The sequence below is a fragment of the Quercus robur genome, chromosome 5, assembly GCF_932294415.1.
Source record: "Quercus robur chromosome 5, dhQueRobu3.1, whole genome shotgun sequence".
Lineage (NCBI taxonomy): Eukaryota > Viridiplantae > Streptophyta > Magnoliopsida > Fagales > Fagaceae > Quercus > Quercus robur.
In genome coordinates, this window is record NC_065538.1 from 61,705,528 (window position 1) to 61,777,616 (window position 72,089).

The 72,089-nt window shown below is 33.7% G+C and overlaps 2 protein-coding genes and 1 pseudogene across 2 annotated transcripts; all 3 read right to left on the minus strand.

The window, feature by feature from the left end:
* Positions 1-11,414: 11,414 nt before the first annotated feature.
* On the minus strand, positions 11,415-51,483 carry LOC126726576 (uncharacterized; the record flags this gene model as incomplete). The annotated part of the gene is made up of 2 exons (XM_050431852.1): positions 11,415-12,287; positions 51,130-51,483. Coding segments are annotated over 2 exons (1,080 nt in total), but the record flags the coding sequence as incomplete, so codon positions are not given.
* Positions 44,338-49,769, minus strand: LOC126726575 (non-functional pseudokinase ZED1-like; annotated as a pseudogene).
* A 5,411-nt stretch (positions 51,484-56,894) lies between the features above and the next one.
* Positions 56,895-58,193, minus strand: LOC126728499 (stemmadenine O-acetyltransferase-like). Its single transcript, XM_050434308.1, has one exon. It carries the CDS (start codon positions 58,191-58,193, stop codon positions 56,895-56,897), a length of 1,299 nt encoding a protein of 432 aa, XP_050290265.1.
* Between the last annotated feature and the right edge of the window lie 13,896 nt (positions 58,194-72,089).

Consider the following 72,089-nt stretch of genomic DNA (forward strand, 5'->3'; position numbering starts at 1 on the left):
AAAACTTGACAAAGGGAATCAAAACATCCATGTTGTTGCTGACCTGATTAATAGCTCATCCCATAGTTGGAAGTTTGACACTGTCAGGTCTCTATACTAGCAACCCACTTGCAATCAAATTTTGCACATTCCTCTAACAAACACAGAAGGGGGAAGGGACAAAGTCTTGTGGAAACACTCCATCTCTGGAGAATTCCCAGTTAATAAAGCTTATGAGTTGCCACATAAGAACTTTATGGCTGACAATCCGACAAGTACAAGACAACTAGACATTCATAGCAGTGTTCTGAGTGTGTTGTGGAAAGTGAAGCTACCATTAAAAATCCTCACTTTTATATGGAAACTTCTCCATGATTGTATATTTCCATTAAAACTACCAATCTCAACCAAATCTTGGAGGGTCGATGGCTTGCAAGATGTATTTTGGAAAACAAAAAGTTGGATCAGGAGAACTTGAACACCTCACAAGCTCTATTTACAACCTTATGGACAATCTGCAATCATAGAAACCAGGTCGTACATGAAGGTAAATGCCTTAATCCCATTGAGATAATACTAACCTCTCAAAATCTTCTTTGCAGCCCAAAGATTTCGTTGTGGATACTAGAAAATTGGCAATTACTTGTCAAAATTGGAAGCCATAGGGACTGACAGACCAGAAGGAGCAGTTATGCTTTTAAAACACTAGATAAGGAAGGAAGAAAAGATCTTTAGAGGATGCAATAGGAATGGTTTTGGCACCCCACTAACAGCAGCCAAGGAAGCACTGGTGGGAGCTCTTTTGCAAGCTAAAGAATTGGGCTTTCGTCATATCATAGTGCTCACAAGATGCAAATATGTGGAGGAAGTTTGCAACAATAAAAGAAAACCTTTTTGGCAGGATCTAGCGATGCTTACAGACCTGAAAGCTTTGCAGCAGCAAGGGATGAAATTTAGCGTAATGTTAGTTCCTAGAGTTATTTTGTCTGATGTTGATGATATGGCCTCTTTAGCTACCAAAAATACCCATTCACTGTAACTGGCTACACCCAGAATTTTGTAATGCTCCATACTAATGTACTTATGACCCTAATGTATCTGTGATCTTTATGTTATTAATATTATCAAAAAAACTAGGAAACAAGAATCCAAAGGTAGGACTTGTTCTAAAGACACAGATAACCAGTGTTTTTCGAAAAAGAAATGGTACACAAACACTCATTCAGCTCACAATTACGGATTACCCATAGATAAGATGCAAACATCAGTCTGCATGGGCAGTCAGCCTGGTGGAGCTCCCATCCCATTAGAGGCTCAAATGACAAGTCAATGGATGTTTTCAACTAATGGATTATCCTTCAGTTATAAGCCACTTAGCCATGGAAACCAAAATAGGCATAACTGACAGTGAAAATATTTCTAATAAATCAAAGCACTTTCAAAGCTCAGACCTCTTAAATTTTCCCACGACTTCCAAAATAGTGAAACTGAAAATTTCATTACAAAACGGGGAAAATTAAATTGAGATTTTTAGTTCCCATCATCTGGACACCCTTCATTCATTCTTGCAACGTGTTTTTATGCTTATCAGCAGCAGTCAGTATACAGCTAGAGTTTTTTTCTTTTTTCCTATTTTCTCTCCAATCTGGAAGAATCAAGTAGTTTAACATGAATGCCATTAACAAGTTAAACCAGAAATTACCTTATTACAGATTGATGTTGAAGACTTGAATACTCCTTGATCTTGATTTGTAGATCACCAAAAAAATTTAGTAAGGTGCATAGACGATGAGTTGATTCCATAGAAGATGTGAAAACGATGCACTTCTCTCCTCCTAAATTTTGCAGAAGGGCAACCAAATACAATGGTTTGAGTTTTGATTCACAAATCTGTAAACAAGAGATGGAAATTTGAAATTACAGAGAGCAATGGGATTCCCATTAAACATCAATTAACGACAGTTATCAGAATCTAATACCTAGATTTTGAGTACACAGAGCATATAAATGTAACCATGTCTTAGGGGTGGTATTGATCAAAATTTTCTAATAAGCACCAAAAGATATCATGGTGACCAGCTCAAAACACAGCCCAAAATTGACACACACAGAAACTTTCAAAGTTCTTTCCAAAATTTTAAAATTTGACCAGATGCTTCTTCAGTAAAAAAAAAAAAATTATTGGTAACTATACAGTCTATACACACACTCGGTGATTCTTGAACCCATGAGTCAAAACCTCACCCTTTTCCTTGCTATTACAAGGGGAGGAAGTGTCATTTGATACTTTATGATCACAATACAAAGTTGTATTAAATTTGCTACTTTATGTTTGGTTTTTGAATTTATATTGTTAAAAATTGAATCCTGGCAAGTGATTTTGTCAAGTCAAATTTAAAAACAATAAAAAAAGTATCCAAGATTCCTCCTTTCAAAGATAAAAAAGACAGAAAAGTAATACCAAAACTGAGATTTGATCATTTGACTGTTTCCAGTGTCAAAGTACCTTTGATGATTAAAAAACAATGCCCAATTAAGGTTAATGTGCCTAAAAGTTATTCAAAATTCTCAAACAGAACAAATTGCCAGCAACAAAACTGAAGCTAAAACTTGCCTTTAGTGGAAAATACCATGAAAGTAAGCTTTTAATTATGAAGATCTTTTAGACAAGTGAAAAACATAATTGTCATGTTTGTTTTTAGCACAGGATGAATAACTTTTTCAACTTGAAAAGTAGTCTTAAATGCAATAAGTGAGATTGCTTTTAGAACTTGACATAGAATAAGAATTGTGCTTCAAAAATCAAACATTGCCAGTACAGTTACAATGGCATACCAATTTGTACGATTCTAATTGTTCTGGAGGCTTATAACAACTTTGCCCAGTTGTCAAAAATAAAGGATGATGCAGATCGAGCTGAGCAAGCTTGCTTGGATCTCGGGTCAGTGTTGCAAACACGACCATCTTCACAAGCCTGGGTGAAGGTTTACCCTTAAACCCCCTCTCAAAACCACTGCAATAAATAATATATCAATACATCATTTCATATAGTTTTCATCTTTAATATAATATTAAACAAGGTAATCTTGAGACAAATAAATCTCTAAAATGAATCATCCATTGGAGGTGAGAATACCTCATCTGTTTGCTCATTTATAGAATAAATTTTCATTTTCATCCTGTAACAGGTCCTCTTTTGAGCATGGTTTTGAATATTGCTAATGGTCCCTATTTATGAGTAATGGATACACTACCTAATCGTCACATAGGTCACAATGATTAGGTATACCCTTGACTTCTTTGGCACAAAGGTCACAAGTGAACGTAATCCACTTCAATAAAAGTCCCCCTGTAATCTACACTAATGGATTGTCACAATAAAACATTCAATTTGATAATAAAGAACTAAGGCTCAACCCAAAAGAAAAATATATAATAAAAACTAAAACCAGATTTGTCCTTTTTATAAACATCCACAATGTATGTTGAAATTACACTGGGAACATTGGTAGATCAACCCTATGCAAGTACCAACACAATAATCACATTTAAGGTGGACTTTAGTTCCTCAATGAAAGTAAGGGGGTGTGTACGACAGTCATATGTGTAAGCACCTCCAAACTTGTAATTTGTGATAGATTGTAGCCCAATAATTTGATTCTGTGAAGAAACCAGGACAAATCTATCACACAGTGGGAAGTTACTTTGTAGGAAATGCCAATAAAAAAACCTAAATTTCCCACAGGCAGGTAAGCAAAATAATGAATCATACCTGATAAGTAGCTGTGTGTGTCACAGCTCTCAGCTTTTTGTTTTTCGATCAATACTTGTGCAGTTTCACTTTCACCCATCAACTTTGCAATCTGCAAGAGATACCAGAGAGAGCAGAAAATCAATGGACCAGTTTGTTCAAGAGAAAGACCATTCTCTACGTAATAAGGACCAGATTTCAGAGCACAGTATTAGTTTATGCAGATTTATCCTATCCAGTTACTTAGGCACAGAGCTGAAAAGCTCAAAACAAGGAAGCAGTACACAGTGTATAAAATTTGGCAGGGAAGAGTGGATATAAATATAAACATCTTCTGAGAAACAAATAAACCAAAAACCATAAAACCAAAAAACGTTTCCAGGAGGAAATATTTCACGCAATGTGCTTGCTTTTGTAATCTTCTTGTAGGAATCCAATGACTAAATCAAGTTTTAACTGCAAAGACAATTTGTGAAATCACAGCAAAACTGATCCTGGTTAGAGTACCTTTCACCTTACATGTTTTAAAATTGATAACAAATTAATCATCTAAGCATAGAGTTGCTTTAACTTATTTACTCTGCTGAGTTCTTCACCTGTATGTACAATGAATGTAAGGCACTGTCAGAAAGCCAATGAACCACGATTTTTATGACCCAATTTTAATTATATATAATATGATGTGTTAATTTTGTTAGGAATGAAATATGAATGGAATGTGTGCAAGTTTAATTTTTTTTAGTTTTTATGGGTTTTCACAAATCTTGCATATTTGAGTTTATTGCTTTTTATCCATGCTCACACACACACACACCTTATTTGTTTTTGCTAGCAATGGGGTTCCTAACTCAGATGCTAAAAAAAAGGATTCTTGGTTGCAAGGAATTCAAATTCCATCCCAGATGAGAATATGCAGCTTATTAATCTTTATTTTGCAGACAACTAAATGATTTTCCCAAGAGCTGATTTACTCCCATTCCAATTAGTGTAAAGTGTTTGGAAGACTTTAAAGTGATTTCTGGCTTGTAGATTAATATTTGTGCAGGTGTATCTGCTGGTCTAAAGAACCAGATTTTGGTTGCTCTTCACATTAAGGAAGGTAGTCTCCTAGTTGGATATCAGGGTATGCCTCTAGTCCCTGGTAACCTGAGCTTTTATGATTGCAAGCCCTTAATTGAGAAAATAACTAGAAGAACAAATGCTTGGACATTTTAATACATATCCTTTGTACGCAGATTGAAGTTATTACAATTAGTCTTGTATAGTGTCTTTGGGAGGTGAGTGAGTCGATGCAGCTTTTTTCAAGTGTAGATTAACACAAGATTTATGGGGAAAGAAGCTACACTTCGTACAACTATAAAACGGAGGCGGAATGACTCCAATGCACTAGTCACATTTTTTGTTATTCTAAACAAAATAACATTTAATGGAATACAATCTTAAGTGCGGCCAAAGCTGTGCCACAGAAGACAGCCATTTCATAAAACAAAAAAGTGAGCAAGGCACATTCCCTCCACCACATTGGAGTAATTGGTTGATCCAAACCATTAAACAAACCATTATAGCAATTGGGTTTTTGATCTTCTAAGAAAAACATTTCCATATTGATTATAAGAATATGTTCCGTTTAACTTTTGTAACAAGTAACAACTGCTCTGTGCCTAAGTTATAACAATGGCAATAAAATTTAAAGTTGTACTGATTGTGTAGAAGCAAGAAAATGAACAAACATAAACACAGTATAGATATTGAAGATGAAAAAGTGAAGAACTCCCAACACTTAAAAATAAATAAATAAAAGAAAACAAGATTTCCTAAAAAATGCAAGAGTGTGAGAACCTGAGAATAAGATGAGCACGTTAGGCAATTTCTCCATACTTGGAATGCAACAAAGTTGATATTTTTGGCATATTGGACATTATTTAAGCAAAATAGTAGACATCTTTTAGAAGCAAAGACCAGCTTCACATTTGACTAACAATTACTTCTAGATTATTCCATATAACTTAAAAGAATTTGTATTTAGGAATAACTATTAATTATGGTTCCAACAAAATAACAAAAAAAAAAATGCTGCATTTCTAAACTTATGAGCATAAGCAGCTTGTATATTATGCAATTAATGCAACAAAGACTTGAGGTTTCTAAGAAGTTTTGTCAAAAAGGTAGGATAGACCCCAAACACCAACCATAGCCCCAAAATGGTCACATCATCAGCAATTGACTAGTGTCCCAACACCTAAACATAGATACACACCAACAACAAGATCAAATATTGTTCAAGACACCCAAACATATATTAAAAAAAAAAAAAAAAAAAAAAAAAAAAAACCTCAAGCTTATTGCCAACATCAAGATTGGTAGGTTCAATGAAGAATAGAGTAAGTTGCTTGTAGAATTGAAATCTAATTTTAACAAATGTTACAACACGTTAATTGTTTTGGCCATTTGAGAGGTACAAAACAACAATACTAATGAGCTTAAACTCAAAATAAATAAAAGTTCTCCCGTAAACTACACTAATGAATTATTGTAATAAAAAATTCAATTTGATAATAAGAACAAAGGCCCAACCCAAAAGGAAAATATATAAATAAAAATAAAAACCTTTATTTGTCTTTTTCATAAACAATAATAGTGCATGTTGAAATTACATGGAGCACATTGATATATCAACTCTACACAAGAATCATTACATTCGTTACATTGAGGGTGGTCTTTAGTTTCTTCAATGAAAGTAAGGGGGTGTGGGTGAGAATCAAATGGGTGAGAAACTCCAAATTTGTACTTTGGGTATTTCCCAAGTATACATTTGGGATAGGCAGGATAACTACAATTCACACAATAGTAAAACCAATGCTTTGGGTCTCTTTTTTCTTCACAGATATCACAATAATATTCACCGGAGTCATTTTCAGCAATATACTAGAGAGTAAAGGGTTGCTCATGTTGTTTGTACCCTGTGACTTGTGGTAGTGTATAACTTCTACTATATATAGAAAATTATTATGCCATTGTGTCAAAAAAAAAAAAAGTAGGCAAAGCAAGGCATTTCTGTTTACTTGCCAACTTAAAATAGTATAATTCATGTGGAACAAGAGAAAAAAGTAGACAAGGCATTTATGCTTGCTTGCTAACTTAGACCTATATTTTCTCTTTAATTTAATTTTTTTTATTCAAAGTCCAAAATTCATACTGACATTTACGGTTTCTTTCTTTTTGCTTGCTTGTCTATACTAACACTTTTCACTAAGTGGCCACTATTACTTAATTGCAGCCCTAAGAGCATTCAGTCACCACCACTATAGCTAAATTTAACTTGATCTTCCACCAAAAGAGAAAAACTATTTGCAAGTGGAAAAAATGTCAAAATTGTAGGTGGTTTACTAGTAATTTAATAAATCAACACACAAAAATACAACCAAAACTGCTTAATCGTAGAAGAAAGGCAAAGACATACACATACATATGGACTTTTTATTTCAAAATGGCATATTGTTAATCCTATCACTTCCAGCATAGATTACGCATCATTAATTTGCTTACAAAAATCAGTGTATTTGTGTTGCTTGTTCCACTTACACCTCTTAATTACTAAAAGATGAGCTTTCACCATTGCATGGGCCATTATTTTGACAGTGACACAACTTCCCTCTTCAAGTCTCATGTCAGCATATTTTGATAGAAAATCCTACAGAAATAGCCATAAATCAGAAGAACATGTGTGAGAGAGAGAGAGAGTACAAAACTTCCTGTCCATAAGTAAATACAACACTAAGACATGCATTAAATGATCTGACGATCAAAATTTGGAATGAAATGAGTGTCTGGCTCTTATGTGTTTGAAAGAAAGTGAATTGACATTCTACTGGATCAATACAGATATCATTTTTAATTAGAAAAGAAAAAATAAGGACAATGAAGAAGGATAAAACAGCAAACACTGAAGCCATTATACGTGTTCTACCAAAAACATGCTGGTGACAGATTGCAACCCAATAATATGAAGAAACTATGACAAAACTGTCACACAGTGGAAATTACTTTGTAGGAGAACCAATCTCAAACCTAAATTTCCCACAGGCAGGTAAACAAAATAATGAAGAATACCTGATAAGTTGCTGTGTCAGGGTTCTCAGTCTTTTGTTTTCCAATCAATACTTGTGCAGTTTCACCCATCAACTTCCATTTTACAATCTGCAAGAGATACCAGAGAGAGCAGAACATCAATGGACTAGTTTGTTCAGGAGAAAGACCATTCTCTATGTGATAAGCACCAGATTTCAGATCCTAGTATTAGTTTGAACAGATTTATCCTTTCTAGTTAGCTACGAACAATGCTGAAAAGCTCAAAACAAAGAAGCAGTGCATACCCATTGTATAGAATTTGGCAGGGAAGAGTGGATATAAATGTGAACTTCTTTTGAGAAAAAAATAATTCCAAAACTATAAAACCAAAAAGTGCTTCTAGGAGGAAATAATTCTTACAATGTGCCAGCTTTTGTTATCTTTTTTAGGAATGCAATGGCTAATTCAACTTATAACTGCAAAGACCAATTGAGAAAGCATGGAAAACTCAACCTGGTTAGAATACTTTTCACCTTACATGTTTGAAAATGGACCAGCTTCCATAGCAAATAAATCATCAGACATAGTGTTGCTTCAACTTATTTACTTTGCAGAGTTCTTCACCTTCATGTAAGATCAATTTAAGGCACTATCAGGAAGCCCAATGATCAACGACTATGCATTGGTGGTAAAAAATTAATAAAACGATAGAAATACCTCAGGTAAATTATCTAGAGGCCTGCTGTAAGTACTGAAAAGCACTTTCTTTCTCTTGAATCAATAACCACACAACCTCTATCATTCAGAAAAAGTAAGCCCACATTTTTCACTTTGTATTAAATATATGAACATTTCAAACTGCTACCGTGCATAAGGGACAACCTTTCGAATGTACTCTGCATATGATATGCAGCAAAGCAACTCTGACACTAATTTAGAGTAGTAACCAATTCATAAAATTAATATAGCATGTCAACATACAAGGGAAATTGCAGCATCTTTAAAGCTACCATACAACTTACTGCAGACCTGATGCTCAAAATGAAAGTAAAACTTAGCTTAGCCTATGAGTTGTCTACAAGCCTTAACCAGAAAAGGAAGGTGATAACAAACAAAAAAGATGCAAGAGAACCATGCAAAATCAAGGAAGCTATTTTACACATAAAAGAGCATGCTTACAAGATCGTGGAAGCAAAGAATTGCAAGATCATTAAATGATGGAATGCTTCTTCTATCAACAAAGTGATGATCAAGGTACATAAAAAATCCTGAAAAACACTTTGTCATCACCTTGTAATTTCCCCACATTTGCAGAAGTTCTATAAGTGAATAGGTGTCGCATTTGTCATTTAGAGATGGCAGCACCTAATACTACACTTGAAAGCAGGGAAATCAACAGAGGATAACAGAGCAATACAAGTTGTTGGGGGTTATATGCCGTAAAACATTAGGGTAACCAAGGTGTCCAGATATTGCCTAGTTGAAAAAACCTTAGTCGAGTGAATTGGGAGGTTGATCTATATGTAGCTATCTAGCCCTAGACATGAGGTAGAAATGCTCCATCTGTTTGGCCAGTCCTTAATTTTCACCAAGATACTGTTTCATTAGAAAAGGGAGCTCATGACACAGACTAATGGGGCTAATGTGCTATCAAGTTTAGCTTACATTATGGATCCATCCAAGACAACATAAAAGACACAGTGAATATAAATATTCTTTAGAACATCAACAACCTTATTATTTGTAATGCTAACATACAAACGAAAATATTGGTTTTTTCTTTTGTTGTTGTTTTGGTTTGCATTTTTTTTTTTTTTTTTTAAATTTATTTATGGTGTGGAGGGGGAAGTGTTCAGTAGCCAAAGTTCTACCATCCAATTATGCATTCTGCATAATTGATCTCATATACAAATTACACTAAACTACTGAAGAAGTTGTCTAAACGTTTAGAATCGCACCACTGAAGCAATGCTCTCTTCCAAAGCCATTTTGTATCTTTCATAAAGCTGCCTTGAATACTCATAAGGTTGTCTCTGAGAACACATGGTGTAAACACAGCCATCAACCAAGTGAAGGATATTCAATACATGTAAGGATATTTCAAAGAACTCTTCATGGAGAAGAATGATAATGTGACAAAAACCAATCAGAGCTCAACGAATATATAATTTCTTAACATATTCCTGGAAAGAGCTAAACAGCAACCTTTCTGTTTTCATTCAGAAAAAAAATCTAAATGTTCATTATAGCAACTAACAGTAATTCTTTACTTCAATCATCCCACAGTTAGTAATAACCTAACATGCACATATGTACATAACAAACAAACAAGAAACCAAGAAACTGCATCATAATTTAAGTAAAGATTACTTAAAGAACTTCATTAATGTAAGAAATTAACATGTACGAACGGCAATAATAAATTACAAAGAAAACCAAAAGAATTAATTAAAATTTTCACAAAAAAGAAAATAAGATTTCCTAAAAAATGCAAGAGTGTGAGAACCTGAGAATAAGATGAGCACGTTAGGCAATTTCTCCATACTTGGAATGCAGCAAAGTTGATATTTTTGGCATATTGGACATTATTTAAGCAAAATAGTAGACATCTTTTAGAAGCAAAGACCAGCTTCACATTTGGCTAACAATTACTTCTAGATTATTCCATATAACTTAAAAGAATTTGTATTTAGGAATAACTATTAATTATGGTTCCAACAAAATAACAAAAAAAAAATGCTGCATTTCTAAACTTATTTGCATAAGCAGCTTGTATATTATGCAATTAATGCAACAAAGACTTGAGGTTTCTAAGAAGTTTTGTCATAAAGGTAGGATAGACCCCAAACACCAACCATAGCCCCAAAATGGTCACATCATCGGCATTGACCAATGTCCCAACACCTAAACATAGATACACACCAACAACAAGATCAAATATTGTTCAAGACACCCAAACATATATCTAAAAAAAAAACCTCAGGCGTATTGCCAGCATCAAAATTGGTAGGTTCAATGAAGAATAGAGTAAGTTGCTTGTAGAATTGAAATCTAATTTTAACAAATGTTACAACACGTTAATTGTTTTGGCCATTTGAGAGGTACAAAACAACAATACTAATGAGCTTAAACTCAAAATAAATAAAAGTTCTCCCGTAAACTACATCGTAATAAAAAATTCAATTTGATAATAAGAACAAAGGCCCAACCCAAAAGGAAAATATATAAATAAAAATAAAAACCTTTATTTGTCTTTTTCATACACAATTAAAGTGTATGTTGAAATTACATGGAGCACATTGATATATCAACTCTACACAAGAACGATTACATATGTTACAATGAGGGTGGTCTTTAGTTTCTTCAATGAAAGTAAGGGGGTGTGGGTGAAAATCAAATGTGTGAGAAACTCCAAATTTGTACTTTGGGTATTTCCCAAGTATACATTTGGGATGGGCAGGATAACTACAATTCACACAATAGTAAAACCAATGTTTTGGGTCTCTTTCTTCTTCACAGATATCACAATAATATTCACCGGAGTCATCTTCAGCAATATAACAGAGAGTAAAGGGGTACTCATGTTGTTTGTACCATGTGACTTGTGGTAGTGTAGCGCATTTTATGTCCAAAGCAAATTCACAAGTGGTACAACGGAATATTGGGTAAGTTTTAGAATCACAACAACTGCAATTATGTTCAGATTCTATGCTTGAGAGAAGAAGTCGATGCTCATGACCAGGGTGGGTAAGGATGTCTGAGATTAAACTACATGAAATATCAAGAAGCATGTCTCACACCGAGAGATGAAGCCATTGCAATAACGTTTACAGGCATGACACCAAAATATCTTATCGCTCCGATAAGGTGACTTTGGGAAGAGGGTGAGTGGATGTTGATGAAGCAAGTGTCGTTTTTTTCTAGGTAATTTAGCACAAGATTCATGTAGAAAGAAACTACAATTTACACAACTATAAAAAGGAGGGAAAATAGCTTGCACGCACCCGTTGCATTTTTCATTAATCAGAACCTCATCATCCGAAAGCTTTAAGTCATGCTCATGACTAAAATGTTTGATTTCTATGGCTATTTCAGTTCTGTCCTCCCTCACTTTGATATTTTTGACTTCGTAAGCTGCTGAATCAACAGATTGATCGAGCTCTTTATCTTCATCCTCCAACTCTTTAAGTTCCTGCAAGTTCATGTACTCCATATATCTGTAGTTCGTAGCACAATCGATGTGAGCAACGAAATCGCATCTGGAGCAAAAGTAAAACCCATAGTTTGTTTTCACTTTTTGAGCACAGATCAGACAAAATCGAGAGTCGGATTGATGGAGTTCAACTTCAAGATAAGAATGGGTGAGGTGGAGGAGGTGCTCGTGACGTTTAACTTTGAGTCTGCGCGGCAAAGAAGCACAAGTATTATGAACCCAGAAACCACATAGGTCACAATGATTAGGTATACCCTTGACTTCTTTGGCACAAAGGTCACAAGTGAACGTAATCCACTTCCAAAAGGGGGTTAATGGGTGGTGGTGGACTTCAGATTCGATGGTGGGCGATAAGGGAGTACATGTGGCGTGAACGTTGAAGTCGCAGCGGTAACAGCGATAAGTGTATTGTCAGCGAGATTCATTGCAGAGCTGGCATTTGGTCTTTTGTTTGTGTTCTTCTTCTTCTTCAGGATAATGTGTCTTTTCATCAAAGAGAATGAGAGGGTGGATTGGGTGCAAGGGATGGTGCAACCCAAGCGGCAATTCCGCACATGATTTATGAAGAATGATGTCCCAGAAGTAGCAAGGACCATAAACTGATTCTAGGCACCCACGACAAGGAGCTCCACCTCTGAAGTCTGGATAGAAGACCAAGGGATGCTTTGAATGGGAAAAATGTAGAAGCTCCTGCTGCTGTTGCGGCTGCTCCATCTTCTTGTTCTATGACATAATCATCAAAATAGTGATGCGTCAGAATTGGTTTCGAATCTATCTAACAACACACCATTTTCTTTAAATTTCGATGTAAAATGACCCATTTCGGAGTTTGGATTTTAATAACAAAAAGATTCGAAGCTTTTGGTTTGGGTTCATACCGTTACTAACAGTCACAGAGCGTATACAGAGGATTTGGGCGTGAAGTGTTCTATTTATGTTAAAAGGCATGGATTGGCCTGGGTGGGTATTTTTGTTGGGTGGGTCTTTTCAATTTTGCAATGTTAAAAGTGGAAGACAATTTTAATAACCTACAAATTATTGACATAGACATAGGATTAGAAATTCTATAAATTTAAATCATTATAATAAAAAACGTGATTTTTTTACTTGACTAGAAAAATATTATTTCTTTGGATAAATAATAAGAATAATGTCTTCTTCTTTTTTGTGTGTCTCTTTCTTTCATTCAATCACTCTCTTTTATTTTTATTTTTTTAATGCTCATTCTACCACTCCCTTAATCTTTATAATATTTTGACAAGATTTTGTAGCTTAGTTCAAAAAAAAAAAAAAAATGTAAACTATCTTTATGTTACAAAATTTAATAGGGATTAGGTTCTTCTAAAAAAGAATAATTTGCTAAATCCATTATTGGAATAATTTTATTTCCTACAATTACCTTCCTTACCAAATATTAGTGTGATCTATTCTTTCTTTCAAATATTATGGTAATTGGGCATCAACTACTCACTAATCTATGAAAAAAATTTAGGTTTTTTTTTTTGGTATTCTTCAACATAATAAACAACTAATTTTATAGATTTAATAGTAAATGACAACTAATTATTTTGAAATTTTAGATGTGATTAACGTATAATAAATATCAAATAAAAACTTAGAATCAAAAAAATAATGATTAATAAAAAATAAATAAAATTAAGAGATATACCTTTCATCATCCAACCAAAAAAAAAAAAACATGATATACCTTTTATTTATCTCATAATTCAACAATAATATATCTCACAAAACTATAGAGTCAATTCAAGTCCAATAAAATATTAACAAGTGAAAATGTTTTTTGAAAAAAAAAAAAATTATTTTCCAAGTGTTTGGTTGCATTCCTAAAAATACTCCAAAAAATATTTGTAAGTGTTTATTTGTATAAATGTTATGAAATACATATTTTCTACTACTTTAACACATTCTCATCTCTTAAGCACATATATAATTAAAAAAAAAAGTAAAATTTTAGATTTAAGAAAAAAAAAAAAAAAAAACCGTAATCGAGGACCAACGGTTAGCAGTAGTGGTTGGCCACCAAACATCGGGAATTTTAGTGGGGGGAGGGGGGGTGGAAGTTCAATTGATGAGTTTGGATGATGTGAAAAATGGTTTACGAAAAATAAAAGCATAAACTAATTTTCGCCATAAAAGCTCTTACCTTATAGACCAACATTTCCAATCACCCCAAACACCTGTAAATGAGGAAAATGTTTTCTAAAATCAAATTCAATCAAACCAAACACAGTCCAAATTTTACAATATTTAATGTTTACATGAAAAATTTTAAGCAAGCAAAGTAAGTTGTAGCTTATAAACAATAAAACACACACACACACACACACATATATATGAACAAATTTTGTAAAAGTATCAATACTTACAGTAAAAATAATACAATTTGGCTTCAAAACACACCTAAAAAAGTTTCCAATTGGCCTCAATTTTGAGTTTGTTGAAGTTAAGTTCATGTGACATTTATCTATAACTACGAAAAGAAAAGGGCATCAAACACAAAGGTGTAGGTGAATCCAAATTTAGATGGATCACATACGAAAAGAAATGGGGAGAAAGAGGGGCGCAATGCATGAGAATTGGTTTCGAATCTAACAACAGCATTTTTTTAAATTGCACTCAATTTCGACGTAAAATGATTGATGTAAAGTTTGGTTGCAACAAATATTAAGGTGATTATAGGATTTTAGTAAGAAAGATTGAAAGCTTTTGGGGTTCATTCCATTACAATGAGAGTATACAGAGGAGGATTTGGGTCTGTGTTTGATGTTACTTGGGTCTAATAAAAGTTAAGTACAAAAATTGGATTTTTAGAATGAAATTAAGAAATTTGGGTTGAATGCGGTGGGGTATTTTCAATTTTAAACTGTAAAAAGTGGTGGGAGGGAATATTAAAAGTGAAAAACTTAACACTATTGACATATATAGGTATATTTTTAATTGATTTCTTAAAATTTAAAATAAAACAAAATGATTTTTTTTATTAATAGCAATGCTCCTAAAAAGTTAAAAAATAAATATTATACAATTATGCACAACAAAAGTTCAAACCATATCTATAACTAATCGTGATTGTTCTTGTGATTAGAAAAAAATATACTTTTTTTTTTTTAACTTTATTCTTCCAATTTTATGTCAATTGTCATCATTCATTAAAAATATTTAACCCAATTTTAAGTTTGCCTTTATATTTGATATAGTTTATTTTTTAGGCAAGATATTACTTAATCCCCTGATCAACCAATACAACTCAAAACAACAAAGCTAATACAACAAAACTTCCAAGAAAATTTTTTGACAGAACTTTAGTTTGAGGATACAAAACTGAAAGTGTAAAATTGTTTAGAGTTTCACATAAACCTTACACAAACATACTTCAATGTTACACGGATTTTACCATCAGAAATACAAGCAGCTAATTTCTTATTTGTAATTATATAGTTCTACTTGAATAAAAGCTACGCCTTTTTTTCCATTAGATATTTCTCTCTTTCGTTTCTTTTTTTGGCTACTTAATCTATCACTCTCTTAATCTTTATGTCCGTTAATATTTTGACAAGAGTTTTGAAATCCAATGATATTATCAAATGTTCTTCATGAAGTAAATCTAGGTTCAAATACTCTCTTACCCACATGATATAAATAGAGAAAAAAAAATTATTAATGTTTGTGATGGAATGTAAATTATCTTATTATAATACTATCAATATGAGACAAAATGAATAATTGATAGGGATTGGATTCAAGTTAGACTTTGGATAACTTTACAAAAATTATATTCCACATTTTTTTTTTTTACAATAATAGTTTGCTTAGCCCACTGGAATAAAATTCATCTTGCTAAGGTGATCTTTTTTTTTTTTTCAAATATAAAGGTAATTAGGCATTTAAAACTTACTAATCTATGAAGAGTTCTTATTGGTTTTTTTTTTTTTTTTTTTTTCAAGCGTGTATTCTAATATAATAAACGAATAATCTTATAGATTTAACAGTAAATGACAACCGATTATTTTGAAATATTATATGTGATTAACTTATAATAGACATTACATAAAACTTGGATTCAAGAAAATAGTTATTTAAGTGATATACATTTTATCAAAGATACATTTAATGTAACATAAACTAAACCATTTAGTGTCAATTTCAAGTGCAATGAAATTTTACCATATTTAACATCTATATGACCAATTTTATGCAAGCAAAGCACTCTATTGTTTATGAATAACAATAGAAAAACACATGTATATGAACAACTTTGCAGAAAAATAATCAATACTTACAAAGATAAGAATAATATTTTGGCTTCAAGACACCCTAAGAAAGACTCCAAGTTAGCCTCAATTTTAGTTTTGTGAAAGCCAAGTTCATGTAGAAATCATCTATAACTTCTACTATATATAGAAAATTATTATGCCATTGTGTCAAAAAAGAGAAGTAGGCAAAGCAAGGCATTTATGCTTACTTGCCAACTTAGACTTGTATAATTCATGTGGAACAAGAGAAAAAAATAGACAAGGTATTTATGCTTGCTTGCCAACTTAGACTTATCTATTCTCTTTAATTTAATTTTTTTTATTCCAAGTCCAAAATTCATACTGACATTTACGTTTTCTTTCTTTTTGCTTGCTTGTCTATACTAACACTTTTCACTAAGTGGCCACTATTACTTTATTGCAGCCACTAAGAGCTATTCAGTCACCACCACTATAGCTAAATTTAACTTGATCTTCCACCTAAAGAGAAAAACTATTTGCAAGTGGAAAAAATGTCAAAATTGTAGGTGGTTTACTAGTAATTTAATGAATCAACACACAAAAATACAACCAAAACTGCTTAATCGTAGAAGAAAGGCACATACATACACATACATATGGACTTTTTATTTCAAAGGCACATACATACACATCCACATGGACTTTTTATTTCAAAATGGCATATTGTTAATCCTATCACTTCCAGCATAGATTACGCATCATTAATTTGCGTACAAAAATCAGTGTATTTGTGTTTCTTGTTCCACTTACACCTCCTAATTACTAAAAGATGAGCTTTCACTATTGCATGGACCATTATTTTGACAGTGACACAACTTCCCTCTTCAAGTCTCATGTCAGCATATTTTGATAGAAAATCCTACAGAAATAGCCATAAATCAGAAGAACATGTGTGTGAGAGAGAGAATACAAAACTTCCTGTCCATAAGTAAATACAACACTAAGACATGCATTAAATGATCTGACGATCAAAATTTGGAATGAAATGAGTGTCTGGCTCTTATGTGTTTGAAAGAAAGTGAATTGACATTCTACTGGATCAATACAGATACCATTTTTAATTAGAAAAGAAAAACTAAGGACAATGAAGAAGGATAAAACAGCAAACACTGAAGCCATTATACGTGTTCTACCAAAAACATGCTGGTGACAGATTGCAACCCAATAATATGAAGAAACTATGACAAAACTGTCACACAGTGGAAATTACTTTGTAGGAGAAACCAATCTCAAACCTAAATTTCCCACAGGCAGGTAAACAAATAATGAAGAATACCTGATAAGTTGCTGTGTCAGGGTTCTCAGTCTTTTGTTTTTCAATCAATACTTGTGCAGTTTCACCCGTCAACTTCCATTTTACAATCTGCAAGAGATACCAGAGAGAGCAGAACACCAAAGGACTAGTTTGTTCAGAAGAAAGACCATTCTCTATGTGATAAGCACCAGATTTCAGATCCTAGTATTAGTTTGAACAGATTTATCCTTTCTAGTTAGCTATGCACAATGCTGAAAAGCTCAAAACAAAGAAGCAGTGCATACCCATTGTATAGAATTTGGCAAGGAAGAGCGGATATAAATGTGAACTTCTTTTGAGAAAAAAATAATTCCAAAACTATAAAACCAAAAAGTGCTTCTAGGAGGAAATAATTCTTACAATGTGCTAGCTTTTGTTATTTTTTCTAGGAATGCAATGGCTAATTCAACTTATAACTGCAAAGACCAATTGAGAAAGCATGGAAAACTCAACCTGGTTAGAATACCTTTCACCTTACATGTTTGAAAAAGGACCAGCTTCCATAGCAAATAAATCATCAGACATAGTGTTGCTTCAACTTATTTACTTTGCAGAGTTCTTCAACTTCATGTAAGATCAATTTAAGGCACTATCAGGAAGCCCAATGATCAACGACCATGCATTGGTCTAGAAATACCTCAGGTAAATTATCTAGAGGCCTGCTGTAAGTACTGAAAAGCACTTTCTTTCTCTTGAATCAATAACCACACAACCTGGATCATTCAAACAAAGTAAGCCCACATTTTTCACTTTGTATTAAATATATGAACATTTCAAGCTGCTACCATGCATAAGGAACAACCTTTCGAATGTACTCTGCTTATGATATGCAGCAAAGCAACTCTGACACTAATTTAGAGTAGTAACCAATTCATAAAATTAATATAGCATGTCAACATAAAAGGGAAATTGCAGCATCTTTAAAGCTACCATACAACTTACTGCAGACCTGATGCTCAAAATGAAAGTAAAACTTAGCTTAGCCTATGGGTCGTCTACAAGCCTTCACCAGAAAAGGAAGGTGATAACAAACAAAAAAGATGCAAGACAACCATGCAAAATCAAGGAAGCTATTTTACACATAAAAGAGCATGCTTATAAGATTGTGGAAGCAAAGAATTGCAAGATCATTAAATGATGGAATGCTTCTTCTATCAACAAAGAGATGATCAAGGTACATAAAAAATCCTGAAAAACACTTTGTCATCGCCTTGTAATTTCCCCACATTTGCAGAAGTTCTATAAGTGAATAGGTGTCGCATTTGTCATTTAGAGATGGCAGCACCTAATACACTTGAAAGCAGGGAAATCAACAGAGGATAACAGAGCAATACAAGTTGTCGGGGGTTATATGCCATAAAACATTAGGGTAACCAAGGTGTCCAGATATTGCCTAGTTGAAAAAACCTTAGTCAAGTGAATTGGGAGGCTGATCTATATGTAGCAAGCTAGCCCTAGACATGAGGTAGAAATGCTCCATCTGTTTGGCCAGTCCTTAATTTTCACCAAGATACTGTTTCATTAGAAAAGGGAGCTCATGACACAGACTAATAGGGCTAATGTGCTATCAAGTTTAGCTTACATTATGGATCCATCCAAGATAACATAAAAGACAGTGAATATAAATATTCTTTAGAACATCAACAACCTTATTATTTGTAATGCTAACATACAAACGAAAATATTGGTTTTTTCTTTTGTTGTTGTTTTGGTTTGCTTTTTTTTTTTTTTTTTTTTTTTTTTTTTATGGTGTGGAGGGGGAAGTGTTCAGTAGCCAAAGTTCTACCATCCAATTATGCATTCTGCATAATTGATCTCATATGAAAATTACACTAAACTACTGAAGAAGTTGTCTAAACGTTTAGAATCGCACCACTGAAGCAATGCTCTATTCCAAAGCCGTTTTGTATCTTTCATAAAGCTGCCTTGAATACTCATAAGGTTGTCTCTGAGAACATATGGTGTAAACACAGCTATCAACCAAGTGAAGGATATTCAATACATGTAAGGATATTTCAAAGAACTCTTCATGGAGAAGAATGATAATGTGACAAAAACCAATCAGAGCTCAACGAATATATAATTTCTTAACATATTCCTGGAAAGAGCTAAACAGAAACCTTTCTGTTTTCTTTCAGGAAAAAAATCTAAATGTTCATTATAGCAACTAACAGTAATTCTTTACTTCAATCATCCCACAGAAGTAATAACCTAACATGCACATATGTACATAACAAACAGACAAGAAACCAAGAGACTGCATCATAATTTAAGTAAAGATTACTTAAAGAACTTCATTAATGTAAGAAATTAACATGTACGAACGGCAATAATAAATTACAAAGAAAACCAAAAGAATTAATTAAAATTTTCACAAAAAAGATAAGATTATAACATTTACATAAAAAATTACCAACAAACCATGACAACTCATTTTAGCTTTCATAAAGGATACTCCAACAACCACATTATATGACAAATTAACATGCATCTTACAACAAACTACTTCACACAACAAACCAAGAGAACCGATTATAATTTCAAAAAGGATACTAGAAAAACTACATGAATATAAAAAATATGCACGTACTCTACTAAAAATTACTTAGCAAAACAAACCAAGACTACCCAATATAATTTTCTAAAAGTCTACTCAAAAAACTACATGAACATAACAAATTAACTTGTACTTTACAACAAATCACTTTTAAAAGTAGACCAAGAGAACCCATTGTAATTTCAAAATGTATACTAAGAAAACTACATGACCATAACAAATTAAGAGTATACATTACATAAAATCACTCAACAAAATAAATCAAGAGAAACCCATTATAATTTTCAAAAAGAGTACTTGAAAAACTACATGAACATAATAAATTAACTTGTACTTTACAACAATTTACTTAACAAATCAACACAAGAGAACCCATTATAATTTTGAAAAGTATACTAAGAAAACTACACGACCATAACAAATTAAGCACATACATTACCAGAAAATCACTCAACAGAACAAATAAAGAGAAACCATTATAATTTTCAAAAAGGATACTTGAAAAACTACATGAACATAGAAAATTAACTTGTACTTTAGAACAATTTAATTAACAAAGCAACACAAGAGAACCCATTATAATTTTACTCGAAAAACAAAGTGAAAATAACAAAATAAAGCGTAAATTACAACAAATTACTCAACCAAAGAAGCCAAGAGAACCCAATAAAATCTAAGAATAGACTGAGCTTTTTCTTATGGTTGGTGTTTCTTTCACACAAAACAAAGCAAAAAGGGGTATAAAAGTATTCATTCGCCCTTGGAACAAATATTTTTGGCTTGAGTAAATCTATTTCACAAAAGACAATACGGAAATGTTAAGAGATATTACAAATGGATGTGAAAATGAATATCATTGGTAGATTTCAACAACATAACAAATAAATGTTTGAATTACAATTTTATAATTGGTGACCCTTTTTTTTTTTAATCAGTGACCCTCAAGCGGTAAAGGTTATGTAAAAAATTTTGTATTAACCTTAACATCACTCAAAGACTATAATATACCATGGCCATATTTTTCTTGCCTTAGGTATGTTTGATTGAGATGATTTTGGGGAGGATGAAAAAAAAAAAAAAAAAAGGAAGTGGAAAATAGGAGAGAAAATGGGTGGGAGGGGTGTTTGTTTGGGAGGGGGAGGGGGAGGGGGAGAGACATGTTCCTCAAATAAATAAATAAAATTAGTGACTTGAATGGGTAAGAATTAGACTACCAGAAATGGATAAAGCATATGGTTGATTTGGTATATTTGTTATGAGAGATACTTTCTCATTGACCATAACATATTAATGCAATGATAGAAAATTCAACCAAAACTATCCAAAAATAAAAATAATAGGTCTTGTGACAGTCCTGTATTTATTGCCAAATCATTAGGTGAATGCAACAATTATTACTCATCCCTAAAATTGAGCAGCAATCTTTCAACAATTATTACATGTCCCTAAAGTGAGCAATCTTTCAAGCAAGGGGGATTCCAAACCAATTTATCGTTGCAATTTCATTTATAAGTGCATCACCAAGAACTTGACTAACAGACTTAATGCTTGCTTGAATGATATTATCAGTCCCAACCAAACTGCCTTTGTACTTGGCAGGAATATAGCAGAAACTGTCTCATAAAATTTTAAAAACTACCATAGAGAAAAAGGCCAAAGCAGGTGTACCATCAAGGTGGACACTAGGAAAGCATATGATTCAGTGGAAATGGTGGTCTATCAGTGACTTATTGTTGTGGGTGTTCCCTCAAGATATGTTAATTGGGTGAGGGATTGTATTACCACCCCTATGTATTCTGTGGCTGTAAATGGGGGACCAGCTGGTTATTTAACTTATTTCCGAGGAGACAAAGGGATCCATTGTCCTCTTTTTTTTTTTTTTTTGCTAGCAATGGAGTTCCTAACTCAGATGCTAAAAAAAAGGATTCTTGGTTGCAAGCACTTCAAATTCCATCCTAGATGTGAGAATATGCAACATATTAATCTTTATCCTACTAGAATGATTTTAACAAGAGCTGATCTACTCCCTGTCCAGTTAGTGAAAAGTGTTTGGAAAATTTTATAGTGATTTCTGGCTTGTAGATTAATAATCTAAAAGTCAAGTATTTTGTGCAGGTGTATATGGGTCTAAAGAACTAGATTTTGGATGAGCTTTTACTTTAAGGAAGGCAGTTTCCCAGTTATATATCCGGGTATGCATCTAGTCCCTGGTAAGCTGAGCTATCATGATGCAAGCCCCTAATTGAGAAAAAAAAAAAAAAAAAAATACAAGGAGAATAAATTCTTGGACATTTTAATACTTATCCTATGCAGGCAGATTGAAGTTATTCCAATCAGTCTCGAATTGTGTCTTTGGGAGGTGAGTTAGCAGATGTTGCTTTATTATAGGTAATTTAACACAAGATTTATGAAGAAAGAAGCAAAGTTTCACACAACTAAAAAATGGAGGCGGAATGACTTGCATGCAACTGTCACATTTTTTGTTATTCTAAACAAAATAATGTTTACTGGAGTACAATCTTAAGTGCAGCCAAAGCTGTGAGAAAGAAGACAGCCATTTCATGAAACACCAGTAAAGCAAGATGCATTCCCTCCACCACATTGGAATAATCAGTTGATCCAAACCACAATACAAACCTTTATAGTAATTGGGTTTTTGATCTTCTAAGAAAAAGATCTCAATATTTATGACAACAATATGTTCAGATTAAATTTTGTAACGACTGCTCTGTGCCTAAGTTATAACAATGGTGTTAAAAGTTGAACTTGTACTGACTGTTTATAAGCAAGAAAATGAACCAAAAAAAAAAAAAAAAAAGTGTAGAGATAAAACTCCAAAAAGTGAAAAACTTCCAAAACTTCAAAATAAATAAATAAAATAAAATATGATTAGCTAAAGAATGAAAGAGTGTAAGAATGAAGGCACCTAAGAATAAGATGTTGAAAGCATTGCTTCTCTAAATTTCCACCCAATATTTTAAAATATTGCTAATGAAACCCACTGGAGAATAAAAATCCATCTGCATATTCACATTCAAGAAAGAAGGAAGAGAGGCTAACACAAAAAGAGGGAAATTTGATTCAAATATGACCATCAGGAAATTACAATAATGCAGCAGAATGAAATTCAAAAATTGTACTAATGCATTACTCAAAGACCATACCCTAAAGCTTGTTATCTTTGATACAAGTAAATGTATGTTTATAGTATAATCAAATACTATAGTTTGTGCATGAAATGAATGCCAACTGGTTCCTTAACCTCATTCCATCTCTCAAAGACTATAAATAATGGTGCAAAAATAAATTAAGGGATCAAATTCAGATCAACCAACACTCAGACCAAAACTTAGAATTGTCATGTCTAATGATAAGTCTGCATCTACTAATGTCCAGAGTAGTGACCTACAAGATGACATGGCACTAGAATCCATTACGTGAAGAAGTTCAAATTAAATACAAGTAATTGGAAAGAAAACAAAAGGGAGGAACAAAGGATCCCAACATAAATAAGTGTAGCAACTTATAGCATGTGTGCTTGACCATGACATAGACTAAATACCAAGTTATTACAAAATGAGCTCACACGAGTGATACAGGAAAAATGAGAGCATATTTGAATTTAACAGAAATGTGATCTCTATTTTAATACAAAGTGTGCAAATAGCATTCTTGTCCTAACGTTAGCTAAATGCATAAAGTTTCAAGTATTATATTATATGTGTCAAAAAACTATAGAATCGCTTTCGAAAATGCTTAATAATAAGAAATATATATATATATACCTACTTCATTTAATTCGAAAATTGTAAGTAAAACTAAGCTAATCAATACTACCAAGCTCAAGAACTTCATCCTTGATATTTAACAAACCATTTATCATAAAAGGAATGTACCTTTAAATCTAATCAAGCTCACTACTTTCAGTTTCAAAATGATTCTCCACGCCTTCTCTGTTACTCTTGACAAACTTGAGTTGAGCCTCTTATCTTGAGCTCTTTATTATTTACAACTTCAAGACGAGTCTCTGGTTTTAGGCTGTCATCATTATCTACAAAGCCCTTGGTTTCTACTGGAACACAAGAAACATTCCATTCAGTTTATTCTTGCAGGTCCTGCCCATGAAAAGATTGACTTCAACATTGTGGGTATACCACAAGACAATGACCAGTCTAGCTGTAAAATCCTACAAACAATACAATCTTTGGAAGCGTGTAGACAAATGATGAACAATGAAGATGATTGGAACTCGTCTATTTATACGAGGGATGTTTCTAATTGTTTATTATTTCTAAGCAGAAAATCACTCAACAAAACAAATCAAGAGAAACCCATTACAATTTTCAAAAAGGGTACTTGAAAAACTACATGAACATAACAAATCAACTTGAAATTTACAACAATTTACTTAACAAAGCAACACAAGAGAACCCATTATAATTTTACTCGAAAAACCACTTGAACATAACAAAATAAACGCATAAATTACAACAAATTACTCAACAAACAAAAGAAGCCAAGAGAACCCAATAAAATCTAAGAAGGGATACTTATAATACTTCATGTAATCTTCACCAGAGAACAAATCGGAAACTGGAAGCTTTTTCTGATGGGTGATGCTCATCAAATTATGAAATCAGTTGAGGATGAGGACGAGGAAGCTTGTCCCATAGCTAGTATAGACCCAGATGCTCTCTGGTATTAGAAGGCTGCCGCAGCAATTTGAGAGTGTTGAAACCTATTTCACACGGCGCGTGAACAACCGAGTTGCTCACTCTGTCTGTGACTCAGTATGATCGGAATATCGACAGTACGCAATGAACCTGGATAATAGACTCAGCTTATTCTGATGGGTGGCGTTTCTTTCACACAAAACAAAGCAAAAGCAAAATGGGGTATAAAAGTAAAAGTCTTCCTTCGCCTTTAACTTTAACTTTACTTTACTTTTACTTTATTTTAGTTTGAGCAACGTTATTTGATTGTTTTTTATGTACATTTTGGTGAAAAAATGTGTTATATTATTTAAAATGTGTAATTTTGTGTTTGACTAGACCGTCAAATAGGTCCCAAATTTTTCATAATTTCTTGTCATAACTTTCGCGTAGTTGAGTTTAATTGGTGATGAAAAAATAGTAGATCTATATGTAAGTGTTGGTTAACCACTTACAATCTGTCACGTTATAGTTGTGAAAAAAATTGGAAAATAATTTAGAGAAGTGGTTAGTTGTTATTCATAGTTGTCTACAATATTTTCACAAAAATCATAGATTGTTAGTTGTTATTTATTCAAATTTGAATCTAACACTAAGATTACTTTTTTGCCCCAATAATAACAACTAGTAACAACCTGCCATTTAGAATTTGTTGTAAAAATATTGTGAAAATATTATGGACATTATTTTTTAATAATTTATAGATCTAGAACTACTAAAAAGAATGTTATGAGAGTGTTACATATGTTATGTATTTCATCAAGTTACCAACCTACCTAACAATGAATATTAATAGTTTTTAACAACATCGGGCCTCCTAGCCTAAGTGGTATCCGGTTATCCTAGTGACTGTCAACTCAGGGGTTCTAGTTCCTGCATAAACAATTACCCAGCAAATATATATTTATATATATATATATATATATATATATATTAATAGATTTTAACAACATAATAAATAAATGTTTAAGTTACATTTTTGTGTTTGATGACTTTTTTTTATTTTTACAAAGTGGTGACCCATTGGCTGTAGTTATGTAAAAAAAAAAAAAAAAAAATTTGTAGTAACCATGACATTTCTCAAAAACTGTAATATACCGTGGCTATCTTTCTTGACTTAATAAAATTTGAGTAAATTGTATTAACAACTAAATTTTGGTGACATGTTCCACACACCAAAAAATATATATATTGATGTGAATGGGTAAGAACTAGGATTGGATAAAGTACATGGCTGATTTGGTATATTTGTAATAAGAGATACATTGTCATTGACCATAAAATATTACATGCAACAATAGAAGATCAAAATTTTTTTTTTTTTTTTTTTGAGAATCAATAATAGAAGATCAACTGAAACTATTTGAAAATAAAAATGATAGGATTTACAACAGTCGTGTATTAGTTGCCAATGAAAATCAAACCTAATTTTATACCAATGCATTAAGTAGTAATTTGTAACATGGCTGAAATTTTATCCAATGACTCTACCCTTGATGACAAATGTTTCCTTTTAAACACAATAGAGAGTATAGAATGTCTGAATGTTAATTCATCTATATAGAGGTAAGCTAAGGAGGTGAGAGGTACTCATAAATTACTCTTGAGTTGTTTTCCAGCATCAATCATTGTTGGCCTATCTTCTGCTATATCAGAAATGCAACTTGAGGCAGCCTCCGCAAAAGGCAAAAATTGTTTATGATCATTTCCTTCTTCTAATATTGCCTTATCTATAACTTTAATTACCTGATTTTTTCCAACACATGAAGGCACCCAATCTACTAGATAATAGGCCTCATTATCATATTCACCATCTAAAAATAAACGTCATCCTGCCAAAAGTGTAAGTCGAAGCACACCAAAACCACACATCAGTTTTCTCATTTACATAGCATTTACAAAAATATTCAGGTGCCACATAACCCCTTGTTCCACATATATCAGTTTCTACATGCAATTGACCTTTAGGAACACATATTCGAGAGAGAAAAATCAATTGGTTTAGCAACATTGTTTTCGCCCAATACATGGTGCGAGGCCTAATATTTCTATGGATAATAGGACTTGAAAATGAAGTATGGAGGTATGCAACTGCATAGCTATGCCCATTGCAATTCTTAATCTGCATTTCCATGGTAATGGCTTAGAGTGGACTCTCTCAATTGGTGGGATACAAATAAAATTGTAGAGATTTCTGGCCCCTACAAATTCATACACTATAATTGAATTTTCAGTCTCCAAGCAACATCTTAAGAGTTTCAGAACATTTTGGTGGACACTCATTTGTGATCCCAAAACAATATCTTTAATAATTTCTTTTAAACCCCAAATTTCATGTCTATGCTTTTTAACTGAGACTAAGCAGTCTTCTAAAGAACCCTTGTAAAAGTCAAAATCATTAGCCAACTGAAAGCGTTGATGTTGGTCATAATTGCTTGTTCTTTTGAGCTCTTCGGCAGAGAAGATATGGATAGGATTGCCTTTTCCATTGCAAAAGGCAATTGACCCCTCTAATAACATTCTTCCATTCCTCATAAATGGTGTCTCCTCTTTGGCTTTCCTCTTCATTTTCAAAATGACTTCATCTTCTCCACCAATCCCTTAGATCACAAATAGGAATATTAATATACACGTATAATATGTTAGTGCATGAAATACTATAGCTTTAGATTAAGATATTTAGAGGTCACTAATCAATTTTGCCTAGAGATCATAGGTGCTCAATTTAGCTGTTTAGTCTATTGATTGTTGGGATCTAATTCCCTAATTTCTTGTATTACAATTTGTACATGTAAATGAATGAGGAATTCCATTTGGTTCAGCCATTACAAAATACCTACTAGACTAGGACCATTCTTACTCTTTATCCATAATTCATAACTCATGATTTGCATATTATTTGAGCAATTCTAGACATCACGAGATAGTTTGGCAACTAATGGCTTTAAGTGATAGTCTAGAAGTAATTGTATCACTTGTGATATTTATGTATGTGGTTTGAATCTCATCTCTCCCTTCCCCCATTATCTACCTATTAAAATAAAAAAAGTTTGGACTAATTTATAAATGTTTTCTAACAACAAAATCTTAATCCCAAAACAACAAATATTTAATAATACCTTAAAATATTTTCCATGGACACCTTATCCTTGTCCATTGAATTTCTTAATCATTAATTAAGCATTATAAAAGAGCTTAGTTTCATGATCTAAAGATTCTAAACTAAAAAAGCTAAAATATTTCAAGATCCAATAAATATTTGCATAAGGAGTTAAGTGAATCAGCCTAGAGTTATATTTTTTTATTTTTTTCGAAATACTAAGTAATTGGAAAGAAAACAAAAGGAAGGAAGAAGGGGTCCCAACATAAATAAGTGTAGCATCTTATAGCATGTGTACTCGGTTATGACATAGACTAAATACCAAGTTATTACAAAATGAGCTTACATGAGAAACAAAGGAAAAATGAGAGCATGTTTGAATTTCATGGAATGTGATCTTTGTTTTAATGTGAGATGAAGGCTGAAAGGTCAGATGTGAAAACAGGAGTACAACAAAGTGTGCAAATAGCATTTTTTTCCTAACATTAGCCAATATCACAAAGTTTCAACTATAGTATTGCTTTTGAAAGTGCTTAATAATAACAAATATATATATACCCACTTCATTTATTTTGAAAATTTTAATTAAAACTGGGTTAATCAATACTACTAAGCTCAAGAACTCAATCTTTGATATTTAACAGGCCTCACCACTTTCATTTTCATTTTCAAAATAATTCTCCATTTGCAGGCCTTCCCTGTAACTCTTGACAAACTTCAGTTGAGCCTTCTCTGTAACCAAGGGCTGTCATTATTATTTACAAAGCCCTTGGTTTCTACCGGCATCCAAGAACCATTAAATTCACTTTATTCTCTGCCATTGTGGGTTCTTGCAGGTTCTACCCATGCAAAGCAATGTCCTAGCTATGAAATCTTACAAACAATACAATCTTTGGAAGTGTGTATGCAAATGATGACCAATGAAGCTGCCTTAAACTCATTTGTGCAGAGTGTAGAGATATAGTTTGAATAAGGAATATTACTATTCTTCCAAGGAAATTATGTGGTTTGCCTTTGGTGATTAGGATTGCGGGTAAGTACATGATTAAAAAGCCAATTGCAAGAATGCACTCAGCCAACTACAACTTCCTGTGTCTCACTCGCAGAGCATTGAAAAGGACATATGTGTGCAATTCCTCCATCTTTGAGTTTTCAATCAAAATCCAACCTATCTTCATCACTCTCTTCCACAAAGCTGACCTTAAATTATCCAAGCTATTATAGCATTGAAACTTGAAGGACTCTACCAAGTAGACATACTTGAGACAAAGATAAACCCACCCTCCTTGTAAGTGCCAACATCTTCACCAGAAATATGCAGAACCCATCACTGTTATCCATAAACAGGGTTATAAAATGAATCATTGAGTTAATGCTCTACTATTTCAATTTTAATTAGCTTTGACATCTTCAGAGCTCACTAATCAATCAAAAAGTAGAAAACTAAAAGATTACACTAATATACGCAATTCATCATTTGCAACAACAAAAGAAATGCTGAGTTACATACGTAACAAAATATCAAAGATTATACAGAAATTTCGCCATTATAGAATTGTTCACAACCTTTTCCCCCATTTAGATAAAAGAAATCTGTTGCCTTCACATGCTTGTCGTAAAAACAATATGCAATTCAAATGAATAAATAGTACATACTATTAATTCCCTTGTGAATGTCTAACAGTAAGTAGAATATTTTCACAAAAGACATGACTGTTATAAATCCCACTCTTGCAGACATATAGCCCATATTCTGAAAGTATAGTTGTTCAAAGGATATAAAAGATCGAAACTCTTACAATATTACATAGGTCAAAAGATGAGTGAAGGAGCAATTTCTACCTAGATGGTGACAATATATCTCCAATGCTCCAGTGGGTCCACTGCCAAAAGAACATTATTAGCACATAAGAGAAGTAAAACAAAAAATAATTACTTTATTGATTAAAATATCATAGGTAAACCAACATTTCTTGGTTTGCCTACCTGCTTTTGTGGATTCTTGTCTTCTTTAAGATTGCATAGTTGCCCTCATAGACTATTTTGACGGCCACAACTTTCCCCTCTATGTAAGACGATTTCCTCACACTTGGAATGTGATATTTTTGGCATATCAGGTATTATTTAAGCATAACAGTAGACATCTTTTAGAAGAAAAGTCTAGCTTCACATTTTACTAACAAGTACTTCTAGGAAATTTCATATACCTTCAGTGAATTTGTATTTAGGAATAACTATTAATTATGGTTGCAACAAAATACCAAGCAAATTTACCAAAAAAATGCTGCACTTTTAAACTTATGAGCATAAGCTACTTGTATATCATGCAGATGATACAATTTAACACTTGAGGTTTCTAAGACATTTTGTCAAAAAATGTGAGATAAACCTTAAACACCAACCATTGCTCCAAAATGGTCACATCATTGGCGATTCACCAATATCCCAACACCAAGACATTCATACACACCAACAAACAGTTCAATTGTTGTTCAAGATACCCAAACATACTAAAAGAAATAGAGAAAAAACTCACCTCAAGGTTTTTGGCAGCATCAAGATTGTAGGTAGGTTCAATGAAGAATTTAGTAAGTTGTTTCACTTGTTTGTAGAATTGAAAATATAAATTTAATAAATATAACAACATGTTAATTGTTTTGGTCATTTATGTCCTATCTAAACCATGATGCCCAAAAACAGCATTAAAAAGAACTACTGCACACCACTAACTCCGCTCAAAAGCTATGGTAGCTTTTATGGGATGGTAGGACAAGTTATATTACATATTATAAACTCTCTTTTAAGCAATGTGAGAAAATTTCATGGACTAAGTATAGTATAGAATAAAAAATTAAAACAACATTTGTTTTTTCTATAAACAACAATAGAACAATAATAGTGCACGTGGAAATTACATTGGGCACACTGATAGATCAACTCTTTACAAGAACTATTACATCGAGGGTAGTCTATAATTTCCTCAATCAAAGTAAGGGTGTGTGGGTGACAGTCAAATGTGTTAACACCTCCAAATAGGTGACCATCATATGCATTATTTGAGATTTGGGTTTTTCCCAAAAATACATTTGGGATGTATAGGATAATCACAATTTGCACAATAGTAGAACCAATGCTCTGAGTCGCGTTCTTTTTCACAGATATCACAATAATATTCGTCGGAGTCATCTTCAACAGTATAACAGAGAGTAAAGGGATGCTCATGTTGTTTGTACTTTGTGGTTTGTGATAGCGTAGCACATTTGAAGTCCAAAGCAAATTCACAAGTGGTACAATGAAATATTTGGTAAATTTTAGAATCACAGCAACTGTAATTCTGTTCAGATTTTATTCTAGAGAGAAGTGGATGCTCATGACCATGGTGGGTAAAGATGTCAGAGATCAAATTACACGAAACATCGAGTATAAACTAGCATGCCAAACAAATATAGACGAAGCCATTGCAAACACGCTTCATTGTTTTGGGGAATTTAGCACAAGATTCATATAGAAAGAAGCTACAATTTATACAATTGTATAAGGGAGGGAAAATAGCTTGTACGCATCCATTGCATTTTTCATTATTTAGAACCTCATCACCTGAAAGCTTTAAGTCATGCTCATGACTGAAGTGTTGAACCTCACTTTGATATTTTTGACTTTGTAAGTTGCTGAGTCAATAGATTGATCGAGCTCCGGATTTTCATTCTCCTCCTCTTTAAGTTCCAACAAATTTATGTTTTTCCGGTATCTGTAGTCCGCAGCACAATCAAAGTGGGCAATGAAATCGAACCTGGAGGAATAGTAAAACCCATAGTTTGTGTTCACTTTTTGAACACAAAGTTGACAAATTCCGGAGTGTGATTGATGGAGTTCAACTTCAAGAGAAGAATGGGAAAGGTGGAGGGGGTGCTTGTAACGTAGAACTTTAAGTTTGCGCTGCAAAGAAGCACATCTTCCATGAATCCAAAAAATGCATGGGCCACACAGATTGGGGGCACCCTTGCTTTCTTTGCCACAGAGGTCGCAAGTGAACGTAATCCACTTCAGAAAAGGGGTTAGTAGGTGGTGGCGTACTTCAGATTCCATGGTGGGCAATAAGGAAGCACATCTGGCGTGAAGGTTGAAGTCGTAGCGGGAACACCGATAAGTGTAGAAGCTGCTGCGGCTGCTCCATCTTCTTGTTTTATGATGTGCACAGTCATAGTGACAATCACAGACATCGTCATCAAATTAGTTTGGAGAAGAAGAAAGAAAAGGGCATTTGATCAAACACAAAGGGGGTGCGGGTGGGTGAATCCAAATGTAGATAGATGGATTACTTACGAAGAAGAAATAGAGAGAGGGAAAGAGGCACGCTATGATAGTGATGCCTCTTTCCTTTTACTTACAGATAGAGAGTATACATAGGATTTTGATTTTGATTTTGGGCGTGACTAGTAGTGTAAAAAGCAGCACATCAAGTGATGGTGTTCATTCTTCATGTATTGGACCTGATTGTTTAAAACTTTAAATTTAGAAGGCATGGGTTGGGCTGGGTGGGTATTTTTACTTTTACAATGTAAGAGCATTAGCATTAGGAAATGCTACTCTATTCTATTTTACCATCCCAAAAAGTTATTTAATCAATTATACTATCCTATTTTACAATACTTCTAGCATTTCAAACTTTTATTTTCCTATTCTACTCATTAAAATAATATATCCACACAATAAAATAATATTTCCTCCAATCACCATCATTTATTCTTTCTTTCTCCCAATCACCATCATAATAAAATATTAGTTTTTTTTTTTAATATATAGAATTGTGCTACAGTGCAATTCTATATTTAGAATTACACTGTAGCACTATTGCAAAAAAATTTGCAATACTTAACAATAGCATTTCCTGATGCAATACATTTTGGGGCTAAAAATGCCAAATATCCCTTACATTTGGCATTAGCATTCCCCGATGCTAAAACTCTAAAATGTGGTGGGAGGCGATATTAAAGTGAAAACCTTAATACTATTGACATATTAAAGGAATTTTTTTAATTCATTTCTTAAAATTTTAAATTAAATTAAACGAGATTTTTTATTTAATTAAATGCAATGCACCTCAAAAGTTTAAAGCAAATATTATGCACTACAAAAGTTCAAACCATATCTATGACCAATCACCCGTTCTTGTGATTAGAAAAATATATATTTCTTTATTTTATTTTTCACGTTTTATGTCAATTTTTATCGTTCATTGAAAGTATCTAACTCAATTTTAAGTTTGCCTTTTATTCAATATATTATATGTCACTAGGTTGAAGAACATAGCAACAAGAGTTTGATGCATTAACAAGACAACAAAAAGTACCCACCAACTTTAACCCCCTAAAAAACTTAATATAAAGCTTGATTTATCAAATTATAATGTAAAGAATTAATGGTTAATTCTTTTTTTTTTTTTTTTGGAGAGGCTCAATTCAAAAGTTGAAAAATCAAAAACTAAATTAACATTCACGTTGAAGTCTAGGGGTGACAAATAACCCACATATATTTAACCATTTTGTCAAGATAATTAATTAATTCTTTTTTGTTGGTTTATTTCAATAATTAGATCTTCTCAAAAAATATTTTCAATAATTGAGGAAAAATTATTTGAATTATATGTGTCTTTATTAAAAATATCATAAGTTATCAATTGACCTACAATATTTTTGCCTTTTACATTTAAGGTCCATTTGATTAGACGTTTTAGGAGATTAAAAGAGTGTTCTTAAAACCCAAAATTCTGTTTTGCATCCATAACTCCACATAACTTTTTTACAAAATCTTATTTTAAATTCAAAACACGATTTTCCAGCTTTATACAAATGCATCCTTAATTAAGTTTAGAAGTGTTGCTATTTTCGGTAATTGAATTAATTTAAATGTTACCCTTCTATCAATTTTTTTTTTATACATTTACCCAAGGCCGGCCCTAGGCCTAGGCCACTTAGGCCACCGCCTAGGGCCCCCCACTAGAGGAAGGCCCCAAATTTTGGGGTAAAAATTGATATATTTAAAAAAAAAAAAAAATTGGAGATATAGGAAAGAATTAGTTTTATAATTTTCCTTTACTTTTAAGAAGTCCCAAAGTATTGAGTAATGCTAAAGATAATAGAAATTTAAATACATGGGTCTTACAAATAGAGTAATGTTATAGTTTTACAAACTATTTTACAATATTTTTATAAACTGTTGTTGTGGCCAAATTCTTACTATTTCTCATCTAGGCCCACCGATAACATCACCTTTTTATTTATCTATAATCATTCACCACATCATCAGTTTGTAAAAGTTTTTGTAAAAGAATTTGTATCTCTAGCATTTTCTCTTACAAATATATGTGTCACTAATTGCAAGAAATGATTCAGATAGGAAAATGATAGAAATATTATTAATTTTACTTGAAAATTTTACAAATTGATGTGATAATTAATATGATATGTGGACGTTAATAACCTATTAAATGCATTTTTAAATTATTTTTTGTGATTAATGATACCTCTTTGTAAGCCTCATGTTGTAAAATTTATAATATCCTTTTTTTTTTTAGAGAGTTTCAACCTATGACGTCTGTTCTTGATGATAGTTCTTTATCATCAGACCAAGACACCAATCAGCTTTTGGTGTAGGCGAGAATTGAACCCCAAATCTCTTATACAATCATCAAAGACTTTACCAGTTGAGCTAACTGGAACCCACAAAATTTATAATATCCTTAACATCATTCGTTCAAATACTTGTTTATTATCTTCTTGAAGTGTCACTAATCGCATTCATATTTACATCATTTGAAAGTTTTTTATAGTAAATTTGTTATAACTTTAGCATTTTTCCAAAAGAAAAAAAACATATTACAAAATAAAATGAATAAATTTTTGTTATAAAAAAATTTATGATATTAAATATTAGTTAAATATTATTTACGTGATAACAAAAATGCCTCATTTAAATATATCGTTTTAACCCTCCAAATTTATTAGGCTGCCCCTGCATTTACCTTATAAATGATGAGTAAGATTGGCGTGAAAGCAACCATAATTTTGATTTTGTGTATGTAGACAAATTCTTAACTTTAATTATAACTTCAAAAGTATCCATTGAAGTGCAAAAGTTCTATCATCATTTTTTTTTTTCTTTTTGGATATGAAGACTGAAATGGAAATTACATCTTGAGCTAGAGCTGGAGAATGTTCTAGAAAGAAAAATGATGCCATATATCATCATTATTTTTTATATATAAAAAAAAAATTAAACATTAAGACTGAGCATCCTCCTGTTAAATTAATCTATGTATTCTTGAAAATCATGGTCAGTTGACGTATGAACTACTTTTTCGTACCGCCACCTAAAATAATAAGGGAAATAATAATAAAATCATCGGCACCATGATCATTTTTTTTTTTTTTTTTTGAGGTAATCAGCACCATGATCATTGATCACACATATAAATAATGAAACCATTAAATAAAAAAAGTCAAAAAAGAGAAATCAAAATCCCAAAGACAAAGACAGAGACAAAACCCCTCCCATCTTAATTTATCCCAAAGCAACATCCCAAGAATCCAAAGAATGGAACCTCCATTAATTTGATAAGCTTTATCCCCTTAATTTATAACATTTTTAATTATACTAGTTTGGATGGCACGTGCAAGGCAAGTACTACCCCTAAAGTGAGAAATTTAAGATAGTGAAACAGTGATTTTTGATTCACAAAAATTGACTAAACCAACAAAAGTTTATAGATGTAACAAAATATCATAATATTTTTACAATAATTATATTTTTAGTTATGATGGTTTTTGGTCTTATAGTTTATTATTTTATGTTGACCTATAAGAAACTTATACCTTAGTAGTAGTTGTGAAAAATATTGTGACAACAATAAAATGTCATAACATTTTCACAATATCTTTATTTTCAGTTGTGATCGGTCCCAATATAATTTTTTTTTAATTTTATTTTGACCTATAAAGAGTTTACGCCTCAACAATTATGAAAATATTATTATAGCAACAAAATGTCACATTTTCACAATACCTTTCTTTTAAGTTGTGATGGGTCCTAATATAATATTTTATTATTTTATTTTGATTTATAAGAAATTGATAATTTAACAATTATGAAAATATTGTGACAATAACAAAACCATCATCAACTCTCTATCTTCATCCTTGAGAAAGAAATAATAAAAACTGAAATTCACAACAACAATGCTGATGTTTATTTGCACAAGTATTATAGCTAAAATGTATTTTGCACAATAAATGCATAATTTGATGTGACTAGTAGTAACAAACAGCACATCAGGTGTTGGTGTTCATTCTTTGTATCTTGGACCTGATTGTTTAAAACTTAAAATTTAGAAAGCATGGGTTGGGCCAGGTGGGTATTTTCACTTTTACAATGTAAAATGTGGAGGGAGGCGATATTAAAGTGAAAAACCTTAACACTATTGACATATTAAAGGAATTCTTTTAATTAATTTCTTAAAATTTTAAATTAAATTAAACAAGATTTTTTATTTAATTAAATGCAATGCACCTCAAAAGTTTAAAACAAATATTATGCACTACAAAATTCAAACCATATCTATGGGGCCAGAGAACTTATGACCCGGCTCACGCTCTACTAAGGCCTAGGGCCCGTGCCGGGGAGGGAATTTGCCGAGGACGAATAGGGAAAAGCCGAATAGCCTAGGGGCACAGTCGAGGATGACCCTGTCCTTGGCATTCCAAGTCTTCAGAGGAGAGAACTACATCACGTCGAAGGCGGCCCCCAAAACGCAACGCACCCAGAAGAAGAGGCGAGTAGAATAGGACCCACGTAGGGATACGAAGTGGGGGTGGTTCAAGGTAAATACGTCACCATTGCATTAAATGCACCCACAAACGTCCCAGCCATATTAATGAGAGAAGACGCCTGAACAGGGTGGTTTCGGTTACAGCAACTAACAAAAAGTAGGGGGAGACGGCTGATGGGACAAACATACGAATAGGATCCTGCCTGATAAACAGGTGGAGGGTCAGGATCAACCGAAAAGAGATATAAAAAGGAAGACTTGTACACCAAAAGGGGGGGGGGGGGGGACAACCAGTCCTCCCAGCCATGGTGTCCTAGAAAGAAGGAGAATAACAAGAGCGTAAAACTCCCTAGACTCCTTAGACGAGATTCACTGACCGGAGCCAACCCAAACCACCGTCCGGTGACCAAGGCCTAACCTTTCAAACCCACGCTCTACAAATGATGTTGTATGGGCCCTCTTTACGTACGAACCCAATGTCATCTTGGAGTCGTCATGAATCGAGTCCCTACAATTTGCGCCGTCTGTGGGAAAGGCTTGTGCATTGGCCCAGGCGGTGGAACGAGAAGTCCTCTCATCATTTCCAGCAGACCGTTGTGTCTTAACACAAAGTTCCATTAGGGGCTGCGCGTCGAAACATTAGCAACGCGGACGGTTCTAGTGGCTTTCCATGGCGGATCAACGTCTCACATCTTGGTTGAGGGGCTAATCCCACAAGGGGCTAATCCCTCCCATACTTAATAAATCTAAGTTTTGGACAGAACCAAGGTATTGTATGGTTCTCGGACTCAAACCTATGGGGAAACCAACTACTTAATAAATCTAAGTTTTTGACAGAACCAAGGTAAACCAACTACTTAATAAATCTAAGTTTTGGACAGAACTAAGGTATTGCATGGTCCTCGGACTCAAACCTATAGGGAAACTAATTACTTAATAAATCTAAGTTTTGGACAGAACCAAGGTATTGTATAGTCCTCAGACTCAAACCTATGGGGAAACCAACTACTTAATAAATCTAAGTTTTGGACAGAACCAAGGTATTGCATGATCCTCGAACTCAAACCTATGAGGAAACCAACTACTTAATAAATCTAAGTTTTGGACAGAACCAAGGTATTGCATGGTCCTCGGACTCAAACCTATGGGGAAACCAACTACTTAATAAATCTAAGTTTTGGACAGAACCAAGGTATTGTATGGTCCTCGGACTCAAACCTATGGGGAAACCAACTACTTAATAAATCTAAGTTTTGGACAGAATCAAGGTATTGCATGGTTCTCGGACTCAAACCTATGGGTAAACCAAGTACTTAATAAATCTAAGTTTTGGACAGAACCAAGGTATTGTATAGTCCTCGGACTCAAACCTATGGGGAAACCAACTACTTAATAAATCTAAGTTTTGGACAGAACCAATATATTGCATGGTCCTCGGACTCAAACCTATGAGGAAACCAACTACTTAATAAATCTAAGTTTTGGACAGAATCAAGGTATTGCATGGTCCTCGGACTCAAACCTATGGGGAAACCAACTACTTAATAAATCTAAGTTTTGGACAGAACCAAGGTATTGTATGGTCTTCGGACTCAAACCTATGGGGAAACCAACTACTTAATAAATCTAAGTTTTGAACAGAACTAAGGTATTGCATGGTTCTCGGACTCAAACCTATGGGGAAACCAACTACTTAATAAATCTAAGTTTTGGACAGAACCAAGGTATTGCATGGTCCTCGGACTCAAACCTGTAGGGAAACCAACTACTTAAAGGAAGCCTGGATACCAAGTCGGTCCCAGCAACGCACGGGACATCTCGGACGATGCCTATATCTCCACTGAAGGAGGTTCAGACATGAGTTCAATGCCCTATAGGTGCTGGTGAGCTAGCATTCCAAAACATGGTTCCAAATATATCGTATGCATAACTATTTATACTTATTGAAGTAACTAGTTCAAAAGTCATAAGGTTCATATCAATAGTAAGTATCGACGAGGCAAATGGCATATAATCAAAAGGAAAGAGTAAGAAAAGAATTTCATATACGTGTTCAACAGGTTCAACTACAAACAAATTATAAAGTTTTCTAAACAAAAGAGAAACTAAGCAATCATTAAACTAAAAATAGATGTGGAGGCTGGCCGAGGTTTCTACTCCTACAATTTTGTGTCAGCTACATTCGGGGAGGGCAGAACGGAGCTATCTTCACCGCCCTGGAGGGCAGTCCCTTCAGGGGGAGGCTGAGCAGGATTGTTGTCGGTGCTCTCGAGGACCTCAGCAAGGGGAATCGCCTGCAGGGGCTGTGCAAGGATGGCTGGCTCTTCGACACCAGGAATTTGAGCACTGACAGTCGGCTCAGCACCTTCCTTGGGCATCTCGGAACTCAAACCTCCAGGTGCTTTCATCGCATCAAGAGGCTCTCCTCCATCGGTCGACTCGTCGGAGGGGATGATGATATGAGCAGCACTAGCCTCCTCTAGGTCGCGCACGGCCTCGGAACTGGACGGGGCAGTCTTGCGGATGGCTGGAGGGTAAAATATGCTCTCCGCCTTCCACAAGTCAGACGAAGCATCCACCCCAACCCGTTTTAAGGCCTCTCCCCAAACCTGGGAGCAATATAGTCTGCATACTCCGGGAATTTGAGCTTTAAGGGAGGCCTGGGTGTCAGCCATACCTGCCTCGTAACCCGCATCCTCGGCCATAACCTTGGCAGCTTCGGCCTCGTCTCTGGCAAACTCCGCCTCTTGCTTGGCCCTCACGGCTTCGTCCCGGGCATGCTCAGCCACGCCTTTAGCGTTCTCTGCCATGGCCAGTTTTTTCTTCAAATCATTGATTTGACCCTTGGCTATCTGCAACTGATCCTCGACTTCAAGTAAACGTTTTGTCTGTTCTTCGGCCTGTCTTTGGGCACCATCTAAACCCGCCGAGGCACTGTCCCTCTCTCGGATAGCCACCTTTAAGGCCTCCTTAGCCTTTGCGAGGTCGTCCTCGAAAGCCTTGAGGGTCTTCGCGGCGTCTATGCGTTTGGAGCGTTCATTCTTGGCGGCCTTACTCTGCTTGTTAACTTCCTTCTCCATTCTATATGTGGCCTGAAGAGCCTGTCAAGTGAGGTAAATACATCGTGAATGACAAACCGGGAGCAAGAGTTAATAAAGTTTTAGGTTTCAAGAGCCTTACCATTCGCAAGTATCTCTTCATACTGAGGAAAACCTCCTGCATCCTCATTTTCTTCAACTCATCCACGTCGGTGGGAAGCAACATAGTTCTCCCTAATGCGTCGGCCACATAACCGCCTTCGCCATCTCCGAGGTCCCTCATGGACGCGGTTTCCTGCAGTGGCCCCCCGTGGAGTATTGGGGCGGGAAGCTAGGCGCTTGGCAAGGATTGGGCTTCGATCCCCTTCCTTTTGCTTTGGGCGGATTGGGCCTCGCTTTCTTTATCCTTGCTCTGGTGCCCAATCTTTAATTGTTTCACACGCGGGGCCTCATCCCTCTCCTGAGAAGATTAGGATTTTCCCCCATCCATGGGTTCTTTACCCTTGGGACCCCTCTTTCTCTTTGAGTCCGTGGGTTCCGACCGAGGAGGCAGAGCTGATCGAGGAGAAGCAGGAAGTTTGGTGCGGGGAGAGTGTGGTTGCGACTTGGTGGAGGATGACCTAGTCTGGATGGTCTGGGGCTGAGGTGGCGGAGACGGAGCGCTAGATTGCAGTGTTCCCTGCGCACCCTTCCCCGATTGACCCTCGAGGAGATCGAGTAAGTTGGTCGGGGGCTTCCTCTTAAGTCCCATCTCGGTTCGGGAAGATGTGCCTACTTATGACAATTCCGCCTCGGACAAGGCCGAGTCACCTAGATCACCCGAAGGATCCTCGGATTGGTCGGCTAGGTCAAATACTCCAAACCCCTCCTCGGACTGATCTAGCTCGCCTTCGTCCTCCACTGCTTGGTGAGATGAGGAGAGGTCCACCAACGGGATGCCCTCTGGGACAGAAGACCCTTCGGAGATTTGAAATCCTGATTCGACCACGGTAATTTTTGGAAGCCGAGGACGGCTGGCGCTGATCACGTGCCTGGGGTCAGCAAATGACTTCTGAAGGGGATCGTATCCTAAGATTTTGTGAGCGGCTCTGACTTGACCATCCTCGTCATTTATGAAAACTGCCGCTTGAAGAACAGTCTCCAAGTTCACCTGGTTAACTAGGTGGAAGTGCCGATGAAAGGCGTTGGGGTCTGCAAGAAAAAGACACACATATGGTTAGTAACCGAACCACATCAAATTAAAATGGCACAAAGGGTCGGCACCCTTCCGCTCTCTATATACCCCACCTGGTTCTCCCTCCACCATTGGGCATGGAACGCCGTCGTGACATTCCCCAGATACAATAAGAAAGTCTTTGTTTAACCCCTTGTTGGAGTCGGGGAGGCACTGAATTAGCCGAACCCTTTCGTCTCTGGTCTTCATGTAATAAATTTTGCCCTTCAATTTTTGAAGATTGTAGCACCAATTCACGTCATGATGGATTAATCTTAACCCCATTTTCTCATTTAGGGCATCCACACAACCCAGAATCCTAAATATATTGGCGGCGCATTGGGTGGGAGCTAACTGGAAATGCCTAAGGTAATTCTTCATTACCGGTCCCATGGGGATTCTCATACCCCCTTCTACGAAGGCGAGAATAGGAATTACCACCTCGCCTGTATTTCTCAGAACATGCCACTCCCCCATCTTACAGTGCCTCAAACCCACGTTGGAGGGAATCCTATAGTCGGCGATGAACTTTTTCATCGCCTCTTCAGTATCAACCAATTTCCTCAGTCTTAGTTTAACCATTTCTACGAGTTACTAAACAAACTCAACCAATGACGGGAGAAGGAAGGGAGTAAGAGGAAAATAAACCCAGAAAAGAAAAAAAACGAGTTAATGGAGGCAGGGAACTTACAGAAAAGAGGAAAGGCACCTTGGACAGGTTTTTTGTGCTGGAGACAGACTTGAGTTTAGACGAAAGTTCAGATGAACTCAGGGAATACGCGCTGGAATTCTTAAATGCAAAACTGAAGAGACAAATCAATTCCAAAAAAACATTTACGCCTCTCATTGAGAATAACTGCATGAATTTTCCCGCCCATAAAGGCCAGGAAACTCCCACCGTTAAATCTCCATCACGCCGTTGAATGTGGGAAGCATAGAGCCGCCCGCATTTAATGAGAACACGTTTCGCCTTCCAAAGGCTCCAGGAACGTGTCTCGGGCAGACGAAAAGTCTCGGGAACCGATAGATGATAAGGATTGACAAGTTTTGACAGACGTCTGATGTCATCAAAATCCTCCTATCCGTCTGAGGAGTCGGATAGCAGGATTTTGAGGGGCTATTGTGGGGCCAGAGAACTTATGACCCGGCCCACGCTCTACTAAGGCCCAGGGCCCGTGTCGGGGAGGGAATTTGCCGAGGACGAATAGGGAAAGGCCGAATAGCCTAGGGGCACAGCCGAGGATGACCCTGTCCTCAGCATTCCAAGTCTTCAGAGGGGAGAACGACATCACGTCGAAGGTGGCCCCCAAAACGCACCCAGAAGAAGAGGCGAGTAGAATGGGACCCACGTAGGGATACGGAGTCGGGGTGGTTTAAGGTAAATACGTTACCATTGCATTAAATGCGCCCACAAACGTCCCAGCCATATTAATGAGAGAAGACGCCTGAACAGGGTGGCTTCGGTTAGAGCAACTAATAAAAAGTAGGGGGAGGCGGCTGATGGGGCAGACATACGAATAGGATCCTGCCTGATAAACAAGTGGAGAGTCAGGATCAACCGAAAAGAGATATAAAAAGGAAGACTTGTACACCAAAAGGGGGGGGGGGGGGGACAACCAGTCCTCCCAGCCATGGTGTCCTAGAAAGAAGGAGAATAACAAGAGCGTAAAGCTCCCCAGACTCCTTGGACGAGATTCACTGACTGGAGCCAACCCAAACCACCGTCCGGTGACCAAGGCCTAGCCTTTCAAACCCACGCTCTACAAATGATGTTGTATGGGCCCTCTTTACGTACGAGCCCAATGTCATCTTGGGGTCGTCACGAATCGAGTCCCTACAATATCTATAACCAATCATCCGTTCTTGTGATTAGAAAAATATATATTTCTTTATTTTATTTTTCACGTTTTATGTCAATTGTTATCGTTCATTGAAAGTATCTAACCCAATTTTAAGTTTGCATTTTATTCAATATATTATATATCAAGTAAAGAATGAAGCTAAGTTTGCCTTTATATTTCATATGGTTTATTTTTTAGAAATTTTTTTACTTAATCTAGATCAACCATTACAATTCAAAACAACAAAGCTAATACAACAAAACCCCCAGAAAGAAATTTAGTAGGAACTTTAGTTTGTAGATGCAAAAAGGAAAGAGTAAAAGTTTTTAGAGTTTCACATAAACCTTACAGGAACATGGTTCAGTGTTACTGCGATTTTACCAATAGAAATTCAACAAGGTAATTTCTTATTTGTAAATTTATAGTTCTACTTGAATAAAAGCTATACCTTTTTTCCGTTTGATCATTCTCTTAATCCTTTTTTTTTTTTTTTTTGGTTAGTTGCTCAATCTACCACTTCCCTAATCTTTATGTTTGTTAATATTTTGACGAGAGTTTTGAAACCCAATGACACTACTCGATATTCTTCATAAAGAAAATCTTGGTTCAAATACTTTCTTCCTCACATGTGATAAATTAAAAAAAAAAAAAAAAGGGTTGTTAACATTCTTAAAGGAATGTAAACTATCTTACTATCAATATGAGACAAAATGAATATTTAATAGAGATTCAAAATTAGACTTTAGGTAACATTTACAAAAGTTTTTATTACTCAAAACTTTATTTTTTGGTAATAATAGTTTGCTAAACCCACAGTTGAATCAATTTCTTCTCTACAACCATCTTGCTATGGTGATCTATTATTTTAGTTTTCAAATATAAGGTATTTGGGAATTTAAAATGAACTAATTTATGAAGAGTTCTTATAGGTTTTTTTGGCGTGCATTCTAATATAATAAATGATTAATTTTATAGATTAAATAGTAAATGACAACTTATTATTTTGACATATTGCTTGTAATTAACCTATAATAGATATAAATAAAAACTTGGATTCAAGAAAATAGTTATTTAAGTGATATACATTTTATGGAAGATACATTTACGCTCTGTTTATTTTAATTTAAAATATTTACAGGAAAATATTTTCATTTTACAGTGTTTGACAATGTACATGAAAATACTGTGTAAAATATTTTCCAATGTTTGGCAGAACGTAAAATGAAGAATAAAAACTATTAAAAAATTAAATCATTTTTTTTATTAACTTCCAAAAAATACATCGAGACAGATGAGGGATCATCAGAGCTAGTAAAAAATAATATTCTTTACTCAATTTTGAACAAACTTTCTGCCAAAATCTATAAAAGTTTTTGCTCACTTTACAATAGACAAATTCCTTTACTTTCTAAAGTGAAACTGACGTTAATTTCATATCCAAAAAGCTAGGCAAGTAGCAATATGGGATTAGATTGTCTTCAGAAAGCTGGGCAAGTGCTTTTCTGTGTAACACAAGAATAAGTATACGTTCATCCACCATCCCACATACAATAAGACGCTCAAAAATCCCAAAACATGTTTTATTTTCTCCACCAAGCTGAAATGATAATCAGCAGTTCGAACAAATAAATCACTAACTGTTGCTCAAAACTAATACAACAATATGAACTACATCTGGTTTGTCAGAAGTTCTTTAATATCTTCTCACTTGACACACCATCTGCTACAAGAATTGAAGTAACTTCCTGCAGCCAGAATCAAACATCACTAGTGTTACTATAAAACATTAAATTGGAGTACCAAAATTACTAGCTTTGATATTACTGACTGCAAATAATGTTATGCCACATATACCAGCAACACTGACAATTTAGATGAACAGTAAGATGAAGGTGATAAAATGCAGTAATCAGTAGGCATCTAAACTAAAACCAGTTTCATGTGGCGTACATGCTAACAATTAATGATGTATAAAAGCATTGAGCATATCATGCTCTTTCCTATGCTGATGCATTCCTGCACCAATGCCACCACAAATACATACATAGAACAAAAAGAATAAGCGAGCAACAATAGGGCCACAAGCAAAGAATTATGGCATGACTGTTACAAGAAACAGCCTAGATTTTGACAGGTCCAAACAGCAGAAAGAAAAATCATGCAGTTGACACAAATGTCTGGTATTTAAGGCTTTTCCCTAGCTAATTTTTTTGTGAGGAGGGGGGCAATCTGAAAATTTTCCATAAATCTTACTAAGCTAATGACAAACTAAAGATTGTTGTAAACAATACCTATCTCCATAACAGAACATTAGCTTAAAAACTATTGTTGTCACATTTAGCAGCTTATACTAAAGGCCCCAAGCCAGTGGCCTGGGCCTCTCACATTTTCCATTCTGAACCAACAACCCATCTCAACTCTTCCAATCAAGAGGTACATTTCTCAACCAAGATACAGCAGAACCTGCAAAATATTTCTGGACAAAACCCAGAACCAAGCTTGATAGAAAATGAGTACAGGAAAGGTAGCTTCTTTTCTGACCCAAATCTTGATTTGCATGTATTCTTGTCTGACTTATATTACAGGTTTTACAGAGTCTGATACCTTTTGGGTCCAAAAATGGAAAAAAATTAAATCTCCATTGAAAAAAGAAAAGAAGAAAGAACATGTAATAAAAACTATAATGTTAATGTCATTAATCTATGAAGTCAACAATACAATTTTAGCATCAATCTCAAGACTGCTTAGGTAATTAGCTTGAGCACAATGTGTAGCTCGTCAAAATTCTAAAGAATAGCAATATTTGTTGGTATTGTACCCAATGGAAGCCTATGATGTTTCTATTCAGCTAGTTCACGCAATATGAAGTCTCTAGCTCTGTATATAAGGCAACATTAGCCGGATATTGTGTATTGTCCAGAAATTACAATCAAGATGCTTCCCAAATGCATTACTCAGAGGTTGACATAAATAATTAAATATGAAAAAAAAAAAGCCTAGTTTCCTTATTATCTTCTTTGAATTGTAACTAAGCTTGGGCTATTTGGAACGCAAGAAACAAGTTCAATTTTGAACAGGTTCAGGTGCATCCAAGGGTGATTATACAGGGCGCTAGTGGATTATTGGAAGACTACCAAAGCATGATGGCAGCACAGCTCTAATCTGATAGCTAGAGGATAGTTGTTGTCTGGCCTCGTGTTCTTTTGGCCTTATTCAATTTCTTCTCTCTTTTCCTGGGGATATCGCTTTGTTGGGCTGCTGTTCCCCCAAGCTGAGTTTGCTCTTAACTCAGTTTTTATTGGTATTATTCCATAGTATGAATCAAAGTTTCTATTGTTTTTAGCTCTGAAAAAAAAAATGTTATATATATCACAAAGAAACATTGAAAAAAAAAAAAAAAAAAAACAAAACAAAATAGGGACAACAACAATCCAGAGAAAAAGAAAAGAAAAGGAAATCATAAACTAGTATACAGTAATTTCATCACACAAATATCATAATGCCACACATAAATATCCCCCACCCCCCCACCCCCCCCCCCCCCCCCCCAAAAAAAAAAAAACCCAGATCTGAAAATCATAAACCCTAACTCATATCAAACAACCAATGTCAAAATCATCAAAGAAATAAATAAATCTCACACAACCAAATCAACACAAAAAAACCCATATGAAAAATGATAAGAAATCAAACGTGTAAAAATTATGATTCGTCAAAAATAAAACCTGAAACTTTGAGGTGTTTTTCCAGCAAGGAGTAGAAATCGAACCTAAGAAAAACCAGAGAAAGGTCAGAGATGAAGAAAAATGAAAAGAAAAATGAAAAGAAAAAGAGAAATCTAATCTAAAAAGATACAGAGGGTGGAGCTTGCTGATGGTGCCTCAAACCTTGGAGCCAGTGATGGGTGCGAGAGAGGGACTGGAGGTGGCTGGATTTTTGGAGAGAAATCTGAGAGGGAGAGTTTAAGCATGAAAGTGACTGTGGGAGTGAGGGAGTAATAAGTATCGGGGTGTGAAGGAGAGAGCAAATGTAAAATGTTTTACCAAAATTTTAAATGTAGAATATTTTATATAAATTTGCTAAGGTTGATTTAGTTGACTTAAAATATTTTACTTTTGACTAAATATTTTCTTGAAACAAACAAAGCATAAATCTAACATAAACTAAAGCACTTAGCAGTAATATGTTTCAAACAAATATAGTGGTAATTTCAAGTGCAATGAAATTTTACCACATTTAACATCTATATGACAAATTTTAAGCAAGCAAAGCTATGACAAATTTTAAACAAGCAAAGCACTCTATCGTTTATGAATAACCAAAAAAAAAAAAAAAAAACACATATATATGAACAAATTTGCAAAATCTTCCAACATTGACAAAGAAGGCAAATATGTGTCTTTGCCTGATTGGCAAAAGAGAAAAACTATTTGCAAGGGGGAGAAATGTCAAAATTGTTGGTGGATTACCAGAAAATTAATGAATCAACACACTTAATCCCAACCAAAATTGCTTAGTCAAAGAAGAAAGGTGCATACATATACACATATATGGACTTTTGATTTCGAAATGGCATGTTAATCCTATCACTTCCAACATAGATTACACTTCATTGATTTGCTTAAAAAATCAGTGTATCTGTGTTGCTTGTTCCACTAACAACTCCTAATTACTAAAAGATGAGCTTTCACTGTTGCATGGGCCATTATTTTAACAGCGACACAGAACTTCCCTATTCAAGGCTCATGTCAGCATATAAGGATAGAACCTTCAGAAATAGCCATGAATATGGGTAAGAATTAGACTACCAGAATTGGCAATAAAGCACATGGCTGATTTGGTATATCTGTTATACCAGATACTTTATCATTGGCCATAAAATGTTACATGCATTGATAAAAAGTTCAACAAGCTATCCAAAAATGAAAATAGTATGTCTTATTACAGTCCTGTTTAGCTGCCTAATGAAAATCAAACCTAATTTTATCCCAATGCATTAAGTTGTAATTTGCAATATCGCAGAAATTTTACTGTGCAACTCTAACAAGTGTTTACTTTCAAATGCACTATAGAGCATAGCATAGAATGTCCTAAATGTTAATTCATCTGCATAGAGCTAAGCTAAGCTAAGGAGGTGAGACAGACTCATAAATTTTCTTGAGTTGTTTTCCCGCATCAACCATGGTTGGCCTATCTTCTGCTATATCAGAAATGCAACTCAAGACAAACTCCACAGCCAGAAACTGCTTATGATCAATTCTTTTCTTCCAGCATCGTCTTATCTACAGCTTTGATTACCTAATTTTGTTCAACACAGAAACTCACTCAATCTACTAGATAATAGGCCTCAGTATCATATTCACCATCTAAAAATAAACCATCCTGTCAAAAGTGTAAGTAGTGGCATACCAAAACTATACAAATCAGTTTTCTCATTTACTTTAAAAAAATATTCAGGTGCCACATAACCTGTTGTTCCACATATATCAATTTCTACATGCAATTGACCTTCAGGAATACATATGGAGAGTGAAAAATCATTCGGTTTGGCAACATTGTTATTGTCCAATATAATGGTGTGCGGTCTAACATTTCTATGGATAGTAGGCCTTGAAATGAAGTATGGAGATATGCAATTGCATTATCTATGCCCATTCCAATCTTTAACCTACATTTCCACGGTAATGGCTCAGATTGGACTCTCTTAGTTGGTGGGATACAAATACAATTGTAGAGATTTCTAGCCCCTACAAATTCATACACAATTATCGGGTTTTTGGTCTCTAAGCAACATCCTAAAAGTTTCAGAACATTTTGGTGGACACTCATTTGTGATCCCAACACAATGTCTTTAATAATGTCATTTAATCCCCAAACTTCATGTCTATACTTTTTAATTGAAATCAAGTGGTCTTCTAGAGAACCCTTGTAAAAGTCAAAATCACTAGCCAACTGAAAATGTCGACATTGGTCATAGTTTTTTGTTGCTCTTTTGAGCTCTTCGGCAGAGAAAATATGGATAGGATTGCTTTTCCCATTGCCAAAGGCAATTAGCCCCTCTAATAACATTCTTCCTTTCCTTGTAAATGGTGTCTCCTCTTTGCCTTTCTCTTCATTTTCAAACATGAATTCATCCTCTCCATCAAGCCCTTAGATCACATATAGGAATAACAATATACACATTTAATATGTTAATGCATGAAAGGCTATAATCTGGCTTTAGATTAAGATATTTAAAGGTCACTAATCAATCTTTGCCTAGAGATCATTTATTGTGGGATCATAGATGCTCAATTTAGGTATTTCGCTTGTAATTGGTGGGATCTAATTCCCTAATATCATGTATTACAATTTCTATTTAAGTCATAAAAAATAAATGAGAAATCCATCATGTTCAGCCATTTCACATTACCTACCTAGGCTAGGACCATTCTAACTCCCAAATTCATTAAGAATCAAAACAAGGTCTTTTAAGGACAGCAGAACAATTTCATCTGGAGCACCCTCCCGCCAAACTTGCATATTCTCTAATCTAGAGGCCATTTTAGTTTTTCCAAAATATTTTTGTAATAAATACTTCCCTTAAAGATTAAACAAAGATATGATAATTTGAAGAAACGGGTTTGAAATTGAAATGTAAACCAAGATCCACAAAGAACACTGAATTAAAATGCAGCAAAGAAGTATCCCACTGCAGACCATTCAAAATTATGTTACAACTCATGGATCCAGAAACAAATGAATTAAAAGTAGAAACTCTACTCGTCTTTAATGATAATTTGGACCTATGAAAGCTCATAAACATGGAGGCATATATAATAATTGAAAACAGTGAGGGTAAAAAAGAGTATGTAGATAATAGAACCAAACATTAGTACCATAAACTTCAGTTACCTGATTTTGTTCAATATAGGAACGCACCCAATTTGGTAGATAATAGGCCCAATCATTTGTAACATAGAAATGTGAAGGCCGTCCTGTCAAATGTGGTAGATAATAAGAACTGACTTTTTAAAAAATCATATCATCTAATAACAGAAATCTTAAAATAGCATGATCTTAATCCTGCCTCTGAAGCATTCATAGTTATATTACAAGTCATGCAGAAATGAAATAGAACCTCTTTTATTTAATCATTTTTTTATCCAAGTCCAAAATCCATACTACTACATAATTGCAGCTACTAAGAGCTGTTCAGTCACCACCACTGCAGCTAAAGTTAACTTGATCTTCCACCAAAAGAGACTATTTGCAAGTGGGAAAAATTTCAAAATTTTAGGTGGATAACCAGTAAATTAATGAATCAACACACTTAATCCCAGCCAAAATTGCTTAATCGTAGAAGAAAGGCGCATACATATACACACATATGGACTTTTGATTTCAAAATGGCATGTTAATCCTATCACTTCCAGCATAGATTACACTTCATTGATTTGCTTACAAAAAACAGTGTATTTGTGTTGCTTGTTCCACTAACACCTCCTAATTACTAAAAGATGAGCTTTCACCGTTGCATGGGCCATTGTTTTGACAGCTACACAGAACTTCCCTCTTCAAGGCTGATGTCAGCATATTTTGATAGAAGATCCTACAGAACATTTGAGAGAGAAGAGAGAGAGCATTAAACTTCCTCTCTATTAGTAAATACAACACTAAGTCACGCATCAAATGACCCGAAGATCAAAATTTGGAGAGAAACAAGTGTCTGGTTTTTATGTGTCTAAAAGAAAGTGAATTGATATTCGACTAGATCAATACAGATATCTTTTTTAAAGGAAAAGAAAAGATAAAGACAATGAAGAAGGATAAAACAGCAAACACTGAAGTTGTTATACGTGTGCTAGCAAAAACATGCTGGTGACAGATTGCAGCCTAATATTATGAAGAAACCATGACAAAACTATCACACAGTGGGAAGTTCCTTTGTAGGAGAAACCAATCTCAAACCAAAATACAGGCAGGTAAACAAAATAATGAAGAATACCTGATAAGTTGCAGCGTCACGGCTCTCAGCCTTTTGCTTTCCCAATTTTTATGTTTTCCTTTTTCTTAGCTAAGAATTTAATTTTAATGTTAACAGGCTTAAACTAAATGCAAATGTGATAAATTAATTAGAATTGTCATATCTAATGATAAGTCTGCGTCTACTAACGTCCGGGGTAGTGACCTACAAGATGATTAGGTATACCCTTGACTTCTTTGGCAATGATTAGGTATACCCTTGACTTCTTTGACACAAAGGTCACAAGTGAACGTAATCCACTTCCAAAAGGGGGTTAATGGGTGGTGGTGGACTTGAGAAGATTCGATGGTGGGTGGTAAGGAAGCACATGTTGCATGAAGGTTGAAGTCGCAGCAGTAAAAGCGATAAGTGCATTGCCAGCGAGATTCATTGCAGAGTTGGCATTTGGTCTTTTGTTTTTGTTCTTCTTCTTCTTCAGGATAACGTGTCTTTTCATCAAAGAGAATGAGAGGATGGATTGGGTGCAAGGGATGGTGCAACCGAAGGGCCACATCCGCACATGATTTATGATGTGTGTACCACGGGAATCCACCTCTTGGACAATAGTAGCTAGGACCATAAACTGATTCTTGTCACCCACAACAAGTACCTTGATAACTGTAGTCTTGACGGAAGACCAAGGGATGATTCCCAATACAGACATGATTATAGGGATGAAGCCAAGAGTTTTCTTCAGGTGTAGTAATTGGTACAATGATTCCCAATACAGATGCTTATGGGTATAAGAAACATAGGTATTAGTAGCAACAAAGATGGGCAACATAGCACACAAAATGATTGTAAAAGTTTGCGTTAATATGCCTTGGGCAGATGTGCCAAATGAAGTCTTTTGAGTTTTTTCTTCTTATCCTTGGGATCTTGGCTTAGCTGTGTTCACTCGCCACAGAATTTCTCTCAAAAAGAACCTGTACTGAGTTAAAACTATGTATATAACAGATTGCGTAGAATATTCCTAAGAAATTTGCCACCACATTGACCTTCCTAATTGTTTTAGTGGCAAAATGTTGCTAAAAGATTTTCTTTAACTCTTCATTGTCCAAAACATTACAGCCCTCTGACAAGGTGGGTCTCAGCATGGCTACATTAGTTATAAAGCAATGACATGCAATTAGAACGTTAAAAATAAAGGACAAATAAATAGAATTGAAACCAGCACAAATGAAGTATTAACAAATATACTATCTCTCATAGGATGCTGTAAAGGCTTAAACTTTAAAGCCAACTTCACACCAACATTCCAGAATCCAGGATCATTTTGAACATTAGATACAAAATGTGATACAGACATAAATAAATAGTAAATTGAAAAATTAAATTAGAATTAAATTTTTTTTTTTTGATAAGTTAAAATTAGAATTAAATTAGTATAAAAATTAATTAAAGCATTATATTTAGGAGTTTTCACATCAGCCAACACCAATACCAATGATCTTCTCAGAATTTTCTTAACACTTCAAACCATGCATGTACCTCACCACCAAGATCACAATGTAGTTCATTGAAATAAAATGAAAGGGAGGTAAATGAACATAGAACTCACCATCTCCGTCTGGTCTTTAAAGAATTAAATGAAAATGGAAGAAAATTTGAAGCATGAGGGTAGAAACTTTCATCACTAGAGTGAGCCAAGGCTCGCCGGTTGTTGGGTTGGATGGGTGACTGAGAAAGGTGACTACATATTGGGGTTTGTTTGAGCAGGTCAAGGTGTTTAATTTGGTTTTTGTATGTTGGGTTTTACGATTTATGGAGGAGATAATGGGCTCAATTTAGATTTGAGAGAGAAAATGGGTCCAAGTTGGTTTTCCAGCTGTCTTTTATATGGGTTGTGCTCATGGTAGCCCAATTCAAAGTGTTCAAACTGGTTTAACTCGAATCTCAAACTCAACTCACAAGTCACAACATCCCAGCATCACGGTCAAAAACCAAGATTCAAGTGTTGAAACAAAAACTAATAATTGAACACAAACTCACAGCATATAGAATCATACTAAAAAACCAAGGTGTAGAAGTTATTCTACATTCGTTCATCAAATAAAAAAGAAAAGAAAAGAAGTTATTCTACATCATAACAAAATCTCGTTCACAACAACTTTAGGTGCTAATTCTTCATTAGTCATATTTATGCGATTCAAAAATAATCCGATAAAAATATATCTCTAATTCTACTTAAAATACTTACAAAATAAAACAATCCTACTAATTCATGTTTTCAAAACAAACTTATCCAAAATTTTCCTTTTTTAAAAAAAGCTTATGACATTGGGCCAAAAAATTTATAATAATAATTAAAAAAAAAAAAAAAAAAACCTCACTACACGCATAAAGCGCATATGATGAAATTAGTAATAAAATAAGATTTTACCCAAACCAATACAACTAGAATTCAAACTATTTTAAGCTAACACAAACTCATTAGTTTTAACTCTAATACTAAATTAATTTTATTTTTGGTTTTGATTTTGATTTGATTAATCATGTTGATTAATAACCTTGATAATCTATTTATTAAAAATGATTAATGTTTTATATATTAAAAAAAAGTACACTAAAAAAAATCCTTTTTCTATATTAAACGTATAAAACATTGTTTAGAACTTATGTTTTTTCAGGCTGTTACAGGCCCAAACCTAAAAGGGAACCCAAGCTACATGACACAGGCCTCACAAGCAAAGCAAAACCCAATCCTTATTAGAGTAATATTACAGTCACAACTTATTTTATAATATTTTTACAAACTGTTGATGTGACTAAAATTTTATTGATTTTCATCTAGATCTACTATAAATATCACTTTTTCATTGAATAATGCTACATATACAAACTATTTTACAACATTTTTACAAACTACTGATGTGGTTTTAGTAATTTTCAAATAATCATTAATAAATATAAATGTGATGTTAGTGGTGGACCCATATTAAAACTAATAAGAATTTGCCACATCAGCAGTTTGTAAAAATATTTGTAAAAAAATTTATATCACTAGTATTACTCTCTTTATGAATGACCCACAAGGGCCAACCACTACAACACGTGAGAAACAACCCATAGCAATGGGCTAACAACACAAAGCATGTCAAAGGCCTACAAGGGCCCCCTGATACTAAGGAAGGCCTACAAGATTGTAGCATTCTGTAATGGCTTTGGGCTATTGTGTTTGTGGGGAAATACATATATTCGATTTGTTGTGGGGGAAACACATTTCTCTCGACATATGTCAAGTATTTCCATTATTGCTGTTTGGCTCTACAAAAATTATTTGTTGAGTTTTTTTTTTTTTTTTTTTTTTTTTTTGACAAGAAGTTAGAAGAATATATGACATATTTAAATGGGTAAAACTTATGTATAATACCTCAAGTCAAGTACACTAGATTCCTCAATTAAATTCAAATATTTTATTGTTTTGAATTTTAATTTTCTTTAAAAAAGATAACAATATATGTGTTTTATTGATTAATTGATGCAACAATATGTTCGAATTCAATTAAAGAACCTAATGACTGAGTGTTACTCCATTATTCTAACTTCACAACACTAATTAGTATAATGAATATAAACAATGCATGAGAAAAAACATGTATACATGCAAGTTAGATTTGTAAAACTCGTATGAAGAGTGTATGAGATATCTAACAGTACATTTTGATGAAAAAGATCAAGAATAATAAAAAAATGGAAGCTTTAACATCATAACATTGAGAGAAAAAGAAAGTAGTGCAAGGAAAGTAAAGATGACAATGGAATGTACGTGGAAAACCCTTTGAAAGGGATGAAAAACCACAAGCGAGCAAGGGTGAATGTCCCTTGCTCTATCAAGCTTTTTATTATGTGAAAATGGAGGTTTCCCTTATATAGTAGTGGTGTTCTTACTAAAGGAGGGGCCTTTTCTTTACCTCACTTCCTTACAAACTTTCTATCATTTTCTCTATTGTTCTATCCTGGTTCTTATCCTAATAGTCCAACAACATGTTCCTCTTACAGTCCGAGGTATGTTGTTACATACACAAGACAAATGTCACAATGTGATTCCCCCATTTGAACCCTAATACAACTACTGTACTATGTAGTGGCTGGAGGAGAGAGAGTGAGCATGAGAAGGTCAGTATAGAGGCATGAAAAGTGACCCTGCCACTACGTGGAGAGATATCCTTGGACAAGGAAAGGAACATCAGGGGCATTGAGAGTAATGCATGTATCCCTAACAGTGGTCTAGCACAAGCACAACCAATAGGAGGGAAGGATTTCATAACCTCTGAATAAAGAAGGTCACTATCCCCCTTTTGTAAGTGTTGGGTGTCCATGTCAAGTGCAAATCTCACTCTTCCCTAAGATAGCCACGCCATTGGCACGAACCAAAGATCTCTTCTCCTAGCAAATATTTGTTTTCCTTACTCACAATCATTTCACGTGTAGAGTCTTAATCTAGCCACATCAGCATTCTCCTATGCCTTAGCTGTTGTATTATACAACATGAGAACTAAAAAGGGTTTTTTATGGACAAACAAAAGGAAGATTCCTTTTAATCTGACAATTTGGGTTTGACTTCTCTTATTTAATAGGAGTAGTAGAAAGAATAAGTTCAAAATCCAAATCAATTCATTTTTCCACACATCCTAGTATAGCTGCATGAGACCTTCCTAGTATGAATCTTAGTATAAAATGAGGTAGCTAATAAATATGGACAGTATGAATCTTTTTTTTTTTTTTTTCAATTAATCTCATATATGCAGAATTTGATAGTCTTAGAGCTCTTAAAAAAGAAGTAGCTAAAGATGATTAAAGTGAAAAGGGAAAGGCAAAAACAAAGGATTTTTCTTTCCCATTGATGCCGCAAGCTGCTGTGTTTTTTACTGCAAAAAAGGGGAAGGTGCGGCTGACTAGTTTTCTTAGGAAATATGTATGAATTTTAGTATAAAAATGAGAGGTAGCTAATAAAATTAGGCTGGTTAACGGATGTTTTTAGAGCATTTGTTAGTGGAATATCTTAGAAAAGTTGTGATACTTTTTTATGAGAAATATTAAAAAAAAATAGTTAAAAAAAAGTAGTTTTTTCCCCCTTCACAAAAAGTTTCTAAAAATATTTCCTAAACAAATACCCTTAAGGCATCCATTAAATTTTCCTGTAAACTTATGTGAGAGATAATTGAATATGAGCCTGTTTGGCATTAGTTTCAGTTTTTAGTTATTAATTTTTATGTACACCTTTTTAAAACCTCATTTTTTCAAATTTTTTCAGCTTTTAGAAAAAAAATAAATGTTGTATCCATTTGGGAATAGCTTATAGATCTAGTTTTTTGCTGAAAAATTTTTGCTGAAAACTTTTTGCTAAAAGTATATTTGTGGAACTCGAGTCTTTCCACGTGAATTTTCATAAAAATCGAGTCTGTGATACTTGAGTTACTACAATGAACTCAAGTCTTAGAGACTTGAGATGTTAATTTCCTAAGTAATTTGGAAACGATGCTAACTGACAAAATTGTTTGAAAATTTGTGTTATTTTGAAAAAAAAATCCTGAAAATGTTATGAACATAGCATTTCTCGAATACAAATCCTTTGTACTATATTTTATGTTCTACTAATCTCTAATCACAACTTGCTATGTATTTTTTTTTTCTATTTTAAATTTTGGCTATTTTATAAGGAAAGTTAAATAAATACATGACAAGTTGTGATTGGTGAAACACAAAAAATGGTACAGAGAATTTGTATTCCTAACTAGTAGTTATAATATCATTTTGAAGGTGAAGGGGAAAGAAAATTTTTTACCAATATTATTGTTGGTTTAAATCATAAAGAATTTATTTGATTAACATAATGGTAATACAAGAAAACAACTTGAGACTATATGCTTACATAATGCCAAAATCAATCTCTATCAATTACATAACAGAAATGAAGTCCTTTATTTTATTAATTATTATTTTTTATGACAAGGGCAAATATAGTTAGCTCCTTCTTCATTCCCTATCTCTGTTGGGAAAGCTAGCTAGGATATGAGAGCAGCTCCTGGTCATTTTCGAACATGGCCATGTCTTCTTCCTTCATGTTCACCCATGTCTCAATTCCATCACCATCTTTGGTACTCATCATGACTACCGTATTCTTACAACAAATGCCTGGACAACACACCCAGCTGGGCTTTCCCATACCAAAATCAACTTCATACACAGGAAACCTACACCAACTACTAAACTTACAGGACTCTATCTCACCATTTTGGAATTGTTTGTCTTTTTTCCCTAGAAAATACAAATCTCCAACAGGGCCATCTTGTAGTTTCTTCAAGTACTCAGCATTGATTTCCAAGATAGCTTTCCTAAGCTGCCTCACTAAAAAATGGTAATCCTTCTCCATCTCAACCGGTGTTTCAGCTGCAATTGCAGACCTCGCAAGATTCCCAAAGGAATGCTCTGGAAGTTGTGGAACCATCCTCTCTCGCAGGTTCACTGCAAGAACTGCTGCTACTTGCTTAGGTTTTGTTGTCCTTGTCCGAGCCATCACCATGATACGCATCCATATGAATGCTGAAACGACCTCAACGCGTGATGCAACCCTGTCTTCTGGACCAAATGCAGCAGAGGCTTCTCTTCTTAGTGCGGCTATGCTTGATTTGTTGAACACAAACCTTCTGGTCACAATCTTTTCTTTTGAAATATAGCCTTCATTTGGCTTGAACGCAGTTATATCTCTTGGAGGAAAATGGATGTGTGCATCAAAAATAGGGCTTATAACTTCACTTTCTCCTCTACATGTGCCAGCCCATGCATTAACAAAATTGACAAAAGATATTCCATCAGCAAGCTTATGTGAGATACACACACCAATTGCAACTCCACCACACTCAAAAATATTATATTGGACAGCTAGGAGAACTTCCTTTCCAAAATCATTGCAACTATTATCGGGCTCAAATGGTAGCAATTGGATTAGATCGTTGCCATTTGGATTGTGTATCGCTTGTGATAGCTTGCATAGGACTCGAGCTTGAATATAGTCTACACCCTTGTCGTTACAGTTGATGGAGAATTCTTCATTAATAAGTGTTCCAGCCAATGGATAGAAGTGAGTTAAGGTTTCAGCTAGAGACTCTTTTAGCAAACGAGACCTTTCAAATGGTTCAACATCCACAAATTTCTTAGAATCATAGAACCAAATGATAGGAAAATGAAAGAGAGGTGCAAGTTGGTCTATGAAGGAAAGCTTGAACTTCCTAAGGTGATGGGGTGTTGGAGATGATGGCTTAATTATCTCCTTGGAGATTATCTCAACATTCATCGCCATCTTGCTTTGTACAACCCCAAATTACAAGGAAAGGAAAAATGTTATGCTTCTTCAGTTCAAGTCCATGTAGCCTCATTATATAGAGGAGGAATGACAATTTTAGGTACCTGATTTGGTAATTTTCTTTCAAGAAATATTCCTATTCAGTTTAGTGGCTTGTAATCACAATATTAAGGCTAAATTGCAAACTACACCTCTCAAATTGCAAACTAATTTTTATTGTTGTTATTCTAACCTTTTATTTATTTATTTATTTAAGGGGTTAAGGATTATCTTTGAAGGAGCAAAGTTATTTTTAGAGTAATATTATATTTGTAATATTTTCACTATAAATCTTATGTGACAAATTGTTTTTTTTTTTTTTTAATACAAGATAAAAATTCTATTCTAGCGTAATCTAAGTATATATGTGTGTGAAGTTCCCTCCTAGAGACTTGAGCCCTGGCCTTTGCCCCCCACACTCTACAAGCACTTATACTTGGTGTCAATATTAATTGCAAATTAGAATTAGTAATTGCTTACTAGTTATTAAATATGATTTATTGTGAAAATGTTATAAATGTAGCATTACTCTTATTTTTATTAAACTCAAATTCTGGTGATTCTCAAGTTAAGGCATTACTTTTTTCCTTTTTCTTTTTTTTTTTTTCTACTTTTTGTTTCGTACAAAACTTTTACTTAGGAAATGGTGACTTATTTTCCGCACAACTACTGTGTCCACCAAACTAAGGTTGGCTATTTCTCCAAAGCTTCAGCACTTTCATGAAACTTGTCAAGTCAAAGAAAATGACAAGCATTTATGGCCAAATTGTCATCCATTTTGGCCAAAAGAAAAGAAGCATGAATTTGGTTTGTATGTCAGGTGTTGTTCCTGGCCATCTTCTTTGACAATAGTCATGCTTTCTTTGGTTTTGCAATCAAAACAATTTTTCTCTCTTTAGTGACTCAACTCCCATTTGTAGCAAATTATATATATATATATATATATATATATATATATTTTTTTTTTTTCTCTTCTCTATTATTATTTCAGAATCTCTCACTTTATTACTCTCTTCTTGACATTCTTAGTTCTCGCTTCATTTGTTATAAGTCCCTTTGCTCTTTGTCTCTTTGTTAAAGAAATTGTTACTTGTTTTCTTTTTCGGTGATGTTGATATATATATAAGTTATCTCTTTATGAGATTTTGTATAACGTAAATTTCTTAGTGACCACCTTAAAAAAATTCTAGAGTCACCCTTAGTTATCTTTGTTGTTATTTGGACTAATTTTTATTGTTGTTATTTTAACATTTTTATTTATTTATTTAAGGGGTTAAGGATTATTTTTGAGGGAGCAAAGTTATTTTTAGAGTAATATTATATCTAAAATATTTTCACTATAAATCTTATGTGACAAATTGCTTTTTTTTTTTTTTTTAACAAGATAGAAATTTTACTCTATCCTAATCTAAGTGTATATGTGTGTAAACCTCCCTCCTAGAAACTTAAACCCCGGCCCTTACCTCTCACACCCCACAAGCACTTATACTTGGTGTCAATATTAATTGCAAATTAGAATTAGTAATTGCTTACTAGTTACTATATAAGATTTATTGTGAAAATATTATGAAGGTAGCATTACTCTTATTTTTATTGAACTCAAATTCTTGTGATTCTCAAGTTAAGACATTACTCTTTTTTTTTTTTTTTTCTACTTTTTGTTTCATAAAAAAAATTTACTTAGAAAATGCTGACTTGTTTTCCACACAACTACTGTGTCCACCAAACTAAGGTTGCCTATTTCTCCAAAGCTTTAGCACTTTCATGAAACTTGTCAAGTCAAAGCAAATGACAAGCATTTATGACCAAAGTGTCATCCATTTCAGCCAAAAGAAAAGAAGCATGAATTTGGTTTGCATGTCAGGTGTTGTTCCTGGCCATCTTCTTTGACAATTCTTTGCAGAGGGGTGGGGAATTCAATTGTGATCATGGTGTTTCAAGTCAAGTCTGCTTAGCCCAATTCAAGTGTTCAAATTGGTTTAATTAGAATCAAACTCACAACATATAGCATTATGCTAAAACACTAAGGAGTTCTTCTACGTCCACAACAAAGTTTTACAATATTTTCATAACAAATTTAGATGTCAACCCATCATTAGTCAAAATAAAAATAAAAATAAATAAAATTTTAGGACGATTGTTCAAACAATGCTAGGACTACAACTATTTCAACAACTTTGACCACAACTTGCCACATGACTAGTTGTAAGCGGCAGAGAAAAAGTAGTTGTAGCATTTTTTTTTTTTTTTTAAAGATTTGGTTGGATACCGTTTATTGTTGAAAACTGAAAACTAAAAACACTGTAACAAAATAATTTTTAAATGTGTGAATAATACCGTGAGACCTAGTTTTAAAGAAAAATTTGCTGAAATCTGTACTTACAGGTCCTATGAACAGTGCACGGGACCCACAGGAAAACGCAGCCGCGTGTTTTGCTGCTTTACATCGCAATCCAAACCTAGCCTAACATAATCAAAGCTCATTAGTCTTTAGTCTTTACTCTAATATTAAATTGTGACTCAATTTGCAGCTCAAAGCAAAAGATAGTAATCCATCACAATCAAAGACTCAAGGACCTAAGGTTTGGTAGGTAGAAAGGGGAGGAAGATCTAATTAGATAGAAGCATTTTACCGCAACTTTTGGCAATTGTGTTTGTAGGGAATCAAAATCAAACACATTCGTTCAAAAACCAAAAGAACGAAAAGGGAGGATGTTGCATGCGAGATTCATGCATGTCAAGTCTATTTCTTCAAAACCTTTAAGCGTTAATTGATCCCTTAAAAACAAATCAAATGACTGTGCTTGGATTCTTTACTTTCTTCTTCTTCTTTTTTTTCTTTAAAAAAAAAAAAATCAAATGACTCTATGTTTGGCTTAAACATTTTTATTTTTTATTTTAATTCAAACTGCTATGTGTGTGAAATTTTGACTGTTTGTAGGGTCAGGTTGCCAAAATTAAGAGTTTGGGACTTTATAAGATTTAAGTATTGTTTAATTACTGCTATTTGGCTCTACCTAAATGATTTGCTGAGGGATTTTTTTTTTTTTAAGTTTTTTTTTTCCCTGCTTTAAAGTTTTAACCTGGCAACGCATTAGAAAAATATAGGACATATTATAATTATTTATAGAAAATAATGTTGAGTGGTTGAGGTAGTTTTGAACTTTTGTTTCAATGTCTGAGTGTTATTTTTTTTTAACTTCAAAACAATAATTAGTTTTGTATTTAGAAGAATGCTTGGCATAAATTTTGTACATTAAAAGAAAAATTATCAAAAATTTAATGATTTTTTTTTTAAACTGTCGAGTTCAATTTTAACAAATGATTTTTGTCTTTTATTATATATATATTTTTAATATAAAAATATACATTAGTTTGGATTTTTATATATTAATTTATTTTTAAATTTTTAGTATAGCTTTTATTGTTTAGTGGTGCTTCCTTTTTTTCTTTTTTTTTTAATGCATAGTTTGGCACCTCCAAACGAATAAAGTCATGGCTGTCCCTATGAATCATTATTTTGTTAGTATAAAGATGTTAGGCTTTCGAGTGATAGCACAAAGTAGTATTTTTCTTATTCAATTTCAAGGAAAGGTTTGCTCATGAAGATGCATGCCAGCCGTTAAAATTTCATTTAAGCCTCATGTATATTAGCCATCTCTTGCCATCTTAAAAAATAAAAAATAAAAATTGTTAGCTGTTGGGGCATTTTAATTAACTACCCAGGAGAGAGCACAGCAGTAATATGGAAGCATAAACAATGATAAAATATATGATAAAGAAGAAAATAGCAAAATAGATATAGTCAAAATAATTTAAATAGAGTATAGAATATGAAAACTGAAACAAATAAAATCTTACTTGAAAATACTTCTGTCTTTGATTAAAACTGAAAACTTCTGTCTTTCTTACAAGCTTTGAAAATAAACACTATCTGAAGAGTTACAAGATTACAAAGTAAAATTTGTAAAGGGTTACAAGATTGTATCTATCTAGAAGGGAAGGGTTACAAGATTACAAAAGAGAAAGTAGAGTACAAAAGTCTTTCGGAGAGAGGGAGAGGGAAATCTATTACAAATTCTTTTCTAAAACTTGGACCTAAATTCTGGACCTTAGAATTGGACTTGGAAACTGGACCTATCTTCTGTCTTCGGAGTCTGTCCTTTTATAGATAAAGTGAACCATGGTAAGTCTTCAAAAGTAACCTGAGTTAAGTAAAGTGAACTCAAGTTAATCTGTCGGTAGAATCTTGAACAGTAAAAGTCTATCTTGAACAGTAAAAGTCTATCTGCATACGAATAATATTCTGTCAAAATATCTTTCTAGATCTACATTCTGTCATTTTATCTTTTGATCTTTTGTCTTATCTGTCACATGTCATAGGGGTCTTGAGAATCTTGGAATGCTTCTAGGTGAATCCTATAGTTTGGAGAGGAGGATTTCATCACTGTGTCATCTTCATCGTCTGAAATTTGTGATGCAGCTTCAAGCAATTGCTTCTTGAGCTGTCTTCTATCTGAAACAGAGGCAAGTTGGTATTGAACTTGACTTTTTTCTAGAAAGAAACTAGAACTTTCTGTCTGGGAGGAAGAGGCCTTTTTCTGTAATTCTTGGCAAATATGATCAAAATTAAACTTATTTCACCATTTTAATTTAAAATTTCTGGTGAGCATGGGAAAAGGATACTAGAGATACTTTTCTATCTTGTATTCCCATCTAATGAAAATAGCCCAATAAAAATATATCTCTAACTCCACTTAAAATGCTTATAAAATAAAACACTCTTTTACTAATTCATGTTTTCAAAAAAAACTTATCTAAAATTTTCTTTTTTTAAAAAGAAACTTATGACATTAGGCCAAAGAATTTATAATAAAAATTAAAATAAAAAAATAAAAAAAAACTTCACTACACGCACAAAGCGCATATGATAAAACTAGTAATAAAATAAGATTTTACCCAAACCAATACAATTGGAATTCAAACTATTTTAAGATAACACAAACTCATTAGTTTTAACTCTAATACTAAATTAATTTTATTTTTGGTTTTGATTTTGATTTTGGTTTTGATTTGATTAATCATGCTGATTAATAACCTTGATAATCTATTTATTAAAAATGATTAATGTTTTATATATTAAAAAAAAGTACACTAAAAAATCCTTTTTTCTATATTAAATGTATAAAACATTGTCCAGAACTTATGTTTTTTCAGGCTGTCACAAGCCCAAACCTAAAAGGGAACCCAAGCTACATGACACAGGCCCCACAAGCAAAGCAAAACCCCATCTTTATTAGAATAATGCTATCGTCATCAATTATTTTACAACATTTTTACAAATTATTGATGTGGCAAAAACTTTATTGATTTTCATTTAGCCCACTATAAATATCACATTTTTATTTACCAATAATCACTCATTATATCAACAATTTGTAAAAACATTTATAAAAAAATTTGTATATTTAGTATTACCCTCCTTATTAATGACCCACAAGGCCTACCACTACAAGACATGAGAATCAACCCATAGCAGTGGGCTAACAACACAAAGCATGTCAAAGCAAGCCCCATGTCAAAGGCCTACAAGGGCCCCCTGATACTAAGGAAGGCCTACAAGATTGTAGCATTCTGCCATGGCTTTGGGCTATTGTGTTGTGGGGAAACACACACATTCCAAAAGGACAAAAGGAAGGATTTGTTGTGGGGGAAGCACGTTTCTCTCGACATCTGTCAAGTATTTCATTATTGCTGTTTGGCTCTACAAAAATTATTTGTTGGGTTTTTTTTTTTTTTTTTATTACAATAAGTTAGAAGAATATATGACATATTAAAATGGGTAAAATTTATATATAGTACCTCAAGTCAAGTACACTACATTCCTCAATTAAATTCAAATATTTATTGTCTTGAATTTTAATTTTCTTTAAAATAGAAAACAATATTTGTGTTTTATTGATTAATTAATGCAACAATATGTTCGAATTCAATTAAAGAACCTAATGACTGAGTGTTACTCTATTATTCTAACTTCACAACACTAAGTAGTATAATGAATATAAACAATGCATAAGAAAAAACATGTATACATGCAAGTTAGATTTGTAAAACTTGTATGAAGAATGTATGAGATATCTAACAGTACATTTTGATGAAAAAACTCAAGAATAAAAAAAATTGGAAGCTTTAACATCATAACATTGAGAGAAAAAGAAAGTAGTGCAAGAAAAGTAAAGATGACAATGGAATGTACATGGAAAACCCTTTGAAAGGGATGAAAAACCACAGGCAAGCAAGGGTGAATGTCCCTTGCTCTGTCAAGCTTTCTATCATGTGAAAATAGAGGTTTCCCTTATACAGTAGTGGTGTTCTTACCAAAGGAGGGGCCTTTTCTTTACCTAGCTTCCTTACAAACTTTCTATCATTTTCTCTATTATTCTATCCTGGTTCTTATCCTAATAGTCCAACAACATGTTCCTCTTATAGTCTGAGGTATGTTGTTAGGTACACAAGACAGATGTCACACTGTGATTCCCCTATTTGAACCCTAATATAGCTACTGTACTATGTAGTGGCTGGAGGAGAGAGAGTGAGCATGCCAAGGTCAGTACAGCGGCATGAAAAGTGACCTTGCCACTATGTGGGGAGCAATCCTTGGACAAGGAAAGGGACATCAGGGGCATTGAGAGTAATGCACATATCCCTAGCAATGGTCCAGCACAAGCACAACCAATAGGAGGGAAGGATTTCATAACCTCTAACCAAAGAGGGTCACTATCCCCCTTTTGTAAGTGTTGGGTGTCCATGTCAGGTGCAAATCTCACTCTTCCCCAAGATAGTCACGCCGTTGGCACGAACCAAAGATCTCTTCTCCTAGCAAATGTTTCTTTTCATTGCTCACATTCATTTCATTTGTAGAGTCCTAATCCAGCCACATCAGCGTTCTCCTATGCCTTAGCTGTTGTATTATACAACATGAGAACTGAAAAGGGTTTTTTATGGACAAACAAAAGGAAGATTCCTTTAAATTTGACAATTTGGGTCTGACTACTCTTATTTAATAGGAGTAGTAGAAAGAATAAGTTCAAAATCCAAATCAAATCATTTTTCCACACATCCTAGTATAGCTGCATGAGACCTTCCTACACGTCATAAATGACATATGAATAGTATGAATCTTACTATAAAATGAGAGGTAGCTAATAAATATGAACAGTATGAATCTTTTTTATTTTTTTTTTTTCACCTAATCTCATATATGCAAAATTTGATAGTCTTAGAGCTCTTAAAAAGGAAGTAGCTAAAGATGATTAAAGTGAAAAGGGAAAGGCAAAAACAATGGATTTTTCTTTCCCATTGATGCTGCAGGCTGTTATGTATTTACTGCAAAAAAGGGGAAGGTGCGGCTGACTAGTTTTCTAAGGAAATATGTATGAATCTTAGTATTAAAATGAGAGGTAGCTAATAAAATTAGGCTGGTTAACAGATGTTTTTAGAGCATTTGTTAGTGAACTATTTTAAAAAAGTTTTGATACATTTTTTATGGGAAATATTAAAAAATTGTTAAAAAAAGTAGTTTTTTTTTTTCCTCCACAAAAAGTTTATAAAAATATTTTCTAAACAAATACCCTTAAGGCATCCATTAAATTTTCCCGTAAACTTATGTGAGAGATAATTGACTATGAGCCTGTTTGGCATCAGTTTCAATTTTTTGTTTTTAATTTTTATGTACACCTTTTTAAAACCTCACTTTTTCCCATCTTTTCTCACTTTTTCAAATTTTTTCAGCTTTTTTTTTTTAATAAAAAAATGTAGTATCCATTTGGGAATAGCTTATATATCTAGTTTTTTGCTGAAAACTTTTTACAAAAAGTGTACTAAGGTATATTTGTGAAACTCGAGTCTTTCCACGTGAATTTTCATAAAAATTGAGTCTGTGATACTCGAGTTACTACAATGAACTTGAGTCTTAGAGACTCGAGATGTCAGTTTCCTAAATAATTTGGAAACAATGTTAATTGACAAAATTGTTTAAAAATTTGTGTTATTTTGAAAAAAAATCCTGAAAATGTTGTAGACATAGCATTTCTCGAATACTAATCCTTTGTACTATATTTTATGTTCTACAAATCTCTAATCACAACCTGCTATGTATTTAGTTTTTCCACTTTAAATTTTAGCTATTTTATAAGGAAAGTTAAATAAATACATGACAAGTTATGATTAGTGGAATATAAAGTGAAACACAAAAAATGGCACAGAGAATTTGTATTCCTAACTAGTAGTTATAATACCATTCTGAAGGTGAAGGGGAAAGAAAATTTTTTACCATTATTATTGTTGGTCTAAATCATAAAGAATTTATTTGACTAACATAATGTCAATACAAGAAAATAACTTGGATAGAACTTATTGTGCTGAAACTGAAAACAAAAAACTAAAAACACTATAGCAAAATAATTTTTAAATATGTGAATGGTGCCGTGGGACCCATTTTTAATAAAAAAAGTTGATAAAAAATAAAATTTGTGGGTCCATGAACAGTGTATTCGTGCACTGTTCACGAAAGACTGTGCAAAAGTTGCGGCTACTGTTCATATACAGTACATAACATTAACCGCTTGTTGGAAAAACGCGTGAAAAAAAAGAAAAAAGAAAAAAAAAAAAAACGCAGGAAACTATAAACTCAGGAAACGCAACATGTATCCGAACTCCACCGTAATGCCAAAATCAATCTCTATCAATTACATAACAGAAATGAAGTCCTTTATTTTATTAATTATTATTTTTTACGACAAGGGCATAGATATAGTTATCTCCTTCTTCATTCCCTATCTTTGTTGGGAAAGCTAGCTAGCATATGAGAGCAGCTCCTGCCTCCTGGTCTTTTTCGAACATGGCCATGTCTTCTTCCTTCATGGTAACCCACGTCTCAATTCCATCACCATCTTTGGTACTCATCATGACTACCGCATTCTTACAACAAATGCCTGGACAACACACCAGCTGGGCTTTCCCATACCAAAATCAACTTCATACACAGGAAACCTACACCAACTACTAAACTTACAGAACTCTATCTCACCATTTTGGAATTGTTTGTCTTTTTTCCCTAGAAAATACAAATCTCCAAACAGGGCCATCTTGTAGTTTCTCCAAGCACTCAGCATTGATTTCCAAGATAGCGTTCCTAAGGGCTCACTAAAAAAAGGTAATCCTTCTCCATCTCAACCGGTGTTTCTGCTGCAATCGCAAGCCTGGAAGTTGTGGAACCATCTCGCAGGTTCACTGCATGAACTGCTGTTACCTGCTTAGGTTTTATTGCCCTTGTCCGAGCCATCACCATGAAACGCATCCATATGAATGCTGAAACGACCTCAACGCGTGATGCAACCCTGTCTTCTGGACCAAATGCATCAGAGGCTTTTCTTCTTACTGCGGCTATGCTCGATTTGTTGAACACAAACCTTCTGGTCACAATCTTTTCTTTTGAAATATAGGCTTCATTTGGCATGAACCCAGTTATATCTCTTGGAGGAAAATGGATGTGTGCATCAAAAATAGTGCTTATAACTTCACTTTCTCCTCTACATGTGCCAGCCCATGCATTAACAAAATTGACTACATTCCATCAGCAAGCTTATGTGAGACACACACAGTAATTGCAACTCCACCACACTCAAAAATATTATATTGGACAGCTAGAAGAACTTCCTTTCCAAAATCATTGCAACTATTATCGGGCTCAAATGGTAGCAATTGGATTAGATAGTTGCCATTTGGATTGTGTATCGCTTGTGATAACTTGCATAAGACTCGAGCTTGAATATAGTCTACACCCTTGTCGTTACAGTTGATGGAGAATTCTTCATTAATAGGTTTTTCCAGCTAATGGATAGAAGTGAGTTAAGGTTTCAGCTAGAGACTCTTTTAGCAAACGAGATCTTTCAAATGGTTCAACATCCACAAATTTCTTAGAATCATAGAACCAAATGATAGGAAAATGAAAGAGCGATGCAAGTTGGTCTAAGAAGGAAAGCTTGAACTTCCTAAGGTGATGGGGTGTTGGAGATGATGGCTTAATTATCTCCTTGGAGATTATCTCAACATTCATCGCCATCTTGCTTTGTACAACCCCAAATTACAAGGAAAGGAAAAATGTTATGCTTCTTCAGTTCAAGTCCATGTAGCCTCATTATATAGAGGAATGACAATTTTAGGTACCTGATTTGGTAATTTTCTTTCAAGAAATATTCCTATTCAATTTAGTAGCTTGTAATCACAATATTAAGGGTCCATTTGGATTGAATTTAGTGTTGCTGAAACTAAAAATTGAAAACTGAAAAACTAAAAACTGAAAACACTGTAGCAAAATAATTTTTAAATGTGTGAATAGTATTGTGAGACCCGTGAACAATGCATGAACAGTGCGTAAACAGTATTTTTTGTCCCCTGCACAGTAAAATCACATGTTCATATGCAGGGAAAAAAAAAACAAAAAAGGCAAAACTTGAACACAGGTTTCAGCTGAAACCAAATGGGCACTAAGGCTAAATTGCAAACTACGCCCCTCAAGTTTGGAGGTGTTTGAATTTTACATTTTAAAGTTTCAGAATTTAGATTTTATCTTCTGAAATTTTATTTTGTTTGCATCAATAGTCCCTCCATCCATATTTTCCATTAAGTGTCACATAAACTTGTCACACGTGTTTAATTTATCCAATAAATGATGCCACGTCATTTTTTGTAACCTAAAAAATATTAAATAGTTAAAAATGATATAACATAACAAAAATGATGTAACATTATTTTATGGGACAAACTAAACATGTGTGGTAAGTTTATGTGGAACTTAACAAAAAATATGGATAAAGAGACTACAGATGCAAATGGAATAGAACTTCAACGGGTAAAATATAGATTCTAAAATTTTAGGGTGTAAAATCTAAACATTCTAAAACTTTTGGAGTTTAGTTTGCAATTTAGCCCAATATTAATTATTGCCAACTAATTAAAGCCAGCGCTTTATTGCATTAGCTCGTGTAAAGTGGCAAAAGGGTCAAATTATGTCCAATTAATTTCAAAAGGCACTTTCAGCGGCTTATGCATCTATTGTGTAAAATGTTTTTATTTTTTTTGGTAATACTTGTGTAAATATATGCAAGCACTATTAATGTTGTGCATTTCAAAATTTTTTATTGTTTCTTTGCATATTTTGAGGAAGAAGAAAGGTAATGGATGGTGGTTGTGGTGTGTGAAGAAATAAAAACAATTTAAAAATTTTTGATATTTTAAATAAAATAGAGTTTACAATAAATAGTCTGAATGTAGGTTTTTTTGAAAAATTATTAGGTAAAATGGAAAAATTAAGTTTTTATACTAAAATAAGTACAAATATTTTTTTTACAGCGTTGTGAATGAGCCAGTTTGGAGCATATTCGTCTGCCCCCTCCCTTACAAAAAGACAATATTAGCTTTTTTTTTTTTTTGAGAGGGTGAGATAATATTAGTTGATAGTTGAAACTCAAGGTACTTGTGGTCTTTCACAACAATTAAAACTCAAGTTTCTCATATCACAATATTTTTGAAGTTTAAATCAAATTTATATATCATATCATATCATCATATATGTACTATATAATAAAAGTTAGGATTAGAAGTCATGGTTACGCCAAGTGGTTTCACCAAATTGCAGAAATTTATTTAAATTTTTTTAAAAATAAATATAATTTATCTTTTCCTATAATTTTAAAGTTGATAAAAATCTTAATTTGATAACAATCCAAATTCTTCATCTAATCATTTTCTTTATATAATATATTAGTTGATAAAAAAATCTGAATTAAAATGGGAAATTACATTTTGCCCACATATGGTTTGCCCCAAAAACACTTTACCCACTTATGGTTTAAAAAATGGCGCTTTGCCCACCTGTGGTTTGATCCGATAGCAAAACATTACCCACCTGTGTACCTGCCATTACTCTAACACCATTTCACTCAAAAATACAATAGCAATTGAATCAAAACACCTTACTTAGAGAAATAAAGCTGCCATTTACACATACATGGATACACCCTCTCTTTGTGAATTTGGTCCACTCCATCAAGATCAACACATGAAACTCTCAGCATCAAGAGAAATTGGCAATCTGATCAAAACTTATGTGAAGGATCTTGAAAAATTTTTCTCTTGAGTTAAACCACAAGTACGTTCTTAATAGTTAGGGTTCTTCATTTTTTTTCAAAAATTGCTGGTAGATTACTTAATATGTAGCACTGTAGCGTGTCAATGGAAAAAAAAGTTTTTGAGAAATTGGGTGTGTGCTAACATTTTCTGCTCTGTGCTATACATTTTCACTGACTTCTCATTGGAACTTTGGGTATGGGGATGAAATTGGATCTGTGCTGTACATTTGTGCTGGATTTGTGTTCCTGATAGTTTATTGATAGAAACATGTGAATTTTTTTTTTTTCCAGCAAGTATTATTCTTTAATTTCAACTAATGGGAATTGTAGTAGTTGAAAATTTTAACTAATGATTGCTCTGATGATTACTAAAATGCAAAACAAAGAATTTTTGTTCCTAAAAGGTTATTGATAGAAACACGTGAAACTTCTTTTTTTTTTTTTTTTCTTTTTTTCAGCAAGTATTATTCTTTCATTTCAACTAATGGGAATTGTAGTAGGTGAAAATTTTAACTAATGATTGCTCTGATGATTACTAAAATACAAAACAAAGAATTTTTGTTCCTTAAAGGTTATTGATAGAAACACGTGAAACTTCTTCTTTTTTTTTTTTTTTTTGCCAGCAAGTATTATTCTTTCATTTCAACTAATGGGAATTTTAATAGTTGAAATTTTCAACTAATGATTGCTCTGGTGATTGCTAAAATACAAAACAAATACCTTTTTTTTTTTAATGTGCATATTCAAATAGGAACTGTTAGAAATTTTCAACTGCTAAAATTTATATATTGATTAATGAGCTAAAAGTTGCTAGTAGTTTTGTCCTTTCCTGTGTTGTGTAAATGTGGAAAAAAATGTGGAAATGTGTTAATGATCTAAAAGTTGCTAGTAGTTTTGTCCTTTCCTCAATACAAAAACAGAACAAACACTTTTGTCTATTTCTGTTATATTTGTGTTTTATTCTTTTGTCTGATAACACTTTTATTTAAGCAGTTATTTTAATGCAGATGGTTGATTTGAATTTCACTATTGAGATTAATTATGGTGGCAACTTTGTGTGGAACCCATTTACACTATGGAATGATTTATCAGAACAAAAGCTGGATAAATTATAACCCATTTGCACTTATAATAGATACGCGATTTATAATGCTTTGTTTTCATATCTTTCACATCTAATTTAGACAATGAGAGAGGCAACAAACTTGAAAGTGCAAATATCTCTTATTTGTCAACAAGGTAGGCATTTAAACTAACACAATCGTACTATCCCATATGGAGTTTGGGGCAAGTCCAAGCGGGCAATTGCCCCCATTGCCCCCCTTTGGCTCCACCTATATATGGATGATGTGCTTGATGGATACATTTTTTATATTAGCATTGTATTTGTATTTCTATAAATCCAAATTTTGAATAATTTGAAGAATAAAGAAAGAAAGTTGAATTTTACATAAAAAATTTTAGAAGCAATCGCAAGATGCGGACACAACTTTCCAACTATACTGTTATATTGTTAAAAAAAATTTACACTCGTTTCATTTTGAGCAATTAAATAATATTTTTAAATTTTATGTATTTAAATTAATCTCTTAAGTTATTTTTGTTATTAGTTTATTTTTACTTTTAGCAATGAATTTACTAATCAAAATATATTAAATTTTGT

Excerpts from the sequence above, each read along its gene's own strand:
- LOC126728499 (XM_050434308.1), bottom strand. The coding sequence starts at position 58,193 with ATGGCGATGAATGTTGAGATAATCTCCAAGGAGATAATTAAGCCATCA.